Source organism: Heloderma suspectum, chromosome 1 (genome assembly GCF_057233095.1).
Source record: "Heloderma suspectum isolate Gila_16-S chromosome 1, 16-S_ref, whole genome shotgun sequence".
Lineage (NCBI taxonomy): Eukaryota > Metazoa > Chordata > Lepidosauria > Squamata > Helodermatidae > Heloderma > Heloderma suspectum.
In genome coordinates, this window is record NC_139458.1 from 304,262,145 (window position 1) to 304,328,360 (window position 66,216).

At 42.6% G+C, this 66,216-nt stretch overlaps 2 protein-coding genes across 3 annotated transcripts in view; both read left to right on the forward strand.

Moving 5' to 3' along the window:
• The window catches only part of RIPPLY2 (ripply transcriptional repressor 2), a 5,930-nt gene extending 5,356 nt beyond the window's left edge, over nt 1–574 (forward strand). Inside the window, exon 4 of the mRNA XM_084827026.1 lies at nt 1–574. This exon is cut by the window's left edge and continues 677 nt beyond it. The gene's annotated coding sequence lies outside the window, so the exon portion shown is untranslated.
• Nucleotides 575–7,305: 6,731 nt separating this feature from the next.
• Nucleotides 7,306–59,149, forward strand: CYB5R4 (cytochrome b5 reductase 4). Of its 2 annotated transcripts, XM_084827028.1 has the most exons (16): nt 7,306–7,438; nt 12,596–12,749; nt 17,100–17,200; nt 17,978–18,065; nt 26,061–26,102; nt 33,861–33,915; nt 34,679–34,736; nt 35,523–35,616; nt 44,033–44,065; nt 46,074–46,196; nt 47,030–47,170; nt 48,643–48,795; nt 49,538–49,688; nt 54,465–54,551; nt 57,057–57,221; nt 58,389–59,149. In XM_084827028.1, the coding sequence occupies exons 1-16, from the start codon at nt 7,364–7,366 to the stop codon at nt 58,441–58,443; spliced, it is 1,575 nt and encodes a 524-aa protein (XP_084683154.1). In that variant the 5' UTR covers nt 7,306–7,363; the 3' UTR covers nt 58,444–59,149. The 2 variants fall into 2 exon arrangements, with proteins under 2 accessions (XP_084683154.1, XP_084683155.1); XM_084827029.1 differs by lacking the exon at nt 26,061–26,102.
• The last annotated feature ends 7,067 nt before the right edge of the window (nt 59,150–66,216 follow it).

Below are 66,216 nucleotides of genomic sequence, written 5' to 3' on the forward strand. Positions count from 1 at the left end.
CTGGTTCTCTGGGAACCGACCTTGGAGTACGGGCTCCAAGGTCAGCCCAGAAAACCGGATATCCTATGGCCATCTAGCCACTATCTAGCGGCCATAGGATTGCTCCCTTATGCTAGTGACACCAGAATATTAATAGAAATACAGCTGCAGAGATGGTGAGCTGAATGGGGGCAGGGGGGAGGTTACATATTGGAATCCAGAGACTTATTTTTCTTCCTTAGCATATTTTGATCTCAGTCCTGTGCATATTCAGACAGATAAAGGTCCTAGAACTCCCAGCATTCCCCAGCCAGCCATGGTGGCTGGGGAATGTTGGGAGCTGTAGGACTTTTTTCTGTCTAAACATGCATAGGATTGCATCCTTAGTTTCTTACATCTGATACCCTGATTGTAAAGTTATTTATTTGGGACCCCCCCCCCCAGTGATTTAAGCAGTGATTTAAGTGGAGCTGACTGTCATGTAAATGTGCTTAGGTTCTCAGCCTTATGACATTTTTCAGGGTTACAAATGGTAATATGTGTGAGATTACACTTATTAGGATAAGGCAGAAATAAATGTTTCTGTTTCTGTTACACATTAAGTATATTGGGTTGTATTCCATGGTGTCTGTCTGCCAGTGGACTGGACACAGTTAGTAGAATGGATTCCCCTTCGCCCTGGGAACCCCTCAAATCTGGTCTGTAGGGTTGGGGGCCCCTCTGGAGCAGATTTGGGGGGCAAGGGGTGAAGGTGGGAGGAGAGAAAGGGGAAGTCCTGTTGCATGAAGGGAGAAATTCCCATGTGAAGTTGGTAACCCATTGTCATTCTGAAAGCTACCCTTAGAAAATGAAAGGGGCAATTTAATCTAAAGTTATCCCAAGCTCTGTTCAGGCATGTGATAAACCCTGTTTAAACAGGTGAGGTGGAGGAGCATGGTAGCCTCACCTGTTTCTGTTGTCCCTTTGTACTGAGTGCGTGGAGGGCAACTTTATGAAAAGCAGAGTGTCTTCTATCTGTGCAATCTGGAACACTGATTATCCAGTGTTATGGATAATGTGGAGAGCTCCCCCCCCCCCCCCCGACACAGGAGGATCTATATTTCAGACTATTCCCCTCCGTGTGTATAGGGCCACAACAGCAACGAAGGAGAGGGGCCGGGCTGGAGTGCTACCTGTTATGGGGTTTTAAACAACAGGCTGTGTTGAACACCTGAATAGGGCTCCATTCTCAAGCCAATAAGACTTAGCCTGCAATGCTGTACACACTGACCGGGAAGTAAGTCTTCTTGAATTCAATGGGACTTAGTTCTGAGCAGACATGTGTAGGATTACACTATAAGGCTGCAATCCTGTACAGACTTACCTAGGAGTAAGCCCCAAGGAATGTAGTAGGACTTCTCTGAGTAGACATGCATCGGGTTGGATTGCACATTGAAATTCCATAGAAAGCTTAAATCCAGGCTCAAGTTAAATTAGTGCAAAATGTAGCTCACTTGATAAACTGGATTAATTCAGAGCCAATTCAGCTTCGCAATCACAGGCACTGCTCCACATGCATTAAATGTGTAAGAATCACATAAGTATATACATGGCTCTGTGTGCTTGTAGCAAACTGCAGCCAATTCCAGGTTCCTAATGGAAATCCAGCAATTCCCCCACCCTTTTTTTAAAGTGCTTTGAACATATTTTATTCTTGGAGGCTTTTTATAGTTTATTTGTGTTTGCTGATTAGTTAAAAAAATTGTAAGTTATGCTTTTTTTTTGTATTATGACTTTTTATTGTTTATATACATTATCATGAACCACCATGAAGAATGTATTTTTCTAAAAGGTGGGGTATAAATTTATAAAATAAATAAAAGTGTGTGCACATGCAGTAAGATACATGCATGTGCAATCATTACATGGAGTTTTACTTCCTATACTTCATGCAGTTTTACTTCCTACACAGAGGCACTTTCCACATCAGAAATAATTAATGGAAGAAGCAACCCTAAATTGTTACTTAGGAAGTATTGTCTAAAGAGGATAATAACGAATTCCGATCCCTTTTCTGCATCACGCATGGCCATTCATTCACTGTAGTAAACCTATTGACTTCAAAGGGACTGCTGTGGACTAAATGGTCAGGAATTGCATTCCACCTGAAATCATAAGATCCACAATGTTGCAGCCCTCTTTTATGTATGTTTACTCAGAAGAAAGCCTCACTGTTTCAGTGGGGGTTACTCCTAAATAAGTGTGCATTCATAGGACTGCAGCCTTATATCAAGTTACTAACTTTTAAGTCTGTAATAGATAAGCCTCTGATATCCCTATGCCTTGTTGAAATTTCTGAAATATGGTATGCCCTCTATTATGCTATCCATGTACTAATTCCACTTGATATTTCTGAGCAAAATCCCGTTGAACTCCATGTACTGAACAGGACCTAAGATTGCAAATCTCTGTACTTGCTCATTTGGGAATGAGTCTTATGACATTTCTGAGCTAACATGCATAGGATCAGGCAACACTTCCCAAATATAAGCATGTGCAGGTTTGCAGCCCAATCCTATGCATATTTACTTGGAAGTACAAAGTTGCACAGAATTCAGTAAAACTGACAGGGCAATCCAGTGCATGTTTACTCAGAAGTAAATCTCACTACTTGCAGTTAAGTATGCATTGTATTGCAGCCTAAATCACAAGCTGCCTTGGATGAAGCTGATTATTTGGATCCTTTCCAGTCTGGGTTCAGGCCTGAAACAGCCTTGGTTGCCTTGGTGAATGACCTACACTGGGAGCTAGGAATGGGGAATTCATCCCTGTTGATGCTGCCAAAACTCACCAGCATTTGATACCATTGAAAATGGTATCCTTCCGGGACAAATGTTCCAGGATCCTCAAGTTCTGAACAACTTTCGCCCAGTCTCAAATCTGCCATTTTTGGGCAAGGTGATTGAGCGGGTGGTGGCGGTGCAGTTGAAGGCACACTTGGAAGAAACTGATTATCTAGACCCATTTCAGTCGGGCTTCAGGCCTGGGCATGGGACAGAAACGGCCTTGGTCGCCTTGGTGGATGATATGAGGAGGGCTCTGGATAGGGGTGAATGCTCCTTCCTTGTTCTCGACCTCTCAGCGGCTTTTGATACTGTTGACCACGGTATCCTCCTGGACCGCCTGGAGGGGTTGGGCATTGGAGACACTGTATTGCGGTGGTTCCGGTCCTTCCTCTCCGGCAGGTACCAGAGGGTAGCACTGGGAGAGGAGGTTTCGGACCCGTGGCCACTTACTTGTGGGGTGCCACAGGGTTCCATCCTCTCCCCGATGCTATTTAACATCTATGTGAAGCCACTGGGGGCTATCATCAGGAGGTTTGGGGTGCAGTGTCATCAATATGCGGATGACACGCAGCTCTACCTCTCATTCAAATCTTCACCAAGGTTGGCCGTAGAATCCCTGTCCAAATGTCTGGAGACGGTGAGTGGCTGGATGGGGAGGAATAAGCTGAAGCTGAACCCTGACAAGACTGAGGTACTTTTGGTGGGAGACAAGAGGAGGCTGGGGGATGTTGACCTGGTGTTGAATGGGGTACGGCTACCCTTGAAAGACCAGGTCCGCAGCCTGGGGGTCATTTTGGACTCCCAGCTGTCCATGGAGGCTCAGGTGTCAGCTGTGAGCCGGACAGCGCTGTATCAACTCCATCTGATACGGCGGCTGCGCCCCTTCCTTCCCGACCATCTGCTCCCATCGGTAGTACATGCCCTGGTCTCCTCTCGTTTAGACTACTGTAATGCGCTCTACGTGGGGTTACCCAAGAAGACGGTTCGGAAGCTGCAGCTGGTACAGAATGCGGCGGCTCGCCTGATTAAAGGCAGCCGCCGGCGAGATCACATCACTCCAGTGCTGAAGGAGTTGCACTGGTTACCAGTTGTTTTCCGGGCCAAATTCAAGGTGTTGGTTTTGACCTTTAAAACCCTATATGGTTCCGGCCCAGCCTATCTTAAGGAGCGCCTCCAGCAACACCAGACAGGCCGCTTAACAAGATCAGCCTCAGATGGCCTTCTCTCTGTCCCATCAGCCAGGACAGCTAGACTGGTGGGGACGAGGGAGAGGGCCTTCTCTGTGGTGGCCCCCACTCTGTGGAACTCCCTCCCTAGGGAACTCCATCATGCCCCCTCTTTAATGAGCTTCCGTCGTGCATTAAAAACGTGGTTGTTCAGGCAGGCATTTGGGGTGGGTTAGGGTATTTTTTTAAAAAAATATTTATGTTAAAATTTTGTTTTAAATTGTTTTATGGTGGGTTGTACATCGCCCAGAGTGGCTGGGTGACCAGTCAGATGGGCGATTAATAAATTTAATAAATAAATAAATAAATGGGCCGGTAGGGACTTGGGGGCACTGTGTTGATCCAAGAAGGTGGTGCTGGGGGGCTACTGCTCAGCCCCGTGGCCTTTGGAGTCTCTTAGGGCTCAGTTTTACCCCCTATACTGTTTAACATCTACATCAGCCTTCCCAACCTGGTGCCCTCCAGATGTTTTGGACTACATCCCCTACCATTCCTGACCAATGGCCATGCTGGCTGGAGCTGGCGGAAGCTAAGTCCAACACATGGATGGCACCAGGTTGGAAAGGCTGATCTACATGAAGCTGCTGGGAGAATCCATCCAAAGTTTTGGGGTTGGGTCTTACCACTGTGCTGATACGTAGCTCTTTGACAGTTGATGCCACAACGTCCTAAACTTGCCTGGACGTGGCCATGGATTGGATGTGGGTTAAGTTGAGCCTCGATCCAGACAAGACGAAAGTACTTACGAAAGGTCAGTAGAAAAGCTAATCTGGGTTTGGTGGTGTGGCCTCTCCTGGACTGGGTGGCAGTTCCTCTGAAGGGTCAGGCTCACAGTTTGGGCTGCTTCTGGACCCAGCATTTGTCCTTGAGAGTCAGGTAGCTGCTGTGGCCAGGAGACCTTTGCCCAGCTCCGATTGGTGTGCTAGTCGCACTCCTTCCAGGAGAAGGCAGATCTGGCCATGGTGATCCACCTTGCAACTACCTCGCGTTTAGATTATTGCAATGTGCTCTACGTGGGTCTGTCCTTGAACAGTGTTCAGAAACCGCCCAGAGAGCTTCAGCTATTGGGCAGTATAGAAATAAATAAATAAATAAAATAAACGCAGCTAGTGCAAAATGCAGCAGCCAGATTGCTTTATGGTGCACGCTTTGTTGACTGGTCTGTCAACTGCAGTGGTTGCCAATCTGTTTCTGGGCACAATTCAAGGTGATGGTACTTATAAAGCCCTAAATGGCTTGGGGCAAGGATATCTGAAAGGCTGCCCCCTCCCATGTGAACATGTCCGTAGTTTATTCTGCTCTTCAGATGCCCTTCTGTGTGTCCCGCCGCCAAGAGGGCTAAAGTTGGTTGGAACACAGGATGGGGCCTCCTTTGTGGCAGCACCTCACCTGTGGAACTCTCTCCCAAGGGCGGGTATATTGGCCCCTTCTTTGTTGTTTTAAGCAGTCTGTTAAAATGTTTTTGTTCTGCCTAACTTGTGAGTATTTTAAATGTATTAGTGCCACACTGTTTTTAAGATTCTCTCTTAATTCCGCTGTATGTGATTTTAAAGGTTTTTAATGGTTTTTTAAACTTGTATAAAGTTTTAACTGCAAGTCACCTTGGTGGCGAAGGGGCTTGCGTAACTCAGTGAAGCCATAAGCTATGCTGTGCAGGGCCACCCAAGACGAACAGGCGAAAATAGCGTCCGCTACGCTATTTGCGTTCCCCTTATTTTCGCCGTCTTAGTCTATGTAAATATTTACGTAGATTAAGACAGCAAAAATAAGGAACGCAAATGGCGGCGGCCATAGCCGCCACCATTTGTGTACGTGGTTTTGTGTGTTTTTTTCCCGAGCCCTCCACGGCCGGAAATCCAGCTGCGGACAGTTCTGGCCTGGCTGGGCCTGGCCGGCTGCTCCACGGAGCTGCCGCGGAGCACAGCCGGCCGCGGAGGATTCCGGGGGGGAGGAACGGAGCACCTCCCCCCCGCCGAGGATTCCGGGGGGAGGGACGGAACGCCTCCCCCCCCTTCAACATAATCCGCGAAAGGTAAATGACTTTCGTACATCCCTAGCTCATTGGAAGGACAGATACTGAATCATAGAATCATAGAATAGTAGGGTTGGAAGGGGCCTACAAGGCCATCGAGTCCAACCCCCTGCTCCATGCAGGAATCCAAGTCAGAGCATCCCTGACAAATGGCTGTCCAGCCTCGTCTTGAAGGCCTCCAGTGTGGGAGAGCCCACCACCTCCCCAGGTAATTGGTTCCATTGTCGTATTGCTCTTACTGTCAGGAAGTTTTTCCTGATGTTCAGCCAGAATCTGGCTTCCTGTATTTGAAGCTGAAGCTCAAATATTTTGGCCACCTAATGCGAAGAGAAAAGTCACTGGAAAAGACCCTGATGCTGGGAAAGATGGAAGGCAAAAGGAGAAGGGGACAGCAGAGGATGAGATGCCTAGATAGCATCACCAACGCAATGGATATGAACTTGAGCACACTCCGGGAGACAACACAGGACAGGAAGGCCTGGCGTGCTATGGTCCGGCATGGGGTCACAAAGAGTTGGACATGACTTAACAACTGAACAACAACAGCAACACCTTGGGGCCCTATTTGGGCTGTAAGGTGACTCATAAATGTATAAATTTAAAAAATATCCCAGTAAGAGTGCAACCCTATGCATGTTTAGACAGAGAAATGCCCTACAACTCCCAGCATTCTCCAGCCAGTATGGATTGCTCCTATAACGTAGCGGGCTTTACTTCCAACCAAACATGAGTAGGCTTGGGGCCGGATGCTGAGCCCAAATGGGCCAGGATTCCCAAGGCTGAAATATGATTGCTTTCTATTTTTAATTTTTTAAAATATTATTGTAAGGAAGGTTTTGTCTCTCTCCCCCGCCACCCTCTGTTGTAAGCCACTTTGAACTCGTGCTGCTAGGGAAGCGGAATCTAAATACTTCAGAGAAGCAAACAGACGTGCAGTGAGTGTGCGAAGCAACGCGGGCAAGCGAGAAAATGAAGAGAGCGCGGGAAGAACTCGGCACGCGCGCGGCGGGCTTCCTCCGGAGCCCGCCCGCGGCAAGTCTCCATCGCCACCTCAGGACAACGAACCCCGCGGCGTCTCTCGCGTCGCTGTCAATCAACTCTGGAGGGCGGCGCCCGAGCGCTCCCCTGACGGGGAACAGCTCCGCCGCGACCCAACCTCGCGCCTGCGCAGTCTGCCTCCGCCTCTCCTTCAAGAGATGGCTCCTGGGCTGGGCTGAACCCGGAAGCGGCTGCGGCGTCTTCCGCGGCTTGTAGGTTGCGAGGGAGAGGAGTCGAGGCGGCTCTGGCGGCGGCTTAGGAGGATGCTGAACGCGCCTTCCCCGGCCTTCCCTGCCCCCGCATCCCAGCAGCGGGTGGCCCTGGCAGGACGCAGCAAGGTGCGGGGCTGGAAGGTGGCTTTGGGGGCGCCCTGCCCGCCCGCCCTGGTGGATGGCCACCAGGGAAGATAGCCTTTGCGGGGCGGGCTGACGGTGGTGTGGCGGGTTGCTTGCTTGCTCAGCAGAACCTGCAGAGGCCGAATTCAGATCAGCACCTCTCTTGTGGTCTAAGATTCCTATATCTTGAACCGGCTGCGTTTACAAGCGGAGATTCAGCAGCTGGAGCCCGTCCTGGCCTGGGGATGTATAAGATGGGAGGAGGGCTGCACCTGCTTAATTTCTGCCAGTCGTGCAGGAATCCTGTTCCGTGGGAGAACGGTGTCATCCCTTCAGGGTGCAATTCTATGTATGATTAGTCGGAAGAAAGTCCGACAACTCCCAGGCGTGCTGGGAGTTGTAGGGCTTCTTTCAGACTAAACATGTTTAGGACGGCACCGCACCGTCAGTGAATGAGGTGCTTAGGATGCAGAGCAGCTGTGCTGACCTTTGTGTGTAGTGTGTGCTTTGTAGATAACTGATAACAGGTGGATTTAGCTCTTTCTGAGGATCTAGGAGTGTTGCATAATCAGTGCTTAATTTCTAAAATAGGAGGAAGCTCCAGAGCTCAAGCCTGCTTTTGAAACCCACGCACTTTGGCAAATCCTAATCCCAGATGAGGAAAGTCCAGGTGTAGTCCTTCAGGGCTGTGGAAAGAAAATCTGCAGATGCTTGAAGGCACTCTATCTTTTCATATGTTTGGGACGGAGTCCTGGCTTTGAAATCCTTGGTGCAAGTTAAGGCCTGTGGGATGGGGCAAGATGAAAACCATATTTTGGAAATGGTGGAGAAGCATAGAGAGAGACTGTGAGGTGCTTGCATTTTCTTGTGTGTGGCTTAAAAATATTACAGGTACAGCAGTGACAAGTATAGGGAAAAGAGTTTCAAAATTTCAGTGTTTGTAGATATTTAAATTGATGAAATATTGACTGAACTGATTGCGGTGATTATGAAAGTTGTGTGTACTGTCTAGTTTGTGTTGGTTCACTCTGTCCCATGTTAATACTCATGTTGGGGGAGGAAGGGTGGGCATTCCATTATGTGAATGGCAGGAAGCTGAATGCTCAGAGTGGAATATGTCAGATATTTCAAAATTAATATTTGCATATGAAAATATATTATATGGAGTAGTCCAACCTCCTGTTATCCTTAAATTTAAGTTCATTTGACAAAAGCATCTAGCATATTAAAGCATTTCATTTCTAATATATGAGAATGTTTTCATAGTACATATCCAATGCTAATTGTCTTATTTATATCCTTATGTCTTTAAAATGCCAACATGTAAAATGACAAATTAATTGTGGGTGACTGAGCTAACACTCCCCTTCATGGATCACTGCGTTGTTGTAGCGAAGGGGCTTGCGTAACTCAGTGAAGCCATGAGCTACGCCGTGCAGGGCCACCCAAGACCGACAGGTCATGGCGGAGAGTTCTGACAAAATGTGGTCCACTGGAGAAGGAAATGGCAACCCACTCCAGTATTCTTGCCAAGAAAACCCCATGCAACGTATCACTAGGCTAAAAGATATGACACCAGAAGATGAGCCCCTCAGGTCGGAAGGTGTCCAATATACTACAGGGGAAGAGCAGAGGGAATTTCCAAGTAGCACCAGAAAGAGTGAAGCGGCTGGGCCAAAGCCGACAGGACACTCAGCTGTGGATGTGTGTGGTGGTGAAAAGAAAATCCGATGCTGTAAAGAACAGTATTGTTAAGGAACCTGGAATGTAAGATCAATGAACCAAGGTAAGCTGGAGGTGGTCAAACATGAGATGGCAAGATTGAACATTGACATCTTGGGAATCAGCGAACTAAAATGGACAGGCATGGGCGAATTTAATTCAGGTGACCATCATATCGACTACTGTGGGCAAGAATCCCTTAGAAGAAATGGAGTAGCACTCATAGGCAATAAAAGGGTGGGAAAAGCAGTACTGGGTACAATCTCAAAAATGATAGAATGATCTCAGTACGAATCCAAGGCAAACCATTCAACATCACAGTAATTCAAGGCTATGCCCCAACCACTGAGGCCACAGAAGCTGAGGTTGATCGGTTCTATGAAGACCTACAACACCTTCTAGAACTAACACCAAAAAAAGATGTCCTCTTCATCATAGGGGATAGGAATGCTAAAGTAGGAAGTCAAGAAATCACTGGGATAACAGGCAAGCATGGCCTTGGTGTACAAAATGAAGCAGGACAAAAGCTAATAGAGTTTTGCCAAGAGAACACGCTGATCATAGCAAACACTCTCTTCCAACAGCACAAGAGGCGACTCTACACATGGACATCACCAGATGGTCAATATCGAAATCAAATTGATTATGTCCTTTGCAGCCAAAGATGGAGAAGCTCTATACAGTCAGTAAAAACAAGACCTGGAGCTGACTGTGGCTCAGATCATGAGCTTCTGATAGCAAAATTTCAGCTTAAATTGAAGAACGTAGGGAAAACCACTAAACCATTCAGGTATTACCTCAATCATATCCCTTATGAATATACAGTGGAGGTGACGAATAGATTTAAGGGATTAGACCTGATAGACAGAGTGCCTGAGGAACTATGGACGGAGGTCCATAACATTGTTCAGGAGGCAGCAACGAAATCCCTCCCAAAGAAAAAGAAATGCAAGAAAGCAAAGTGGCTGTCTGATGAGGCTTTACAAGTAGCTGAGAAAAGGGGAGTGAAAAGCAAGGGAGAAAGGGGAATATATATCCAACTGAATGCAGAGTTCCAGAGAACAGCAAGGAGAGACAAGAAGGCCTTCTTAAATGAACAATGCAAAGAAATCGAGGAAAACAATAGAATGGGAAAGACTAGAGATCTCTTCAAGAAAATTGGAGGTCTCAAGGGAACGTTTTGTGCAAAGACGGGCACGATAAAGGACAAAGAAGGCAGGGACCTAACAGAAGCAGATGAAATTAAGAAGAGGTGGAAAGAATACACAGAAGAACTATACAGGAAAGATCTGAATGTCCCTGATAGCCATGATAGTGCAGTCACTGAACTTGAGCCGGACATCCTAGAGAGTGAAGTCAAGTGGGCCTTAGGAAGCATTAGTAACAACAAAGCTAGCGGAGATGACAGTATTCCAGCTGAGATATTTAAAATCCTAAAAGATGATGCTGTTAAAGTGCTGCATTCAATATGCCAACAAATTTGGAACACTCAACAGTGGCCACAAGACTGGAAAAGGTCAGTTTACATTCCAATTCCAAAGAAGGGCAATGCCAAAGAGTGTTCAAACTACCATACAATTGTGCTCATTTCACATGCCAGCAAGGTGATGCTCAAAATCCTACAAGCTAGGCTTCAGCGGTATGTGAACCGAGAACTACCAGAAGTACAAGCTGGGTTTCGAAGAGGCAGAGGAACTAGAGAGCAAATCGCCAACTTTCACTGAATCACGGAGAAAGCAAGAGAATTCCAGAAAAACATCTCTTTCTGCTTCATTGACTATGCTAAAGCCTTTGATTGTGTGGATCACAACAAACTGTGGCAAATTCTGAAAGAGATGGGAGTACCAGACCACCTTACCTGTCTCCTGAGAAACCTGTACGAGGGTCAAGAAGCAACAGTAAGAACCGGACATGGAACAACCGATTGGTTCAAAATTGGGAAAGGAGTACAACAAGGCTGTATATTGTCGCCCTGCTTATTTAACTTATATGCAGAGTACATCATGAGAAACACCGGGTTGGTTGAATCACAGGTCGGAATTAAGATTGCCGGGAGAATTGTCAACATCCTCAGATACGCAGACGATACCACCCTAATGGCAGAAAGCGAAGAGGATCTCAAGAGCCTCTTGTTGAGGGTGAAAGTGGAGAGTGCAAAAGCTGGTTTGAAGCTCGACATTAAAAAAACGAAGATCATGGCATCTGGCCCTATCACTTCCTGGCATATAGAAGGGGAAGAAATGGAAGCAGTGACAGATTTTATTTTCTTGGGCTCCAAGATCACCGCAGATGGTGACTGTAGCCATGAAATTAAAAGACGCTTGCTCCTTGGGAGGAAAGCTATGGCCAACCTAGACAGCATAGTCAGAAGCAGAGACATCCCCTTGCCGACAAAGGTTTGTATAATCAAAGCTATGTTTTTCCCAGTAGTAACGTATGGCTGTGAGAGCTGGACTATAAGGAAGGCTGAGTGCCGAAGAATGGATGCTTTCGAACTGTGGTGCTGGAGAAGACTCTTACGAGTGCCCTGGACTGCAAGGAGGTCAAATCAGCCTATCCTAAAGGAAATCAACCCTGAGTACTCATTGGAAGGACAGATAGTGAAGCTGAAGCTCAAATATTTTGGCCACCTAATGCGAAGCGAAAAGTCACTGGAAAAGACCCTGATGCTGGGAAAGACTGAAGGCAAAAGGAGAAGGGGATGAGATAGCTAGATAGCATCACTGATGCAATGAATATGAACTTGAGCACACTCCAGGAGAGAGTGGAGGACAGGAAGGCCTGGCGTGCTATGGTCCATGGGGTCACGAAGAGTCGGACACGACTTCATGACTGAACAACAACAACAGAGCAAACACTGGGTTGCCTCCACTGTTATTCTAACATAAGTCCCATTTGTTTCAAGTAGGACTGAGATTGAGTACAATGCAACTATTCATCTGTGGTGGAATTTTGTGTTAAGCTGGTGGAATAAACAAGATTTGGGGAAAAGAAAGATTTATAAAGATTCCTCCAAATATTTTTGTGCAGCTTGATTAGGGGTCTGTGTATGGCTAGGATGATCTGGCTGGAATTACTTGAGCCGCCTTCTAATTAGTAGATACTCTGACATAAAAAAAGGTATCTTGCATACTAAATTTCCTTGCCATTGTCTATGTTGCCTTCTAAAACTTAATTTTGTGCTGTTGCTCATAGCTTTGCTAACATGAAGCTATTTGTGCTGGTGACCAGGAAACTGAGAGCTAAATTTGTTGCTCTGAATGTTCCATCTGTTTTTGTTATGGCATACAGCTAAACAATAATATTATTACTACTGCTAATTTGAGGTAAAATAAACTAAGGGTTTTGGCTGTTTAACACACAGAATGGTAAGATTTCAATCTACTTTACTTGTGTAATTAGTTAATGTACTCCTTTCCCTCTCCCCACTTTTTCTAGGTACCTTTGAAACCAGGGCGAAGTCTTATGGACTGGATTCGGTTAACTAAAAGTGGAAAAGATTTAACTGGACTAAAAGGAAGATTAATAGAGGTGACGGAAGAAGAGCTTGCGAAGCATAATAAGAAGGGTGACTGCTGGATATGTATAAGAGGTTTGTTGTTCTATTGACTGTTAAGTGATTTTTTAAAAAATCAGCTGAATTTTAATAACTGATTTGGGATATTGAGGACGCAATCCTATGGGGATAGGCGACTGCCTCCGAACTCGGAGGCGGCTGCCTATCCAGTGCAGGGCAGGAGAAGCACTGAGGGGATCATTCCCTCTGCGCTTCTCCTGCCCTGCATTTGCAGCTAGACAGCTGATTTCAGCTGTCTAGCTGCGAGAAGATGGAGCGGGTGAGGAGGCTGCCGGTACGACACAGGATGTGTCATACAGGCATTTCTGGTGTCCTCCCCCCAGAATGCCCCATTTTGGCCACTCTGTGCTCCTCTTCCGAGCGCGGAGAGTGGGGTTGTTCTGTGTTGTCTGGAAGGCAGCGCGGAAGTGGGGGAAGGTCGGTTCTGAGTTTGGTTCTGGGAAAACCACATATCTTATGGCCATCTAGCTTCTGACTAGGGGCCATAGGATTGCTCCCTAAGGCTCTTGAAATATATGTGAGACTCTACCTACCACTAGCTAAATGTAATAACTTTTGTGAGGTTACTTGTGCTTTTGCTAGTTTTTAGCTCAGTCATTTGGTATTTTTCTGTGTAAGTAGATAGCAGATTAGTTTAGGATTTTTAAAATTTTCCCAATCAGTTATTTTAAAAACTGGTATTGATACTATTATAATTGAGAAAATATATGAAAGCTGGGTTACTAATGAATATAAAGTTTTCTTTCTGATCTTTCTTTCAAGTACAAGATCACTAATTTAAGAAATATAACCTTGTTCACTGTTTTTTAAATATTGGATCTTTCAAATCAACTAAATAGAAAGGAAGGGCTTAATGTTGCACATTTGGCTTACTTTAGAGTTTAGGAAAGGAGATCAGTTAATAGCAAAACATTTGGTGTTTAGATAGTAATAAGTGAACATCTGTGACTATATTGTCAACTGTAGCACTGAGCACGTTTTTTATCTCTCACCCTCCAAAGAGGTGGAGGGAGATTTGTAGAATTTCCAGTGAGGCCTCAGAGTGGGGTGGTACCTTTATTTTTCTCCATCCAGAGCTTTGGAGACTTCTGGCACCATCGTATGCATGTCTACTCAGAAGTAAACCCCATTTAATAGGGCTTACTCCCACTTAAGTCAATATATGATTCAGCCTTAATGCTCTTCGCGGGAAGTGGCAAAATGATGCACAATCAGTAAAGAATAGGCTGATGCCCATTGCTTCGTCCTATGGTATTCTGTTTGCATGCTAGATCTGAGCTCATTACTAATGGCCTTCTTGCTTCGTATAAAAACTCATGAGGTCAGCAATCAAATTGATTTATTTTATCCACTTTGGGTAGAAATAGTTTTATCAGGTTTAGTCTGAGTCGATGTTTCTGATTTGCTTGAAATGAGAGTCAAACAGAGCCAGGACCAAACGTGAGACAGAACTTGCCTTTTCTGTAACTAGAAGAAACCCATGATTTGATTCCCTGGATTCTTCCTTTTCATGCAGGGTTATGTCCTGACCAACACCCTGATAGGTGAGCTAAGTGCTAAATGCTCAGGTTGACTCAGCCTAGAGACAGAGTACGCGCCCACTTTGCAGCCAGTGTTTGAAACAATGAAAGAGAGACCAATAATTAGAAAGTGATTTTAATTATAGTATGTTCTAAGTTGTGCATTCATTGGCTCCAAATATGTATAGAGGGTTTAACTAAAAGAAAGATTGCAACGGGTTCCCTGGATCCCTGTTCTGTTATGCTCAGGATCAATAAATACTGTTTTACCCCCACATAGGGGGATATACAACTCTAAAGCAGCAGATAGCCTGCATGCAGGTGCACTTCATTCACAGTTAATAAAGCAATAATTATTTGTAGTTGTTAAAGAACCTTCTTCTATTGCTTCCACTTCTAGTTCTGCCAAAATGCAATATTTGTCATTTTTCCTGTTATGTGACACTTCCTTCCTTTCTCTGCATGGCCCTTGTGTAAGAATTCTGGGTTACAGAGCATTTGCAGGGTTTGTGTAACAACATAAAACAGCCTTCCCCAACCTGTCAAACTCTAGCTGTGTTGGATTGCAACTCCCTTAATTATGGGGGTTATAGTCCAGTTGTAGACAGTGGGATTTGTAGTCCAGCACAACTGGAGGGTGCCAAGCTGGGGAAGGCTCACATAAGACTTGCCTTGCTGGAGCAAACCAAGGTCCAGCATTCTGTTTCTAGCAGAGGCAGGGTAGATGCCTCTGAAAGTATTTGGAACTGTAGTGCATCAGTACATTGTGGTTCTGTTTAGCTGTCATAGTGAATTGCTGTTGATAGACCTATACTTCATGAACATGGGTAATCTCCTTTTAGGTGTCCCCCCACCCCACCCAAGACTTGTTTCCATATACATACATTGGCAGAAAACAGGAGTGCAAATCTGATTTCTTTCTGTACTCCTGCTTGACTAATTAAGGGTGCAGTCCTATGCATGTTTACACAGAAAAAAGTCCTACAACTCCACACGCTGTACTCCCCATGCTGACTGGGCAATGCTGGGAATTGTAGGACTTTTTTCTATCTAAACATGCGTAGGATTGCACTCTTGAGTCTAGTAAATATCTTTGTTCTGCTTTCATTACTGGACTTGATGGCTTGTTGACACTGGCTAGCTTAAATCATATTCTAGCTGTAGCTTTAATGCCATGGAAAGCATGAAACATCTAACTAAAGCTCACTGTGCCTCCTATCACAATACAGATAAAGCATAATAATAGCTGTAACAGCTTATGCTTCTTGCATAAAGGAAGGGCAGATCGGCTTGCGGTAGTTCTGAGTTGGTGCATGAACAAGGAATCTAATATACTGAAAGAAACACGGAGTCACATGGTTATAGAAAATAAGCCATTAATTATATATACATATAGTCGCATAAACTGACCAATAAAATGTCAGTTTATGCAATGGGGATTCCCAAGTTTTCCCCTACTAATCATTAGAAGATTATGTAGGAAGCAAGTTTATATGAGCTTCTGTATATTGACATACTGTCATCATATTCTGCACATATGGGTCACATAATTTTAAATAGAAGGGATTATATTTTGCTTGTTCTCATCTATCTGTTTGTCTTAATATGGTGCTCCTTGTATGCAGAGAAGTGAAGTACAGCAACATGACCTGCTTCTCGATGTTGAGGATGATTATATAAATTCATGTTATACCCTTCGGAGATAAAAATGAGCAGAAAAGTGAACAAAGCTGCTCACAGAGACAATGTGTTACACTCTGAATTTGTCGCACCTTCATGTGCAGTGCTCAGGACTCTACGCTAGATGGCATTCTTAGTGCATGTAGGAAGAAAAACCTTCCAAATGCAGCAAAGTCCTATTGCATCTCTGCTGGGCTAAGAGGCAGACGTATCTGGACAAATGGTTGATACTTGCTGGGCATGAAAGCACTGATGTAGTTAGAGATGCCGAAGAAATTCGAGACAGACTAAAGTGAACTCTGATTTCTAAGAATCCGACCTGCGGAATCCGACATGGAGCGACTCCCTCAAGCCACGCGGAGTCTGTGGACTTTCAGATTTTTTTTAACTTTCCCGAAATTTACGCATATTTATTTGTAGGAAAATACGCACATTTCTGCTGAGGAAAAGTTGAATGGAATGGGGGACAATACGCTAAATGTCATGTACTAAAGTAAATTGTTACAAAACTTCTTATGTAATTATTTGCATATTTTTCTGCATGACGAAAAAAATATTCTCATCCGTCTGTGAGCAGATGACAGAACGAAAGGTGTCTGACCATCCGTGAAAAACAGATGGAGTGGATTTTACACAGTCTGTACATCCCTAGATGTAGTACACTACTGTATCTTATGCTACTGCTTAATAGCTAGTCCTATACAAAAATACACACTCTGGACTGTCTTGTTCAACCTGGTCCTTGAATTTGTTTTTCTTTTAAGTTAAGGGGGTTGAACTTCAGGCGAGATCCCAGATGGCCAGACCCCCTTCCCCTGGTCCCACCTCCATTCCCGAACTGCAAATTATTTGGCTTCCTGGCTTTTGTAGATTATGTTACCAGTCTAAAAGGTTGAAATGCCTCCCCTAAAGTTTAGTTACTGGGAATGAGAGCAATATTAAAACATACTGATATTTTGTCCCCTTTTGCCTTTGACCCTGCCCACCACTGGGTTGTGCCACGGAGAGCTTCTCCAGTATTGATTTTGCCTTTTTGTGTGGAACATAGCCAATTTCATTGTATTTATGATGCAAATAAAATACCCATTCATGTATATTTAACAACCTTTTCTTTACAGTGAAGTCTGTTTTAACTTGGAGAACCAATTTGTTTTTTATTTTGTAGGTCTTGTATATAATGTCACACCATACATGGAATATCACCCTGGTGGTGAAGATGAGTTAATGAAAGCGGCAGGAGCTGATGGCACAGATCTGTTTGATCAGGTACAATAATGCAGGTGGCACCCAATTCATCAAAATATAATCCAACAACAGTACAGCGTGATGTTCTATTGCGTAAAGAAGAAACTGCTATTCTATCTTATATGCGTTGTAATGGATAACAAGACCAACCTTAATTATACCATGAGTTCAAAAAAGCTATTTTAGCACTCTAAAAGGAAATTGAAAGCTAATATAGATCACAGTTAATTGGTTTCTATCCTGTACTTGTGTATTGGGGAAATGGGTACAAATTTATGTCCTGTGCTTAAATATTGAGGTAATGGGTACAAATTCAGCAAAGTACACGTCTAAATAGCAGAATCAGAAGTTTAAGTATGCTAGTCCACGTAGTAGTTGCATTGTTCCTATTTTGAATGTTCAGGTATATTTTAAACAGCCACATGTTTTTAAAGCCATATTCTTGTTTCTCTCCTTTCGGTTTTCAGTATTTGGATGGTGGGGAAGTTCAGCATAGAAAATAAGTTCCCTTTTAAAAGATATTACAATAATGATTCGTTTGTTAGTTGAGTTGGTGCATCCTAGAAATAGGCTACATGTATTGGGTTTAGAAGGAAAAGCAATATTTAACACAGTGAGACTTTTGAAGACAGATACTCAAAATCTGGTGGCTTGGGGCCTGTTGGGTCTGTTTGTTCATTCAGCAGCTCTGTCTAACACAGTTGCTTAGTTCGATGCTTTTGCTACACTTTTATAGTTGCTTAGAAGCAGGCTTTATCATCAGTCCTTTAATCCGTTAAAAGTAGTACTGCTTTGCAGGTTCATCGCTGGGTCAATTATGAATCAATGCTGAAAGAGTGTATGGTTGGAAGAATGGCACTCAGACCTCTTGCTACTGCTCTGAAAGGTATATACACCATATCTATCATTCTAAAAAACCTGATAATGCCTTGTTATTGGAAGCTGTATGATTTGGAACGGGTTCTCTGGAGCCACTATGAACAGATTTAAGTGTGCCTGACATTCTACAAGAGCAGTATCTTGAAACGTACTATATACACAACTAGTGTGTTCTGTGTGTGTATAGCAAATCAGACAATACTTCTCTGACCACTGAACACATTCTGTGGCAAAGCCAGGCTTGCCCTGTGTAGTGTAATGTCACAGGCTGCTATAACCAATCCTGACTTCTTGTGATACCTGGGTTTGCAAACATGTTTGTTTATACTTTATATTTTTAGGTGCAAATGCAAGTTGTTTTGTGGAGGCATCTTAGTGTTCTTCAATTCAGTGAATTGTATCCTTGAATCCTAATGCTAGTCTCAAAAAGCATGTCCAGTACGGGGACACTGACATATTACGGCCTGGCCAGAATGCTGTCTACAGCTTGCTCTCTGCTTACCCCTTGGTGAAATTCAGTGGCAGCTGTTTCCAAACACTGTTGTATAGAAACAAAATTGCTTAAATGCCGTTTGAAACTGGCTGCAAAATCTGGGATCCCTTCTAAGATAGTGGCAACTACGCCTGAATATAGCGAGCAATTGAGAATGATTCTGGCTGTAAGCTCAGTGAAATTCTCAACAATCCCTTTGGTGCAGCATATGTTTATGGCAAGGGTAGGCAGAAAGTAGATCTCCAGACTTCTTGGACTACAACTCCCAGCATTCCTAACCTTTGGCCATATTGGCAAGGAGTTCTGGGAGTCAAGTCCAAAACAGCTGGAGATCTACCTTCTGCCTTCCATCAGAAAGCAGCTTATCTCCATCACTTTCCCACATGGAGGGGGCAGAGGAATTTGCTAATAAAGCTTTAAAAAGTGCAGTAATTTCTACAGAAGCAGGCCAAAACCTTAAGGCTGGGGAGATCTTTGGGCTAAGGCTAGTTTTCAGAATTACAAATGCAGATATAACTGTACTTTGGGGTGGGGTGGGGAGGAAGGGCAGAATAATCAACAAGTTTTTGTGCAAGTGAAGCTGGCAAACATATTTCTCTGAGGTCCCAGCCTCAGATCTAATCACTGAAAATACTAGACTTGTGCTTCACCCCTCCTTCCAGTGAGATCTGATTGCTAGATTTCAACTTACCTGCACCAAAGGTGATATCAGTAAAAGTTAGAGGATTTTGAATTTAAATGCAATGAACAACATATTCAAATCTCCCAAGATCTTTCTGAATTTAAGATGATTTAAAAATTTAATGGTAAATGATACATCTCAAAATGCCTGTTATAAAACGGCAGAAACAACTTGAATAAAATCCCAGTTAATGATCCTTGCCCATCACCAGGCTAGGCTTTTCAAGAAAATAAATTTTCTTGTTTGCCAATGGAAACTGTCAAGAGTGGGGAGGATGGTGGATCTATTTAAGGAAGAAGTTCTGCAACATGACTATAATTGAAAAAAAAGTTGTATGAATTCCTGCTATGGTGGCAATTAATTTCTACACTAAACAGACAGTGCATGGATTTTATGTACATGCCCTGGGAAGCTATGGCCAGTTGCTTCCCAGGGCATATGTTGTTGTTCAGTGGTTAAGTCGTGTCCGACTCTTCGTGACCCCATGGACCACAGCACGCCAGGCCTCCCTGTCCTCCGCCCTCTCCCGGAGTGTGCTCAAGTTCACATTCATTGCATTGGTGATGCTATCTAGCCGTCTTGTCCTCTGCCATCCCCTTCTCCTTTTGCCTTCAATCTTTCCCAGCGTCCCAGGGCATATACACAGAGACAAAAAATCTGCATGATTGTTACACACAGCAGTTTGTGAACATTGCGTGTTCATTCCTGCATCCATAAATTTTGCAGCATGTGTGGTGGTTCCAACTCTTCCCACCCCCATCAGTGTTGCATCATGAAATACTGACTGAACTTCAAAACATGTTTGCGGTGTGGTATGTGTGAGCATGTCAGGTTCCCCACTTCATATCTGCATGGACATGTGCATGCAAGGTCTTCTGTGCACCAAAACCGGAATTTCTGGATGATCTCTTGGTTGGCATCATGTAGTTGAACTGTATATTAGTGTGTGTGGGTATTCCCTTGCTGCTTTTTCCACCGGTTGTCTCTAACTGATACAGAGCTTAACTTCAAACTAACTGTAAACTGCAAGAAACCATGACATATTGGCAAATTTATTTGCTTTGAAAGCCTGCCTTAAAACTGCTTTTCAAGACAAAAGCCCTGTTTTTTATGCATGTGTGTATGAAGCAGCCATTTACTGTGCATTATTTGAGCACTACAAAGTAGGGTTGCTGCTTAGTTAGGAACATTTTATGCAATCGTATTCAAGTGATGACTTAGAGTGGTCGAATGATGTTGTGATGTAAAACGGTAAATCTTGGTGCTCAGAACACAGTATACAGTAGTGATCAGCAGAGACAGGTATATGAAATAAAGTTTATCTCTTAACTACCACCTCATCTGAACAGAAAGCCTTAGATTAGTGCAAGAGAACTGAGAATCTGCCATATGTAACTTCTCCCATATAATAGGATATGTATATTGATGGGGTGGAATCCAGTGAAGTATTTCAGGTGATGGGACTGCTTCTGTCAGTGGAACCGTGGCGGGGGGTGAGGGGAAGCAATTCTCTCTCCCCTGCATGCCCTAAAAATCTACTTTAGGGAGGCCCATCCAGACCTTATTTCAGGTGGTGAAGTACGGGGAGAAAGTTCCATCACACAAGCAGGAATCTGCTCATGTGATATTGCACTCTGCCCATAAATTACTACTCATATGATTCCACTTCTAGAATACTTTTATTTCAGTGACCAGATCAATTCAATATGTAAGAAAAATATGTCCTCCAGTGGATGCTAGTAAGTATCATTTTAAGTATTTAAATTTGTTTGGGATAACACCCGAATTTTACTAGAAGCCTGCAGCACAAGGTCTGGTGAAAAATGGGAGCAAAATTCTCTTCCTTTGGCTCCCTTTGTCCTCTTCCAGTCTCCAGGTTGGTAGATGCTATAACTCAGTGTCAGTAGATGCTATAACTGGCGTAGTTCTCTTGTCCGAATCCTAGACCAAGTGGCCCTGTGCTCCTTGGCCTCTCAGTCCTCCCATTTATTTCCTGTCAACAGTATACAAAATCAGTCCTACTTTAGTTTTGCCCCAATCCAACCTTCTCCTTCTCTTTTCTTCAACTCTGTCTCCACCACCCATTGTTCCCTCAGGCTATGTATACTTTGTACTTCCTCCTCCTCCTGTCTCCCCCACCCGAATAAATGTACCTTTTCTCATCTTAGGTGTTCTTTTAGAGCATTTGATTAGCTACCTCTTGCTCAGTTTCCTGCATCTTCTATTCTTTTCCACAAACTTCAGTCAAATTATGCATGGTGTGGAGAATGTGGATAGGGAGTCATTTTTCTCCCTCTTTCATAATACTAGAACCCAGAGTCATCCCATGAAGCTGATTGGTGGCAGATTCAGGACAGATAAAAGGACGTACTTCACACAGCACATAGTTAAACGACGGAGTTCGCTACCACAAGATGTAGTGATGTCCACCAATTTGGATGGCTTTAAAAGGGGGTTAGACAAATTCCTGGAGGAGAAGGCTATCAATGGTTATTAGTCCTGATGGCTCTATGCTACCTCCAGTATCAGAGGCAGTATGTACACCACTTGCTGGGGAACATGGGTAAGAGGGCGCTCTTGCACTTACGTCCTGCTTGTTGGTTTCCTGTGGGCAGCTAGTTGGCCACTGTGTGAACAGAATGATGGACTAGATGGACACTTGGTCTGATCCAGCAGGGCTCTTCTTATGTTTTCTTCACCTACCCACCTACCCTTTTCTTAGATTATTCTTTGTCGGTCTATTGTCCACTCTGCACTCTTTCTTTAGCTACCTTGCCTCTTCCTACTACCTACCCTGATTTTATATTTTATTTATTTGTTATATTTATATCCTGCCTTTCCTTCAAGGAGCCCAGGATGGTGTACAAGGTCTTCCTCCTCTCCATTTTATCCTTTCAACAACCCTGTGAGGTACGTTAGGTTAAGAGTCAGTGACTGGCCGAAAGTGACCTTGTGAGCTTCATGGCAGACTGGGGACTAGAACCTGGGTCTCCCCAGTCTTAGTCTGATACTCTAACCTCTACACTTCACTGGCTGTCTGTTCCCATTCCGTAGGCTTCTCCTGTGCAGGGCTTTAATCTTAGCCAAACTGAAGGAGTCCTACACTTCCTTCAGTGAAACTATGCCGCAATCTATTTAGTTACATGAGGAGCTGAATATTCCATGCCACCACATCGGCTCAGCCAATCACTGTTAGAGTCTTTACCACAATACAATATTGATAAGTCTTACTTAGGACAAATTAAAATGAGAAAATGTGAATTATGAGGGCAATAAAATGGAATAAAAACATATGCAAAGCACAAACTAAATGTTCAGTCTCCCACACCCTTCACCAACCAGATGTTTTAGATTATGATCCCAGCATTCTTGGCTATTGGGCATGCTGTCTGGGGCTGAACGGAGTTTATTTATTCATTTAATTTATTTCTTGTATTTATATACTGCCTTCCTTCCATCATGGAACTCAAGGTGGCTACATGTGATTCTCAGGCAGTTTCCCCTCCAAGCACTGACCAGACCCAGCCCAGCTTAGCTTCAGCAAGGTGGCTGCTTCATGTACCATTAGACCATGCCATAGGAGTTGAAATCCAAAACATCTGGAGGGCATCAGGTTGGGGAAGGCTAGTCTATCATATGAGGGTCTAGGTCTCTTCCTTAAAACCGTCTACCGTAAGAGTGTCTAGATAGATCTGTCTCATTCTCTTTTGTTGCATGGGCAAATGAAGCTACCTTTTCATTTGTTGACAAGACACCTTATTTGTGAGCAAGGCCTCCTTTTTCTGTTCTGATAAATTTGGGTCAAATTTGATACTTGCCTTTTTATAGATGGAGCATTAAAATAAGTAATGGGAAATGTCCTTCACAGTGACCATACTACAAATTTTTGTTGTTCAGTCGTGTCCGACTCTTCGTGACCCCATGGACCATAACACGCCAGGCCTTCCTGTCCTGCGCTCTCTCCCAGAGCGTGCTCAAATACTGTTTATAAATCACATGGGACATCCCTAAAACATCCATCCAAAATAGTGATAAGTCTTTTTAGAACCTTAATTGGGTGAAAGTTCTTTTTTTAAGGAGATAATATGAAAATTCTAGTCAAACTTTGGTTACCTTTAGAAGATCTTGCAAGAGTTCTTTGGATGTCATACAGCCACTTACATTAACTCTGGATTATTCATAATAGGCACACAGTACCAACTGCAAAATTATCTTCAAAATCATACCATTGCCCACCTCCAGTGTTCCAAGTGGACTTCCACTCATGTAACAGGAGTCGTCTTTCCCCTCTGCAGCCCCATCGCATGCTCCCCAAATCTACTTTGGAAGGTCCCCCAAACTTCTGGAACAGATTTGGGTGGGGTGGGGTGCAGGGGTCTGCAGTGGAGAGGAGGGATTTGATCTGCTAGAAGTGTCTGTTCTACTGGCAGAAAGATACCGTTGTATACAAGCCCATGTTTTTTAAATAGTAAGTCTCCAGGTTGTGAAAGCTATAAATGTTTACTTTTAGCATGACAGATGCTTTCCTTTCATCAGATTTCGTCTGTCAGCTGTGCTTGGTGGATGGAATTCTTGTTGTATAAAATTGGGTAGCTGATCATTGTGTTATCTGCCAAACACTTTGTTTTCCCTTTAATAATACTCCTAAATAACATTTTTTAGTATTGGTACATATTTCTATTGCATGCCAACATTCAAAGCCCCTATTATAGACTCCTCTTTTAACCTGCTTGTCTTATCAACTCAACAAAAGAACCCAGGAGTCCACATTTTATTGTTGCTAGGTAACTGATGCTGTTGCCTGGATGCTGCACTGTATAAACGTAACCAAGCAAGGTAGTCTTCTTGTTGCATGGGTGCTACTGAAGCTAAATTGGCTTAGCAGTCTTTAAGTGCAATCAAACCGCTTTAAAACAGGACAGTCCGGGTCTAGGTTTATCACTTTAATGTGATAAAAATAATATTAAAAGACTGTGCTCCCTGGACAGTACTTGGACTGTGAGTCACACATAGGGTTGTTTTTTTCAGCCGAGCTCTGTGGGTTCTCTCTCTGCTTAATTGCTTTGCTGTGCATCTGCTGCTTCCTCCAGGGCAGTTTTGTGCAGTCTTTGTAAAATCATAGAATAGTAGAGTTCGGAGGGGCCTATAAGACCATCGAGTCCCTTGGCTTTGTGACTTCCTGCTGACTGTGGGATAGTGAAAGTTTGTTTTTTTCCTTAATAACTTGTGCTGCATGTAAGTTGATTTTAAACTTCTGGGGTCACTAAGGAAATGTCCTCTATTTGGCATGTCTTCTAAATTAGGAGTGTGAAAATGGCTACTTTAATATAACATGGATCGGAGTCCTGGTTTCTTTTTTATATTGTCACTTTAAAATTAAGTATAATATATAGTACAGGCTTTCTAAAGTCAACTGCTTATACAAATTTACATTAATTTTAATGCCTATTAACTGGGCAGAGCAAACATCTCCCAGCGTCACCTTCTGAGGCCAACCTGCCAGGTAGCTTTGGAGCCACCATAACACTGTGGCCCTAAAACACATCCCAGCAGACAATCCGGAAGGATATCGTGATTGATGATATTGAAAGCCACTGAGAAGTCCAGGAATACTAAGAGAGTTGCACTCCCTATGTCCATTCACCAGCATAAGTCATCCACTAGGGTGACCAAGGCTGTTCAATCTGAATTTGTTTGTGGGTTTTGGTATAAAATGTTCAATTAGCTTTTCTGAAGATGTTCTATACTATGCTTTTCATTTTGCAATTTTTTTCTTTACAAATATTCAAAGAGTACCTTAAATAAAGTAATCAAACAGACTGATGCAGTTGAAATTTAAAATCTGAATCATTTATATATGGAATAGACTTTTTACATCTTAATTAGATCAATTGCTATAGTTGACTCATAATGTTACTTTACATAAAATAGGATGAATGGTGAATTATATAGTTTTTGTCACAAATAATGTCTGAAAAACATGCATGTGTTTCTTCTTTGGCTGCATTTTCATATGCTTTGGCTATTCTAGATATATACAACCTCTAGCCCTTTCATTCTAAGCAATTTGTGTCATTGTATCTGGCTGTAATCTTAAATTCTGAAGATTCATCACATTGGAAGCATCAGTGGTACAAACCCAAGCAGTTCTCCCTTGTCCTAGGAACAGAGGCCAAACAAAACATCTCCTAAACTGCCTCTTATAACAGCTGCTGCCATGTAGTAAGCTGTTCATATGCAGTGGTTTACCTACTGGATTACTTTCTCCGCACTTACCACAACTATCATGCAGTGGTATGGAGAAAACGCACTCAAGCCTTTTCACTTAAATGACTTGGCAATTAAATGTGGCTGTCGTTGTGATTTTTGCCTTCTCTAGAATATTGCAGATGGCATCCCACGCATTTGGAGCATAATGCTGGCACACTGTCTGTGTACGTACCACGTACACAACCAATTTTTTACTTGTCACCTTGAAGAATTATACAATAAATATAGCTGGATAGGAGAAAATATTGCTTCACATATAATATTCCAAAGTCTCTTTACACTCTCACTTCTTAATATACTTTTAAAAAGAGATGATAGCAGGTCATCCAATAGTTTTATTGACATGCAACAGGATATGTCCTTCTCTTCAGTATAGTGCTGTTATTTCTTTAGTGCTGAATTTTTCTGTGGTTAGTACAACTTCTCCTCGGCTCATTTCTCAGCTTACGTTACTTTTTCTGAGTAAATATTTTTTGCCCAGAATGTTTGCATATTGTTTCATAACTGAGGGAATTTTCTGCAATCATGATCACTGCACTTTTCTTGCATACCTGCAGAGACTTGTCCCACTGTACCTGAAGAAAACAGGATCTTAAATGGTAAGTCTTCACGCTAACAGCATGCCATGGAGTTTCTTTTAATGCAGTACAGTAATGGAGATGTGCAGTTCAGCATATACCGAGTCACATATGTGCATCTCTTGACGAAAAATGCAGGAGAATCTCTCTATCTCTATATCTTCCTCTCTCTATCTCTGCCCCCTCCCCCAATCTAAATTGGACTATACAACCCCACCTACCATATGCCATAAGTAAAGAGTAGATGTACAGCAAAAATGTATCTTGAGAAGAACAGATAGCATCAGACAGCTTGAGCAAGAGGGCACAGGCCCATGCTGCATGGGAAGTTAAACGTCCCCCAGATCTGCAGCCAAGACTCTGCAGTTTGCCTGCTGGAACATTTTTTCTTATGGTTCAACAGGAGTGTCAAACCCCAGAAAACTGCACATGGCAATCTATTCTGTCGCAGCCCCATTTTGCTTTAGTGTTGAGCTCTAAAATATTAGTATAGCTATAGAAAAAGAGATGTCTTGAGCTCTTCTTTGGCCTTTATTCTATTTCTATCTCTGTCCCTACGCTCCTTGCTCTTAATGACACTGTTCTTGACTTCCCTTTTTATTGCCTCCTGCTTTCACATAGTCTTCCTTAAATGTCTTATAGTAAAGACAGACTTTTGTGGGGTGGGGAGGAGAGGACAGACCACCTTGGGGCAAACTAATGCACAAAAACGTATTTATCTGTACACATGTGGGTGATTCTGCCAGGTAAGGGTTTTTATGGTTGATGCATGAGAAATCACGAACATAACAGTCCTCATCTGGGTTCAGATGTAATGCTAAACTATGTGGTGTTCCTCCTTTGGTGCAAATGTGAGAAAGAGATTAGAAGCTTTCATTGCAGCCCGCCCCATCAGTTCTCTCTTTACTGAACTGATGATAGTTGTCTCTATTGAAGAGGGAAGAATTTATAAGAAATGTAATAAAACATTTCTTCCAAAATATGGGCTCTCTTTTTAGAGTGGTGTGGAGAAGAACTGGAAAAATTATGAAGCAGCTCTCCCCATATATTTTCCCACCCCACCCTTGTCATCTAGGTGTAATGCGGATCATGTAAAAACTATCCACTGAGATGTTATAGGAATAACTGCATATTGAATCTTTGAGGATAAGAAGGGAATGTACAGCAGAAGGCTGTTTCGTGGTGTAATGGTCACTGCTGCGAAATTACTGCTTTGTACTAATACCTATTGAATATATGGTACAAGGACTGATGTTATGCTTAGATCGAAAATAATAGTTAATGATATGCTGTCATTGGAGTATCACATTTATTTACCCTTTGGAAGTTAATGGAAAGTTGAACTGAACAAGTACCCAGGAAATAGTTGCTAGTACAGCCTGCTTCTTGAATCATCTGTTTCATTTCCAGATGAGTATGGGTAGGCAATAGTATGGTTGGTCTACTGGACATGTAAATGTGGATGGAATTAAGAATTCATTGCACAAAGGTGTGGGCTGATATGAGTAAGATAAGCATAACAGCTGTGAGTCATCCACCTTGTATAAATAAGTCCTCTGACTCAGCTTCCCCTCTTGCTTGTCTGCCTCTCAAACAGGCATAGACAAGTCTTCCCTTCTCTGAAGAAGCCATTTTATCTTGTAACTTACAAAGCGAATGGGAAAGGAGTTATAATGATAGGTCTGGCAAGAATCCAGTGCTCTCTTGCCATAGCTTGTTGAGTAATTTATAATAATGACAGAGCACAAAAAGAATTGATACACAGTGAAAACCATGAGAGCCAGTGTCATCCAGTGGATATGGCATTAGATTTGGAGTAGGGTTTATTATGGGGCTTTGGGCAAATTACTTTATCTCTGTTCTCTGTCTGTGAAATGGAATCTTAAGGACTTCCCTCGTGGCTTGGCTGTAAGGATTAATCAGAAGACTGCCTGCAGTCAAAAATAGGCTGGATGAGGGTAAGCAAGTTGAAGTTAAACCTAGATAAGACAGAGGTGTTAATGGTCAGTAGAAAGACTGACTCTGGGATCGGTAAGGGGTTGTGCTCCTGTGAAGGATCAGGTCTGTACCTTGGGGTGCTCCCTGATCCTGTGCTGCAGGAGTGGCAAGGAATGCGTTTGCACAATTACACTTCGTGGGTTTTAATGTGTAAGTTTTTCTAACCTTTGTATAAAATCAGAGTTCAGCAGATATCACAAGACCTTAAAGGTTTCACTCTCAAATATTAACTATATGTTGAGTGAAGAACTGTACCTATTGATTTCATGTAAATATTTATATGCTGCTCTTTGGTCTCTTATGACCCTCAAACAGCTCATAAAACACAAAAACAGTGACCATCCCAAAATACCTTTGTTTGCCCTGAGCCTAGTTCCAGCTAGTTTCATTGAATGTTCCAAACTTTGTGTGTTGTGTCCTCTTCGTAACTTTAGTTAGTGTTTTTAAAATTAGAGCTCTAGACTACAGAAAATCTTCCAGTCCGTTGATCACATTAGTGGCCCTTTTCTGTATTTTTATAGTTCTGCAGCATATGTTTCCTGATTGATTAAAGAATGGTACATGTTGGCCCTATTCAGACAATCATACCTCGGGTTAGTAGGCAGAGATGTATGAGCCTTTTCCTCACAAACACACACAGCCCTGTTGCTCCTCCTTTTGCTCCTCCCTTCACTGTGGGTCTGAATGGGGTGCAGAAGTCTCTATTTAACCATAGTTTCCTGTTCCATCTGAACTGGAAAACTGTAATTACCAGCTTCAGAACAAGCCAGACCCTAAATCATGTTTAGATTTGGTTTAGGATCCTGGCTTGTTATGAAGCTGATAACCGTAGTCTCTAGTTTCATCCAAATCAGGAAACCGTAGTTAATTAAAAGGTTTCCAGATTTAATCACGGCTCACATGAAAGGAGGAGAGATGGGGCTCTGTGCACAGGCAAAAACTTACTGAGCTATGATCATCCAACCGTGGCCAGTATTTGAGCTGTTGTCACATTGAACAGTTCTAATACTGATATTACTATTTTTACAATGCTCTACTCATTCTTAACATTGCCATTTTTTTTCTGTGCCATAGCAGAGCATTGACATTTTCATTGAGCTGTTCATTATGACCTTATCTTTCCTGTGTAGTTTAATCTAGTTTTAGACCTCAGTATAAATGTCATTTATACTGAGGTCATTTACTGAGGTTAAGCATTTAGAAAGTTTAGAAAGGCTTGAAAAATCAATCTTCTTGCAGATGCTTGACCAGCCTAGTGCCTTCCAGATAATTCGGACTTCAGCTCCCATTAGCTGCAGCAACATGGCTAATGATCAGGAATGCTGGGAGTTGTAGTCTAAAACTTCTGGAAGGCACCAGGTTGGGGAAGGCTGTTCTTGCATTTCACTGGAGTTTTAGTTAAGTTTTTAAGATATGCTCTGTGAATTTCCATTGCTAACACTTTTGACATCTCTAGCCTCTGATGGGGTTTGGACAATCACAATGGGGGAAGAAGCCATCGTGGGTCCTCCCCCTGCGCGAGCTACGTGTGTGACTGCCATTTGCATAATCCCCTGCAATGCAGTGCGGGTTGGTGTGTTGTCCAAATGTGGCCCGGCAGGGGACACTTCACACTCACCCTACAACCCACAACATGCAGTAGACGTGTGGGGAGCAGCCACGATGGTTTCTTCTCCCAATGCGATCATACGAACACTCCCTCTGTAAGCAAGATGGCATTTTGCATGAGGTGTTCTACCTCTTTCAGCCTGGAGTTTGAATTCTGTTTTGGAGAAGCTCTCGGGGGATGAATCCCAGTGGTGGGTGGGGAGGAAGGCAAAATGAGTGGGGCCAAAACCCCAGCATATTTTAGATTAAAGCTGTTACTGCCAGCAACTAGGCTTTACGAGAGACATTTCAGCCTTTTAGAAGGAAGACAAAAAAACTGCACAGAAGACAGGAAACCACCAAGCAATCAGTAGTTGGGGGAAAGGGGGCACAGCAGGGGAAGGGAGTGAGGGGAAGGGAGCAGTGTCATCGGGGAACTCTGGCAGGGGTGGGTTTGATCCCTGGCCTGAGAGTCTACACCTCTGGCCTGAGAGTCTACACCTCTGATGTATTAGAACACAGGAGAAAAATAATGAATGAAGGAATTATTAAAAGTGTAGAAAACCTGAAAAACGTGTTTTTCATCGTAATGAATATTACAGTTTAAATGGAATTGCAGTCTCCAGAGATGAGCAAGACACAAGGGGTGTTCGGATGATCGTGGGGGTAAAAGAAGCCATCATGGCTTCTCCCTGTGAAAGTAGGCCTGACTAGGTAGGCCTTGTAAGTAGCTTGGTTCAGGCGAGGTGCCTGATGGGATTGAGAGAATGTATATGTGTCTGACCGTGAGAAGGTAATTGTAACTTGCTCATTATAAGCAGGAAATTCCTATGCACCAAAGTAGCTCATCCCTGAAGATAGACAGGCAGCTGTGCTGATGAGACTGTTGCTGAGTTAAATTAGCTCTTGAGCACGCATAGTGTATTTTCTTTGTTCTCCAACTTTCAGTCTGTATAAATGCATCCTGTTTCTTTTCCTTTTTTTAGTGAGACACAGTTTCGATTGTCCCTCATCTGTGATGTGCTTTAATACATTTCTGACTGTTCAACCTAACCTGCCTTGAATATTTCCTTAACATTCCGCTGCGCCCATGCGTGCCATGCGCAAGCCCCGTCATTTGCATAATTACCTGTGCTGCAGTGCGGGTTGGCATGACGTCCAAATTTGGTGCGCTGCACAGCAGGGGTTCATACCCACCCTACAACTCCTACTGCAAGTCATGGGTAATTATGCAAACAGTGGGCACAAGGGTTGGGGGAGAAGGCACAGTGGCTTCATTTATCCAAGTGATCATCTGAACCTGGAAGTAGTAAATGTTAATCAATGAAAAAAACCTAACCCAGAGTTCCCCAACTTGGTGCCCTCAAATATTTTGAACTACAGCTTCCATCATCCCCACCCATCATGGGCAGTGGTGAGAGGTAATGGGAGTGGTAGTCCAAAACATCTGAAGGCCCCCTGGTTGGGGAAGGCTGGTCAAAGCAGTGTTTGTAGCATGTATCTAAAGGCCATTCTGAAAATCCCAGTGTGGTGTAGTGGTGAGAGTGTTGGACTGGGAGCCAGGAGATCCGGGTTCTAGTGCCCACTCAGCCATGGAAGTTCACTGGGTAACTTTGGGCCAGTTACAGACTCTCAGCCCAACCTACCTCACAGGGTTGTTGTTGTGAGGATAAATTGGAGAGGAAGAGGATAATGTAAGCCACCTTGGGTTTCTTGCAAGAGGAAAAAAGGTGGGATATAAATACAATAAATAAATAAATCTTTATAATATCTTATTGACAATCCATTAAGATATCTTCTACTGTGTATTTTATAGGGCTGTTAGCAAACTGTTTTAATTCTAGTTAATTTTACTCACAGAATGTCTTCAGTGATATCCACCTGTTTCCCATCCTAAAGAGATGGTTAATGGAAAATATTCCATTTTCAGACATGTAAGATTTGGCTATATTTATTTGATGATTTGTTCTACAAAAATACTACTGATGCTAAAGATACTGCCATATAATCATGGAACAAGGGGGTAAAGGGTAAGGCTCACTATATTTCACTATTTAAAAATCATCCTCAGTGTTCTGTTTTTGTTTTGCATTGGTTTTGTTTGACTCATTGTTCCCTGTTCTGACTTGTTCTGTTAGATAGCACCTGGGAATCTTATGGTCAGCATTTTTAAATGGCATTTCCATTCCTGAGTTAAAGGCATATTTTCAAATAATGAGAACTATATTTAGATGGAAGAGTTTTGATGGCATGCCTAATACTATGAGGAACATAGATTCACTTGGGTAAATGTTCCTCACCTTTACAGATTTTGGCTTGTAACCTAAATGTCCAGTTTACTGAAGAAGTGTTGAACCAACAGAAGCTCCCACTAGCACTAGTTGGGTAGGTGATTTTTGTTAATTCCCTGTAATCCCTCATGCCACTCCACCCCTACTGCTAGCGGGGGAGAAAGAGACCCAGGAGACTGCAGAAGGGACAAAATATCAGCAAAAATGGCCTCTTCTCCCTTCTGCCAGCGAGAGCCTCTTGTGTGTGGAGTTTGACTCATGAGAACTTTAGGATCCAAGCCTTTGATTTGTTAGGAATAGAAACTGTTTATAGCTGTATTGTTTCAGTTAATCTCAGACGTAGTAGTCTAAATTCAGAGAAGGTCAGTTGTGCTTAAGTCCCATCGAAATCAGTAGGACAAGTTAGCTTTGATACATTTAGGTTCCATTATTTTCAATGGGACCCTAGTGTGGCAATCTTTGGATTTGGGCCATTGATTCTCTCTGTTTTCTATTGGGTCTGGTCACTGCAAAGCTATTCTTCCAGTGGATGTTATTGTTAACGTGTATCTCAACTGAGTTCAGTAGATCCAGTATTCATTTTGTTCCTTTAAATACAGTTTCATGTGAGGAAGAGCCATTGGTTTCAATGGAATTCACTCCTATTAATGCATAGTACGCTCCAATTCTATGCATAGGCTTCTGCTGCAGCATTGCAAACAATGGTTTCTGCTGATGAAGTGGGGTGTAGTCCTGTCCTGGAAAGTGGGGCAGAACCAAAGGTATCTGGTATTCTGGGATGGAGGTGAGGTACTAGTGAGACTAGGTTGTTTAGCTGTGGAGTGTAATTGTGCACTTTGCTTTTCCTCACGCACTCAAAGGCTATTTTCACAGTTCTGTAAAAGTGTCGCGATGTGAGACCTGTCTAGGATAATTCTGCTGTGTTCATGTGCAGCTGACTCACACAATACAGCACTGTTGTGTGGTCAGATGGGTGATGACTCTAGGAAATGGTGCTGTGCAAAAATGACTATTGTGAAGGTTGCTCTTGAGCTATGTCATGTTTGGGCAGGCTTTCCTATGGAGATGTGCCGTTGCTAGATGGACCCCTGGTCTGATCCAGCATGGCTCTTCTTATACTAAGAGTGTCCTACAGCTAGAACCCCTCTGCAACCTTGCAAGGTAGCTGATTCTGTGTGTTCAAATATGTGGGGTGTGCGTATGCTGTAGGTATTTAAAATCCTATTTATACATTTTAAAATTTCATCACACAACATGTTTGATGTAGAGGTACTGGCAATAGTCTTAATCCCATCTGAGGTTACACGACTTCAATAACAAATGACTTTAAAAATCCAGGATCTTATCCATTACGTTTTGCTGTTTGACAAGTGATACGTGATTCAATATTTCCCACCTTTCCCTTTGAACTGAGTGTCTCTATGCCTGAAAGACTATTCCAGGTACCACTTCATCACACTTGGGGAGGCATGAACCATCGGTCTTAAACCTAGGGTGCTCTTTTACCATGGAAATGTAACCAAATATTTAAAGTACCCAGTAAGGACAAACTCTGAACTGAACATTTTGAACTTTCTTCAGTAGGTATCTATGTCCCAAATAAACAATGTGCAGTATTATTATTATTATTATTATTATTACTGCTACTGCTATTACTATTACTACTACAATACTCTTCCTCCTCCTACATTTTCATCCTGCCCTTCCTCCAAGAAGCTCAGGGCTGCATATATGTGCTCCACCCCCGATATCCTCACAACAATCCTGAGAGTTAGGTTAGGCAGACGCATATCTTCTGTCAGTATAATAATATGAAATGTTATATCTGTTTATAGCTTATCTATTGAAATGTGTACTTTATCTATTAAAGCTCATGTCTTATCACATTTTTCATTTTTTGTAGGTATGTTTCCTAAAAATAAAGTCTTGGACAACTGTTCAAAAGAAGTAGTTCCCAGGTACTATGATAGTTCAGCTTGCTTCCCCCCCCCCCCAATATCTGTAGGGTTACGTTTTATGTAAGAACTGGATACAGATGTATTAGCAGTGTGTTGTGTGGTTATTTACTGATGGTAAACAAACTACTTGACTAAACCAGTATTGTAGAACAGAATCATTGTTTTCCACTTTGGTACAGCTTTATGAATTTTAGATTTCCTACCAAGAGGATCAAACAACAGAATTGTATTTTTTTGTTTGGGGTTTTACATGGTGATTCTGCTCCTGATTGAAAAATCACAGCTTCGATAACAACAGGCAGTGCCTAGATGGCTTGCCTACAGAATTCCCATAAACAGCTGGAGTGCTGTGAGCATTATTAAATCTGCTTTCTAGTCATTTAAAGGGATTCAGGGCTGGGGGTGGGATGGGAAATGGGTAGTTAGATTTAACTGAATTTCAAAATGTAAATAAAACAAAGTAACTCAACATTTGTCTCTTGATGGTGCCTGCCAGTTTCAGGTAAACTGAGATGATAGCTTCCATTTTTCATTAAACTGCCAGAGTTTTGCTCTAGACCTATGACATCAGGACCCCTGAAATAGATTGGCCCCTGATGTCATGGGTTTTGGTAACTTAGTGGAATGCTTTTGAGTGCTTCACTTAGTTTAGGCATGTGTCTTTTGCATACACATGAAGGCAGATCCCTATGGAAGCGGATAGTTATATGTATCTATGTATGTTTGTTTCAAAACTATTTATAGTTTTATCAATCTGTTTCAGTTATGATTGGTTCCAGACAGATGGTTTAGTCACTGTGGTCATATACACTAAACAAAAGGTAAATAATTGCGTTTGGTAGCAGAAATTGCCAAACTACAGGGTTGTACTGACTGGCTGTCAGTGGAACAGAAACCTCTGGCAGAATGGTTTTCACCTCCCCCCCAAATCTACTTCCAGAGTACATTTGGGAGGCTGCACGGGGGGAAAAGCAAGGGTAAGTCCTGTTGCACAAGCGCAAGTCTGCTTCCAATTTCCCTGACCATAATGTCTTCTCCAGCTCTATCACCCATCAGTTATCCAAATGTTTCTTTCTCCTTTAAACAAATCAAACGTTCCTTACTTGCTGTCCCATGTGCCTGGAACAGCCTCCTAGAACATGTGTATGATGTCCTTCCTTTCTCCCTTCATAAATCCATCTTTCCTGTAAAGCCTTTGACAGAGCCAAAGACCCAAGTCCTCATCCCCTACTAAAACAAAGATTAAGTATATGTAACTAAATGAATGCATATTCTCAACCCATTCAACTTCATCTACATCTGCCTACCTTCCCTCTGTTTCCTCCCCTGTATCAGTTTCGATCAGGGGTGGGAAACTTGTGGTCTTCCAGATGTTTGACTCTAACTCCCATCAGCCCCAAAAGCATGGCCAGGGTGATGGCAGTTGTAGTCCAACATCTGGAGAGCAACAGATTCCCTATCTCTGGTGTAGATTGTATATTCTCCACAGAGAACTGTCTAGAGTTACTTAGTAAAGTACCATGCACATTGATGACACTAATAATGCAGAATAATCCCTCAATCTTAACAATTGCCCTGAAATAGCTAAATTTTCCTTTCTCTGTAAGGATATGAATTCTGAATTGGTGATAGCTGATCTTCAGGAAAGTAAACTGAGAGGAGAGATCATTGTGAAAGACTACTCATACCTTTTATATGTTGGTAAGTTCTTTACTTGCAATTTTTTTGGTGCAGGTATTAACACAGAGAACATAGGTTGGATCCAGAATCTGCCTTTTGTAGACAGAAGTGCTCCACCCACAGAAGGTGTCTCTACCCAATTTTCAGGGATTCCTCCATTCCCCCTGCACCTTAGGTCACCCCATTCAGCAGGTTCCCCGACCCTGTGACCTGATTCACATGTAATGAGAAGCTGCTGCGGGTGAATTTCCCTGTAGGGTTTTTTGTTGTGTCAGCAGCCACCATTTTGAATATTCGAGCCATGGCAGGGTTGAGCCGTAGCTTGTCATTATGTGCAAGCCCAGCAAGAGTGGGTTGTTGGGGTGTTTGACAAGCCACCTAGAACTGATGGGTTGTTTTAAGGTTGCGGGTGGCTTGTTAACCACCCCAACAATCCATCCTCACCAGGTTTGCACATATCGAGAAGCTATGGCGTGCGCTTGCCGCAGCTCGAATATTCACACTGGTGGCTGCCGTCACAACGAAAAGCCCCACAGGGAGATTTACCCATGGTGGTTTCTCATTATGTGCGAACCAGGCCAGCGTATAGAATTTTAAGGGGGCTGGAGGGGCTGCTGTGGGGAGGACGGAGCTTTCGTCAGCCCATTTGCACACGCCTAAATCTGGCCCCAACCACATAAATGCAGTCCAGCTGTACTGAATCACACAAGTGATCCCAGTGATGTCAGTTCAGTGTGGATTCTTCCCCAGATATGGTATGCATGCACACATTTATATTAGACTAGAATCTGAACGTGTAGATTGTGCATTGTGAGGGGAGAATAATATTTGGAGAAAAAAGAACTTCCCTACAGTCGTTGGTTTTTCTGGAGTCATGAGCCAGTTGTCATTTTAAAAATCAGCTTCACTGTCCATCAGTGGAAATAGCTACACCAAGTGAAACCTTGAGTGCTAGACTTTGTGTACATTAGGGGGGAGTATATTGTCAGATCCCCTTCATGGATCACTGCCTTGTTGTGGCGAAGGGGCTTGCGTAACTCAGTGAAGCCACAAGCTATGCCGTGCAGGGCCACCCAAGACGGACAGGTCATGGCGGAGAGTTCTGACAAAATGTGGTCCATTGGAGAAGGAAATGGCAACCCACTCCAGTATTCTTGCCAAGGAAAACCCATGGAACATATGTATCACAAGGCTAAAAGATATGATGCCGGAAGATGAGCCCCTCAGGTCGGAAGATGTCCAATATACTACTGGGGAAGAGCAAGGAAATTTCCAAGTAGCGCCAGAAAGAGTGAAGCGGCTGGGCCAAAGCCGAAAGGACACTCAGCTGTGGATGTGCGTGGTGGTGAAAAGAAAATCCGATGCTGTAAAGAACAATATTGTTTAGGAACCTGGAATGTCAGATCAATGAATCAAGGTAAGCTGGAGGTGGTCAAACATGAGATGGCAAGATTGAACATTGACATCTTGGGAATCAGCGAACTAAAATGGATAAGCATGGGCAAATTTAATTCAGGTGACCATCATATCTACTACTGTGGGAAAGAATCCCTTAGAAGAAATGGAGTAGCACTCATAGTCAACAAAAGGGTGGGAAAAGCAGTACTGGGGTACAATCTCAAAAATGATAGAATGATCTCAGTACGAATCCAAGGCAAACCATTCAACATCACAGTAATTCAAGTCTATGCCCCAACTAGGGAGGCCAAAGAAGCTGAGCTTGATTGGTTCTATGAAGACCTACAACACCTTCTAGAACTAACACCAAAAAAAGATGTCCTCTTCATCATAGGGGATTGGAATGCTAAAGTAGGAAGTCAAGAAATCACCGGGATAACAGGCAAGCATGGCCTTGGTGTACAAAATGAAGCAGGACAAAGGCGAATAAAGTTTTGCCAAGAGAACACACTGATCATAGCAATCACTCTTTTCCAACAGCACAAGAGGCGACTTTACACATGGACATCACCAGATGGTCAATATCAAAATCAGATTGATTATGTCCTTTGCAGCTAAAGATGGAGAAGCTCTATACAGTCAGTAAAAACAAGACCTGGAGCTGCCTGTGGCTCAGATCATGAGCTTCTGATAGCAAAATTTCGGCTTAAATTGAAGAACATAGGGAAAACCACTAAACCATTCAGGTATGACCTCAATCATATCCCTTATGAATATACAGTGGAGGTGACGAATAGATTTAAGGGATTAGACCTGATAGACAGAGTGCCTGAGGAACTATGGACGGAGGTCCATAACATTGTTCAGGAGGCAGCAACGAAATCCCTCCCAAAGAAAAAGAAATGCAAGAAAGCAAAGTGGCTGTCTGATGAGGCTTTACAAGTCGCTGAGGGAAGAAGGGAAGCGAAAAGCAAGGGAGAAAGGGGGAAGATATAGCCAACTGAATGCAGAGTTCCAGAGAATAGCAAGGGGAGACAAGAAGGCCTTCTTAAATGAACAATGCAAAGAAATCGAGGAAAACAATAGAATGGGAAAGACTAGAGATCTCTTCAAGAAAATCGGAGATCTCAAGGGAACGTTTTGTTCAAAGACGGGCATGATAAAGGACAAAGAAGGCAGGGACCTAATAGAAGCAGATGAGATTAAGAAGAGGTGGAAAGAATACACAGAAGAACTATACAGGAAAGATCTTAATGATAGCCATGATAGTGCAGTCACTGAACTTGAGCCGGACATCCTAGAGAGTGAAGTCAAGTGGCCCTTAGGAAGCGTTAGTAACAACAAAGCTAGTGGAGATGACAGAATTCCAGCTGAGATATTTAAGATCCTAAAAGATGATGCTGTTAAAGTGCTGCACTCCATATGCCAACACATTTGGAACACTCAACAATGGCCACAGGACTGGAAAAGGTCAGTTTACATTCCAATTCCAAAGAAGAGCAATGCCAAAGAGTGTTCAAACTACCGTACAATTGCGCTCATTTCACATGCCAGCAAGGTTATGCTCAAAATCCTACAAGCTAGGCTTCAGCGGTATGTGAACCGAGAACTACCGGAAGTACAAGCTGAGTTTCGAAGAGGCAGAGGAACTAGAGAGCAAATCGCCAACTTTCACTGGATCACGGAGAAAGCAAGAGAATTCCAGAAAAACGTCTCTTTCTGCTTCATTGACTATGCTAAAGCCTTTGATTATGTGGATCATAACAAACTGTGGCAAATTCTTAAAGAGATGGGAGTACCAGACCACCTTACCTGTCTCCTGAGAAACCTGTACGAGGGTCAAGAAGCAACAGTAAGAACCGGACATGGAACAACCGATTGGTTCAAAATTGGGAAAGGAGTACGACAAGGCTGTATATTGTTGCCCTGCTTATTTAACTTATATGCAGAGTACATCATGAGAAACACCGGGTTGGTTGAATCACAGGTCGGAATTAAGATTGCCGGGAGAATTGTCAACAACCTCAGATACGCAGACGATACCACCCTAATGGCAGAAAGCGAAGAGGATCTCAAGAGCCTCTTGTTGAGGGTGAAAGTGGAGAGTGCAAAAGCTGGTTTGAAGCTCGACATTAAAAAAAACGAAGATCATGGCATCTGGCCCCATCACTTCCTGGCATATAGAAGGGGAAGAAATGGAAGCAGTGACAGATTTTATTTTCTTGGGCTCCAAGATCACCGCAGATGGTGACTGTAGCCATGAAATTAAAAGACGCTTGCTCCTTGGGAGGAAAGCTATGGCAAACCTAGACAGCATAGTCAGAAGCAGAGACATCCCCTTGCTGACAGAGGTTCGTATAATCAAAGCTATGGTTTTCCCAGTAGCAACGTATGGCTGTGAGAGCTGGACTATAAGGAAGGCTGAGCGCCGAAGAATTGATGCTTTCGAACTGTGGTGCTGGAGAAGACTCTTACGAGTCCCCTGGACTGCAAGGAGGTCAAATCAGCCCATCCTAAAGGAAATCAACCCTGAGTTCTCATTGGAAGGACAGATACTGAAACTGAAGCTCAAATATTTTGGCCACCTAATGCGAAGAGAAGACTCCCTGGAAAAGACCCTGATGCTGGGAAAGATTGAAGGCAAAAGGAGAAGGGGACAGCAGAGGATGAGATGGCTAGATAGCCATCTATCACCAATGCAATGAATATGAACTTGAGCACACTCCGGGAGAGAGCGGAGGACAGGAAGGCCTGGCGTGCTAAGGTCCATGGGGCCACGACGAGTTGGACACAACTGAACGACTGAACAACAAATATTGCCAGATACTGAACTTTAATTAAATAACTGGGGGCAAGTTGGGGATGCCATTTGGAATTTCTGTTTCTGACACAAATATATTTTTGGACCAGCTCTAGGAACAAGTGTGAAGAAAACCAGGAATAGAAACATAAGGAGCCACCTTATACTGAGACAGTTCTTTCGTCTCGCACAGTGTCTGGACAGCAGCTCTCCAGGGTTTCAGACAGGAGACTTTCCCAGCCCTATGTGCAGGTGGCAGTAATTGAACCTTGGGACACTGCGCATGCAACACGTGGGCTCTCAAGTGGCATCCAGTTGTGTGCACACGTCTGTCAGGGTGGAAACTGAGCCAATAGGACCCCAGAGCAGTTCTGATTCTGAGGAGAACAGCAATCTGTACAACAGCATTCGCACTCCTCCTCCCCTGCCTGCACCCCTGCCATGTCTGTGCGCAAAAAGTGGGCACATTCCGCCTGGTGCACGATTTCAGAGCTTTGAATTTGGTCTCGATCCCCGACAAGTACCCCCACCTCGTCATACCGGAGATGCTGGAGCGCCTGGGGCGAGCCAAGATTTTCACAAAGTTGGGCCTGCATGGCACCTACAATCTGATTCGCATCCGGGAGGGGGATGAGTGGAAGACCTGTTTCGGCACCCGGTACGGAGCGTATGAATACCTAGTGATGCTGTTTGGGCTCGCCTGCGCCCCCCCCCCCACGTTTTCGCGTTTTATGAATGCCATCTTCCCGGATTATTTGGACACTTTCCTCATTGTGTATCTTGATGATTTACTTATATTTTCTGAGGACCCCCACGCCCATCAGCACCATGTCTCCACTGTCCTCCAGCGCCTCCACAAGCACCATCTTTATGCCAAGCTGGAGAAATGTGCATTTGACCTAACCTCTTTGGACTATCTTGGCTACATTATCTCAGCTGATGGTATCAGGATGGATCCTGCAAAGGTCCAGGCTGTCCTCTCTTGGCAAGCTCCATCCACCAAGGAGGACTTGCAACGTTTTCTGGGGTTTGCTAATTTTTACAGAAAGTTCCTGCCCAGCTTTGCTCGGCTGACATCTCCTCTCACGGACCTCCTTGAGGGCAAGAAATCTCCTTTTCATTGGATGGCATCTGCCCAACAGGCTTTCGAGGAACTTAAGAAGCTTTTTCGTTCTGAGCCAATCCTGTTACATCCCGACCCGAGGAAGCCTTTTGTAGTGCAAACTGACGCCTCTGTCTTTGCAGTGCGGGCGGTGCTTTTTCAGCCAGATCGGGTGGGCGGCGGGTTGCAACCCTGTGCCTACCACTCCAGGAAGCTGAACATGTCTGAAAGGAATTATACCATCTGGGAGAAGGAACTGTTGGCCATCAAGTCTGCTTTGGAGACCTGGCGTCATCTTCTGGAGGGGGCACAGCACCTAATCAAAGTTAGAACTGACCATCGCAACCTGAAACATCTTCAGACAGCCCGTGCCTTAAACCAGCAGCATATTAGGTGATCGCTTTTTTTCCCCCAGTTTCCACCTTAAGATTTGCCTTGTGAAGGCCTACGACAACCTACAAGCAGATGCTCTTTCTCGTAAGCCGGACCTTCAGCCAGGGGGTGAGGGACATCCCCCCCCCCGATTCTTCCCCCGCAGAGCCTGGCGGCAGCTGCGGTACCTCACTCTTGGGAGGAACTTATTCACTCTGAACAGGCTCAAGATGCTTTTGTCTGCACAAAAGTGGAGGAATTGGGGCTAGCCTCTGGCCTCCGCCACTCTACCCCCTTCTCTTTGCGAGGTGGCCTGCTTTACCATTCCGTCCGGGTCTGTGTGCCTTCTAGACCCCTCCGTGAGAAGGTCCTCCATTAGTGCCACAACTCCCCCACCGCTGGGCATTTTGGCTTCGCCAAGACCCTGCATGGAGTGACACGGGATTTTTGGTGGCCTCGTGTGTGTCGGGACGTCAAGACCTATATCGCCTCCTGCCCAACCTGCCAGCGGGTGAAGCCCCCTCAGGCAAGCCCACAGGCTTGCTTCACCCCCTGCCTATCCCCTCAGGACCTTGGAAACTGCTCTCCCTTGACTTCATCACTGACTTGCCTCGCTCACACAGTAAGACCACTATTCTGGTGGTGGTGGATTTGTTTTCTAAGATGGCCCATTTCATCCCCTGCTCTGGGTTGCCCACAGCCAGGGAGACGGCGGAGCTTTTTTTGGCGCATGTTTTCCGGCTCCATGGATGGCCCGAGGGTCTCATTTTGGATAGGAGGGCCCAATTCACTGCCCATTTCTGGAGGGAGCTACTTGGGCTTCTCCATGTGATGCTCCGTCTTTCCTTCGCCCACCAAATGGACGGTCAGACTGAGCACACCAATGCTACTGTGGAGCAATATTTGAGCTGTTATGTCAGTTACCAGCAAGATGATTGGTTTTCCTTGCTGCCTCTCGCAGAATTTGCTTATAACAATGCCTGCCATGCTTTCACCTGCCAAACTCCATTTTTTGCCAATTTTGGTTACCACCACAAGTCTTTCCCGTCCACCCTAGCTCCCTCTTTGGTGCCGGCGGCCCATGACTTTTTAGAGGAGTTGCGAGTGGTACACCACCTCCTACGGGACTCCCTCGAGCAAGCCAAGATAGCCTACAAGGCCTCTGCGGACTGGCGGCGCCAGCCGGGTCTGTCTCTGCAACTGAGGGACTGGGTTTGGTTGTCCACCCAATACCTCCCCTCTCACTCGCCCGCAAGGAAGCTCGCGCCTCGCCGCACAGGGCCTTTCCAGATTACAGCCCAGATTAACTCTGTTGCTTTTCACCTGGCTTTCCCCCGCTCCATGAAGATCCATCCTGTTTTTCATTGGTCCTTGCTGTCCCTCTGGTTTCTGGCGACCCTCATCACTCGGCCAGCTCCCCCCCACCGCCAGTGCTGGTGGAGGGGGATGAGGAGTTTGAGGTCATGGAGATTCTGGACTCCTGCCTTTCTCACGGCCGCCTGCAATATCTGGTGGACTGGAAGGGGTACGGGCCAGATGAGTGATCCTGGGGACCTGTGGAAAATGTGCATGCTCCGTTGCTGCTGAGGCGCTTCCACCAGATGTACCCCCACAAACCCGGGGCCCCAGGGGAGGAGCACGAGGGGGGGGCCTCATGGGAGTGGGGATGATGTCAGGGTGGAAACTGAGCCAATAGATCCCTAGAGCAGTTTTGATTCTGAGGAGGAACAGCAATCCGTGGGAGAGGAGCCCGCTCATATCTCACAAGCACAGCAGCTGGCAGAGATTCCTCCTGCCAGCATTCCTGGGATAGATAGTGACCCTGGCAGCGAGAGAGCGCTGGAGGGGGGCTTGCTGGATGTTCGGCGCAGACGCAGGGAGCAATGACAGATGGAGGGCGTGGAAAGGAGGTGTGCTCGTTTGGCGCGCAAGCAGCGGTCATGTCCCGAGGACCCAAGGGAAAGAGGAAGGATCTCTCCCTAGCCCATAAGTTCAGGGTCTTCCCGTGGTTCTCCTTCAAATGGGGACCAACTGCCTTACCTGGAGCTTAAGCTACTCTGCTATCTTTCCCCAGGGCTGTTCCTTGCTTAGTCTCTGGTGATTAGCATCTGAAAGAGTAATTAAGTTGCAAAAGGAATAAAGCCTTGAAAAGAATCCTTTTCTTCGTCTGTGTCTTGAGTTGGCTATTGGAGGTGACTGTAAGAGGCAGCTAGGGTGCTCCTGACAAGTCACATCTTCGTAGCCTGGTTTAGGTCTATGACTTGGCTCAAACGTGACACCAAACAAAGATTTTGACACTACATGAAAAGAGCCCCTGATTTGCATGCACCCTCTGTCCTCCCCTCAAAGTTTACTGCTACATACAAACTGTCGCTCTCCATTCTTTTTTCCAGACAAACTATGATTAGTACAAACCTTGGTTTGCTTGGTTTCCATGTAATGGCAAACTATAGTTTGATGACAAGGAGGAATGGAGGGAATTGCAGCTAAGGGAAAGGAAAATAGTGCTCAAATCTGGGCTAATTCCTGTAGTGCCAAGCCTACGTGTTAATGTAATTGAATTTTACAGTGTAGCTAATTTGTATGGGTTTTCATTGTACAGAACTTCATAACTTGGTTTAAAAAACTGACCCTGGCCCAAAGCTCCATATTCAAATGGCTTCCTATTCTCTTATTACCTTCATATTTAATGGACAATATTGCTATTAACAGTGTAGATGGTGATTTGATTTTTTTTATTAAACCAAAATGTATTTCTATTTTAGAACTGAGTCATGCAGTCCATGAGGATATGGTAGGTAAGTAGGTATGTCTTCTCATAGTCAAAATGTGAGAGGTGTTTTTTTTGCTTCATCTGGTTAGTATATTCAATAGCTGATAATAACCTTTTGCATCAGTAATATGATGTGTTGGAAAAAATATCATTTTTCTTGTATTTTTTTATGTTGTCATGCTGGATTTTAATTACATCATTCAAGTTGCTGGGTAGCTATTTTTAGACATTTAGAGCACAATCTGGCAGGTTGGGGAATGCTGGGAGTTGTAGGAATTTTTCTGCTTAAATATGTATGCTATTGTGCCTTTAACTGAGGATCTTCTATAGCAGAGTATCCCCAAATGTTTCCCATTATATCTGTTGATGTAACATCAGATTAACAGTTGTTCTAATCAAGCAACTGATATGTCCAAGCCTAGGCTTCTACTTGCTAATGTAGGAATTCTTATGATTCTTCTATAGTCTTAGTGTGCTGTGCTTGGGGCATCACACATTTATGCATGCTTGTATGAAAACTATTTTATGTGTAAATAGTGCAGCATTTGGATAGGGTAACAAATAAAAATGATTTGTCATAGTAGCAAATTACACTTTAAAATTGAAACTATCCCCTTGGATCTCCTCTACTAAGCTTCTTGATTTACTTATTTGAGTCATTGTAATGCATTCATATTTGTTCAAATTCTCAAATGACTATATATTGATGTATTTTCTTCCATTTCTTCCCCTTCTATATGCCAGGAAGTGATGGGGCCAGATGCCATGATCTTCGCTTTTTTAATGTTGAGTTTCAAACCAGCTTTTGCACTCTCCACTTTCACCCTCAACAAGAGGCTCTTGAGATCCTCTTCGCTTTCTGCTATTAGAGTGGTATCGTCTGCGTATCTGAGGTCTTGTTTTAACTGACTGTATAGAGCTTCTCCATCTTTAGCTGCAAAGTACATAATCAATCTGATTTCGATATTGACCATCTGGTGATGTCCATGTGTAGAATCGCCTCTTGTGCTGTTGGAAAAGAGTGTTTGCTATGATCAGCGTGTTCTCTCGGCAAAACTCTATTAGCCTTTGTCCTGCTTCATTTTGTACACCAAGGCCATGCTTGCCTGTTATCCCGGTGATTTCTTGACTTCCTACTTTAGCATTCCAATCCCCTATGATGAAGAGGACATCTTTTTTTGGTGTTAGTTCTAGAAGGTGTTGTAGGTCTTCATAGAACTGATCAACCTCAGCTTCTTCGGCCTCCTTGGTTGGGGCATAGACTTGAATTACTGTGATGTTGAATGATTTGCCTTGGATTCGTACTGAGATCATTTTATCTTTTTTGAGATTGTACCCCGGTACTGCTTTTCCCACTCTTTTGTTGACTGTGAGTGCTACTCCTTGTCTTCTAAGGGATTCTTTCCCACAGTAGTAGATATGATGGTCACCTGAATTAAATTTGCCCATGCTTATCCATTTTAGTTCGCTGATTCCCAAGATGTCAATGTTCAATCTTGCCATCTCATGTTTGACCACCTCCAGCTTACCTTGATTCATTGATCTGACATTCCAGGTTCCTAAACAATATTGTTCTTTACAGCATCGGATTTTCTTTTCACCACCACGCACATCCACAGCTGAGTGTCCTTTCGGCTTTGGCCCAGCCGCTTCACTCTTTCTGGCGCTATTTGGAAATTCCCTCTGCTCTTCCCCAGTAATATATTGGACACCTTCCGACCTGAGGGGCTCATCTTCTGGCGTCATATCTTTTAGCCTTTTGATACGTTCCATAGGGTTTTCTTGGCAGGAATACTGGAGTGGGTTGCTATTTCCTAGTGTTGCCCACCCCTGCTTTAGTAGATAGGTCCACACACACTTTAAGGGCGCAGTCCCCAGCCTGCGGGTTGTAGGCCTTTTTTCTGTCTAAACACGCATAGGATTGTGCCCTAATAAACTATTCAAATGGAGGCTGCTCAGCACTCTGTCATTATATTCTCTGTTCAACATATTTCACATATATTAGTATAGAACAACACTGTGTATATTTTTAGTACAGGTCTATGAAAAAGTGGGAAAGGTGGAACTCATCCTGAAGAAGAAAGAAGCTCTGTCTTGGAAAAAACTTGGGCAGCTGCTGGAGAGCCATAACTCTTTTGTCATACGTGCAGACAGAGGTAATCAGTTTTGCTGTCACGGACAATTTCCACATGTCCTCCCTCAATTGGGTCGCCAACCCTCCAAACCAGATGTGTGTGTGGGGGAGTATGTGTAGGAAGGAGAGGGAATCTCTCCTCCCTATGTCCTCCCTTCCCCATTCTACTGATGGAAGAATCCATTCCATTAACAGGGGGACACTGGCTGGATTCAACCCCATATGTTTCATTTAAAGGTTGTGTTTTATCTGTAGTTTCTTCCTCTGCTTGGATTGCAGTTGTATTTTAATTTAATGTATTTTTATATGATACTGTGAATTAAATGTTAAGCTGCCCTGACTAGTACATAGACACTAGAAGGATGAGATAAAAATTTCTATATAAATCTATAACTAAATGTTAAACCCATTAACATTAACTTTTCTTCCTAGTGGTCTATAAATGTCATGCAGAGACTAAAGCATCTAAATCTATGTCAAAAATACAAATTTCAAAAAGGATCAAGAATTAACCTGTTGCATTCAGCTGTGTGATAACTATGTTTTATATTGATAGCCACTCCTTATCTGATATTTAGTAATAGCAGAACTCTTGTTGCTGTTGCTATATCAATACTTTTTTTTAAACACCACTGATGATGCAGAAGAATAAAATGCTAGTATGATATACATTGTAAGTGTGCATGCAACTATTTTTCATGCTTTTGGTTTGAATCCACAGTTTTCGTTCTCTTCTCAGAAAGAGAGTCCTGTTAACTGAAGAATCTTTTCTGTAAATGTTGGATCTAGTTGATGTTTAAGAATGTGAATATTTGAGTATTGTGAATTTAATTACACTTTTTATATGTTTCTAAGGTCTATACTACAGAAAATGCAGATTGCTATCGAAGACAGATGTCAGCCATGACACTAGACTCTTCTGTTTGATGTTACCACCACAAACTCATCTCCAGGTCCCAGTTGGGCACCATGTTTACCTCAGACAAACCATTGGAGGTGATATAGTGAAAAATCTATTGTAGAATAAATAATTCTGATTTTTAGGAAACACACCAAAATGGCCACACATGTTGATAACATATTCCTTCTTAAGTGAAAAGTAGGTAATGCTCTGATGTTTCCTCAAAGGTGCATACTATGCACCTAAAATATATTTTTTTAAGTATTCTTTTAGAGCAGCGATGGGCATCTTGTGGTCCTCCAGATGTTTTGGACTACAATACCCAACATCCCTCACCACTGGCTATGGGAGTTGTAGTCCAAAACATCTGCAACCCCCCTCCCCCGCTTTAAAGTATTTTCTGTAATAAAATATGTACTACTTTTACATATTCTGTAATAAAATATGTACTACTTTTACAGTTTTGGCTTATATTACAAAAGGTAATGGTGAAACAGCTGGAAATAAGAAAAACTTTTGTCACAGCAAAACCATTTTAATCCTGTATGCTTTTTTGGAGAAGACTAATTCATTATCATTGGCAGTGGTTATAGATCCACAAACTGCTTTTGAAGAATAGCAGAAAACCTAAGAATACAGCACTCCAATCCTTTGGAAAACTGAATTAGAATATTTAACAGGTTGACAAGTTTTATATAAAATGAGATAGGTGTGGTGCCTTAACTTAATAAGGGAAATACTTTAAAAATACTTTCAAATCTGTTGGGTTTTTTACAAAGCAATTTCTAGAACATTGGTTATCCTTTTGCTTATTGTGTTCTTGTTTGGAGGAGATGACCTCCAGAGGTTTCATTTCTTGACTCTTATTTGGTTCTACTGGAACATAAACAAAATTATTATAAAATTACCTATACAAAGAAATGGCAGGTAGATCTAGAATATTCTGTATTAGAGAAAAGCCTTTATTCTATTTTCACAGAGTGTTATACCTTTTCATGATCTCAAAGCACAATTTTGAAATGGTTTAAATGGGAATTAAGGCAAGTCTCTGCATCTAGATTTCAGAGGTGTTGTGAATTTTGAAGGTCATATTTACAGTTCTTTTAAAAGAACAGTTAGATATGAAATGACAGCCACAATTAAAAGAGCAATGTATTTGTTAAAAGCACAAGGATGAATACATCACTGCTGAACTGTAGCACAGCAACTTATAATTATTTTTAACTCCAGGAGAAGAGGGAGAGGCCACAGCCAGTAGAAATATTTTATTCCAGAAATGCCTACAAGCTTTTTAAAAAGTCCATTTTATGATATTCAGAAGTAATTTGTTTTTAATGTTTTGTTCATAAATGGCAATGTGTCTATGTGGGAAATTAGATTTATCTAGGAAAAGGGGATGGGTCTACTCACTCCAAGGAGTACCATATGTACTGGGAAGTTTTTCATTATTTGCAATATCTTTAATATTCTTATTCTCAACATTGATGTCTCTGATTACACTAAAACTTCTTGTAATATTCTGTTAATACTTAACATTCATTATTTTCCCCTGATTTTTTTGCCTTAGGCACAGAGATAGTGAAGCCATATACTCCAGTGTCATCTTCCTTGGTATCAACATTCAAAAACCCCTCTCACAATGATAAGACGCATATATTTTTCATGATCAAAATTTACCCCAGTGGATTATTCACACCAGTACTAGATGCTCTGGAAATAGGTAAGTGCTTGTTTTCCCTCTCAGGACATCCTAAGACTGTGACTGGGTTCACATAACACAGTAACCCACACTCAAGATTGAATATGGGTTGAGTGTGGGTTGTTGTTGAAATGTGGGTTGTTGTGTTGTCTGAATTCAGCAATGCTAACAAACTATGGTTTGTTAACCATGAACAACCCATGAAGAGAACCCATGGTTTGTTGTTGGGTTGTGAACTGTGGGTTGTTCGTGGGTAACAAACAATTGTTTGTTATCACGGCTGAGTTCAGACAACATAACCCATGGTTCAGTGACAACCCACACTCAACCCATACTCAGTCTTGAATGTGGGTTATTGTGTTGTGCGACCCCTGTCAGTATGTGGTACTATACTCCAAAGGTATCTTTGTAAGCTGCTCTGGGAGCCTTTTTGGATAAAGAGTGGGATTATAAGTAAATAAATAAATCTTTTTGTGAAACTTTCTCTCGAATTTTTTATATGTTTTCAAAATACATTGATATGAAAATTATATAACCAATGAGACATTGAAATGTGGTTTATCTGAAAATCCAGCTGCAAATTTTTCATGAAAATTCTTGATCTTTTACTAAAGAGTTGTGGCTATAGAATTAGAATATACTACTTCTAGTATGAAAAAAACATGAATTAATACAAACAGGTTTGTTTTGGTGCATGAGTATTAAGAGCTGCATTATTTTCTTCTGTCTAAGGTGTTCGTGCTATTTGTGTTTTCTTCCACAGGGGAGTATATTTCTGTGAGTAACCCTGAAGGTAACTTCATGATGTCACAAGTTGAAAATGTAGAAGATCTATTTTTACTGGCAGGAGGCACAGGATTCACACCAATGGTCAAATTGCTAAACTACTCTTTAACTAGTAGCAACAGTCTCAGGTATCTTTCTGTGCTTATGACAAGGAGCTGCAAGTGAATTTTGTAGCTCATTCCTAAACTATTGGTGTGTCCCATTCCAACTATGTATGTACTGGCACAATAACTTTTATGGTAATTTATATGATTAATTTTTAAAGGCTATATAAGCTCAGAACTCCCTTAATAATTCTTTTGTTATGTATACACATATGTTCATCCCTGTAACAAAAAATAGAACATTTTAAAATGTGTTTATATGGAAAATAACTACATGAGAATTTCAGAGAGTTTTCGAATAAAGCTGACATCTCAGAATGTGAACAATAACATCAGAGGAATAGTTAAATCACATTGTATAACAGAGCTACACTAGGAACTTTTTCTATAACAAAACCTTAAAAAAATGGTTGTGTATACTAAAATAATAATCTCTTCCCCTAAATCTTAAACAGTACACTCTGGCATGTCTAGCAATTATGCCATATTTGACAAGTAGTTCTTGCTCTGGATATGTTCCCATTAGCAAGAACATTTAAATATAATGAGCAGACATTCTTCTGAAGCAAGATAGTATTTTGCAGTAACTGCTCAGTCTTTATTGTACAGGAAGATTTGGACAACACTGAACAATATTACTGAAAGAAACCCATAGTGTTGGTTCAAGACTTTGCTCCAGCTGGTGGGAACGGCTCCTGAGTGGAATTGTGCTCAGTGGATACTCCCACTGGTGGAAAGAAGACTTTTTTCCCAATTCCTACTTCCCTTAGAGCTCTCCTGAACTCTGCTCCAGATAGTTTGGGAACAGTCAGGAATATTGTGGAAGATCAGGCTGTAGATTATAGAGGGAGTGGGAAATCAGCAAGGATCTCTCTGCTGGATCACAGAAGGTGAAGTCTGGATCCAACTCATGTTTGTTGAAATGTTTCTTATTATCTTGTGATTCAGAAGCTCTTAACTGTATAATGGGCACAATATAGAGAAGGTTAGAGATACCTAAGGTTCTTGCTAATGTTAGCTGAACAGAGTGATGTTTTCTGTGACATAGTTGAAAATTTTCCCAAACCACATGGGTGGAACTTTACTCACGCAAGTTACCCTAAGAGTTGGGGCCATTAAGATTTGGCTTCTCCATAGTAGTCAAAACTACCTGACTAATTTATGAATCAGGGCTTGATTCAATTGATTCCATTGCCACTATTGATTCCCTGTGACACACCTCTGACAGAAAAGGTAGGGGTGTCTTGTATACTCAAGCAACTCCCCAGGTATTCAGAAAGTTTTTAAGGTTTTTCTTTCTTTAAAAAAGACACCAAAAATCTCCCCAATGAGGACTGCACATGCACAGATCCTGTGAAACCGCAGAAACAATTAAAAGCCCTGACAGTGATGAAAGCAAGAGGGGGAAAGGGCCGTTGTTGCAGAGGGCTCAGTTCCCCTCTCATTCAAGAAAGGCATGAGAGCGGGGAGGAACCCTCCAAGACAACATGGGGAGGTGGTAGTAACCCCATCCCCCAGTGGGCTGCTCAGTTTGTCAGCTGTACAGGCAGTCCCATAACCATCTCTTATATACAGTGCTATATTGGTTACTTATGGAGAAAGGAGTGTCCTGTGTGACCAGGTTGCTCCTCAGCCAGCTCTACCCCCTTTCTTTTATGATATTGTAGTACTTATATTTGGGGCTGGTAGTTGGTAAGTCAGCCCCACTTTCTATGCTCTACCACTTGGGTTGGAACCCGCCCCATCATACCATCTGTCCATTTTCTTTCCCCAATAACTGCTTTGGAGGAGGCTGAATCCACACCCCCTGCCAACGTGTATTATGGTGGATCCCCAGCTTGTCAGTATGTATCATAGCCAGTTCCCAGTTTTCTATCTCTTTTGTAGCTTTGAGCAACATACAGCAAAAGCAAGTTGTGAGCTCAGTGGGAAAGTTAGGAGGGGGCAAAAACTGTCTTGGGGTAGCTGGATGCTGTTGTTAACAGTCACCTCCCTATGTTGCTACACTATATGCCACCATGCAGCCAGTAAATCCCCTCTCTGATGGTGTCATTACGAAGCAAACAAAATGGCTCTCTAGGCCAGCCTTCCCCAACCTGGTGCCCTCCAGATATTTTGGACTACAATTTGCACAAGTCCCAGCCAGGGCCAATAGTCAGAGATGATGGGAGTTGTAGTCGAAGACATCTAAAGGATACCAGGTCGGGGAAGGTTCCTCTAGACACTTCCCCCTCCTAAAATGTTGTTTTTGCAGCCGTGGGGAAAAATGAGCAGCGATAGCAGCACAGCATGGATGCACATGGAATGAGGGCTGGGGGATGGTAATGGAGTAATCCTCCATTCCATTTAGTCCACGCGAATACCTGAGGTAAAGTAAATAAGTTCTCACTGCTTTTGATGGAAAACTTAGCTCTAAGGTGGGATGATGGGGCCCCAAGGGGAAGCTCCATTATCTGCCTCATAAATTTATTTTGCAGGACTTCCAGCTCGCGCTTAGCTACTTCTCCCCAGATTTCTGCACCTTATAGCATTTGTGGTATAATTTTTAGTAGCAAAGACCTTAAGGACAGGAGTAACTGGCCCCCTCTAGTGTAGAAAAATCTCCTAAAACTGCCCAGTAGATGTGGCATATAATAGCTTAGTAGCATCTAAATGTAGCTTCCATAAGAATTTCTCATGAAAATGCAAGCCCAAATATTTGAACGATTGGACCTGTTCCAAGGCATGCCCATCAAGTACCCAATTAAATTTTGGAGTCCTCTTCCCAAATACCATGATCTTTGTTTTGGAGTGTTTAACTGTCAGCTTTTCCTCTTTGCAAAGCTGCCCGAATTTGGCTAGCTTCCTTTTAAGGCCAATTTTATTCAAAGATAGAAGTACCAGATCATCAGCATAAACCAATATTGCTGTCTTATGATTAGCTATTGAGGGAGGAAAAAGGGAAAGGGAAGACATTCCAGGAATAAGATCATTAATATACAAATTAAATAAAAAGGGCACCAAAATACAACCCTGCTTCACCCCTCAGTTGATGTGAACAGCTTGAGAGAAGGTACCTTGTAAGCCAGTTCTCACCTGCAATAAATTGTCTTGGTGAAGTAACTGAATGAGCCAAAGTAATCTTCTATCAATAGTTGTGTTAGCCAATTTATACCATAGGCGCTCCCTATCTATTAAATCAAAAGCTGAAGAGAAGTCTACAAAGGTTGCAAAAATAAACTTGTTTGGGCCCTTTATGGTTTTATGAATTAGGTGGTGTGATACATAAGCCTGATCAATTGTGCTTCTACCCTTCCTAAAACCTGCTTGTTCTTCATGAATAATTGGTTACTGTCCCATTCATGCAACTTATTTACAAGGTATCGTGAATATAGTTTGGAGGCCACGTCTAGAAGACTAGTGGGTCAGTAATTGCAGGGATCTGATGGATCACCTTTCTTAAAGATTGGCATGACTATACTAGAGTGCCAACCTAAAGGAAGATTGCCAATTAAGTTAATATAAGTAAAATTCACTAGAATTGGAGACCACCAACCAACGTCTAAAACAAAGACCTCAGGAGCAATCATTTCTTCCCCTGGGGTCTTGCCAGAATGAAAAGTCAAAATCAAATCCTCTATTCCAGTAAAGGAGACAGGCCATCAATGCAGGAGATTGAGGGGTTTCTCATTCATAGCTGGATGTATATTTATACTGCTTCCAAAAATGCCACTGAAGTGGGAAACCCATGTTTCAGGTGTAATTGGGAGAGCACCCTCAACAAAGTTATGAGAAAACCCTTCCTGAATCAAATTCCAAAATTTAGGATCATTCCCCTCAGTGAGAGCAAGGCCCAGAGACTTCCAGTTATTGACAAAAAGACCCTTTTTCCTTCCAAGCAATGTTTTGTAATCTCTCCGTTGCTGTTGTAGCAACAAAGTAGCTTTATCAGCACCAATCCTCTTAATCTGCCTTGTTAGTTTACGCAGCTCCTTTTTCTTAGCCTTACATTCCCTATCAAACCCAAGACCGCGAGGTCACAGAGATTTTATCAGATAGGGTAGTGGTCAAATAAGGTCTATGTGCACCAATTATGTCCTGGTAAATCTTGCAGATATTCGTGGGCCTTTCAAGGGCATGTTGTCGTAGTTCTTGAAGCTTATCAGGTCCTTATATTAGAGGCAATTTGCAAGTACTATTTGAATCTTCTCTTGCCCTATAGATGGCCTGAGATTTTTAGATCTATCAGTGCCCCAGATTGTATTTCCTGTAATTTAAGATTCGGTCTAAGGGGAAGATGGTCACTTTCCGGTCTGTCCTCCTATTAGACACTGCACGTATGGAATAATAGAAGATGACCCCAATATGTAATCAACTACATGGGCCCCCTTATTGGTTATGTACATATAATACCCCCTTGAGTGGTCTAAATAAGTACCATTAAAACACACAAGCTGAAATTTAAAAATTAAAGAAAAAAGAGCTTGGCCATACTTATTAATTGTATTATCCTTTGAGGTATGGGGAAGACTTAGTACTTCCCCTGGTTCTCAACCTAGGGCTTTTTCCAGGGAACCGTCATTGCCCATCATGGCATTAAAGTCCCCACAGATTAAAAAAAGGTGATTAGGGTAGTCTGTGAGAAGGCTATCAAACAAGTGGAATCCAAGTCCACCAATTTATTCTTCCATCCTGCGATGTTCCATGGTAAGAGATGTTGCTTTATTCAATGTTCTCTGCTTATGTACAATATTTCTTGTGTATAATATTGTTACTAATGGGTGGTTTTAAATATTGAAGCTGTGATACCTCTTTTTTAAGGGCAGCGAAATTGATGTTCTTCAATAAAACAGAAGATGACATACTTTGGCGAAATCAGCTGGAGCAATTAGCCCTTAATGATGCGAGGTACTGATTTGCAGAAATCCACTTCCGAAATAAGCTTGTCATGCTTGCCTGGCAAACATTGAGACAGTCTTGTCTTCTGCACAACACGAGGCTACAACACAAGCCCATAGTTGGGCGGACACTGCAATCATGTATTTCTGGGGAAACAGTGAGCCTGTTCGCACGACACAGCCAGCTCATCGAGAGTTATTTAACCCATGATGAGCCACAGTGCATGTGGCTCCCAGTTTGAATATATGACCCGCAACAATAACATCGTGTGTTAGTCAGGGATTAAACAACCCTTGCATAACTGTACAACTAATCGAGGGTTATGACTCAGCTATGTTGTGCAAACCAGAACAGTGACATATTCCTTTTGTGGGAGAGCAGTTTGTCTCTTCTTTTGGGGTAGGTGCCTGCTCTCCCCCAGCAGTGCGAATGTCATGTTGCTGCTGCAAGACCAAAGGACTGCTGGAATACATGCAAATGCAGCTTTGTTGGACAGTACTGGTCAGCTTTGAACAATGTATATCCTCTGTAGAGATAGGAATGTGTGCACGGAGGGTAATTGGTGTGGTGGTGGTGAACAGATAATCTACACAAGTTTGCAAGGGCCCTATTAGTCAACCCTCCACCTCCATCACTTGGTGTTTTATACTCCAGTGTTGCGTTAAGCTCTGCCTGAATTTGCAGCGGTGTAACCTACAAGGCCTTATTTTTGTCTTCCAAATGGCTTTATGAATTATAATGAGGTGTTTGCGGCCGTGGAAGCGGCTGTCTTGCCCACTGCTTCATCTCGTTTAAAGTTAAGTGCTCAGCCCTACGTGACCAGCCTCATCGCTGCTCGATATCTAAACAATTGACTGTTTTTGTTACGCAGAGAACTATGTAAAAAAAAATTCTGTAGTTTTATGTGCCTCCTGAATTATGTACTGTGACGGAGTGGGGCGGCAGGGGAGTGACTTTCTACGTTATTTCAGTGGCAAAACACAAGGAAACTACTTTTCTCATTGATTTTGACCAGGAATATAGGAATCATATTTCTGCCTATGATAGCGTTTCCCAACTCAGTTTATTGTTAACAGCTGCTTGTGCAGTTTATGACATGTATTCCCCCCCCAATCAAGAATAGAGAAAAACCTGAAGATGCTAACTTTGAACCTGTCCAAGTGCAATGAAGACTGTAACATTGGAGGGATTAGATTTAGTCTCTCTCTATCATCCTGGCTTTCTGGGACTCCTTTGAAATGTCTGACCATTGGTACTAAAGCAAACTGAAGGGTGGTTCACACACTTAACCCAGCTGAAGACCTGCTTTGGATGGAGGAGCAGCAAGTCCACACCACTTTTCCACCAATATTATGCACAATACTGCCTTGGAAAGGAGAGAAACTATTATACAAATGGTCCACAAATACGGACCGCCTCACATGTGTATGTGGGGGGGCGGGGAGAAGAAACAGACACCCACTTCTCTCCACAAAGATGATTAGTTTGGTTCCAAAGACTACCCTGGACATTGAGCATTTGGGAGTATGAAGACAGGAACACTTGAGACCAAAGTTCATTTCTGCACTAATAGACCCAGGTCACATACCACGTCCAATTTCTGGGTTAAACAACCCAGGAACTGGTATGGGTGTGTGAGAGGAAGTGAGTTGCCTCCCATGCCCCTGCCACTTATGCTTTCTGCTTGTTGGGTGAACTCTGGTTTTTTTAACCCCTAAACAACCCAGAGTTCTTGGGTTTGGACATCACAAAGCAACCCAGGAACAGAGTGTTCCTGGGTTGTTTCAGAAACTGGCACTGGTGAGCACATGGGAGGCAGTGTACTCATGCCTACATGGCCACACCAATTTCTGGGTTGTTTAACCCAGGAATTGGGCATGATATGTGAACTGGGCCATTGTCTGATCCAAAGGCCAGTTATGTAGAATGCTAGCTTGAAGTGATGAACAGCCTGAATCTAGGACTAGCTGCGCTAGTACATCATGCTAAGGATCAGCCTCTCAACACTTCTGGCAGAGTAACATTGCAAAACATGTTTGCTTGGATCTAAAGTTTCCATGAGTGGAATTCCACTCATGGGGCACTCCTGCTTAAAGAAGGGCAGAAAGGGATTTCCCTCAATTCCTCCTCCTGTCTGTGGCCCTGAAAATCTGCTCTGAAGGTTTGGAGGATTCTCCAGAACAGTGGAGGACGTTTTGTGGCCGACAGTAGTGGGAAGGGAGAATAGGTGAGGCTCTTCCAGTGATTGCCTCCACTGGATCTCAGGCTGTTTTGCAAATAGAAGGGTAACTCTGAATCCAAACATTTCTTGCAGTGTTATGTAAGTGCTATAGACGGTTACTCTAGTGCACAAGTACTTAGGATCAAGATGCTACTTCCAGTTCTACAGGGCTTGTATTCATGTATTCTCCTTTAATTGGTATATGTATGAGACTGACAGGATGTAAATAGATTCTGAACGTCAAAAAAAACATGCATTTTAAATATCTTTGTCTTCATCATTCTATTTCCCAGGTTTGACATTCAATTTGTTCTCTCAGAGCCAAAGAAAGGATGGACAGGCAAACAAGGAAAAATGTCTCCTTCTCTTCTTTCTCAATTTGTGAAAAGAAGTAATTGTGATTCTAAGATGCTCATATGTATCTGTGGTCCATTACCTTTCATGGAACAAGGAATGCAGTAAGTGAAAGGACGAGAAATATTGATCTGTCACATCTTCTGTATCTTGCATGCATGCTTTTGACTTTTTAAAACAGATTTTTACTCTTGTGAGCTATTTTGAGCATAATTATGGAAACACAGCATATAAATTCACATCATCATCATGATACTTACATCCTGGCCATATCTAGGGTGGAAATACTTATACAGGCATTGGCTTAATCCCACATTTGAGCCATTTGTGAATTTTTGTGTGTACATATTAGAGATGGGGAGAGACCAATATGCACCAAGCTAGGGTAAACCAAGCATAACCAGTATGTGGCCTTGACGCCCAAGGTCCAGAGGAAGCAGGGGCATACTTGGGCTTGTGGTTGCGACCATTGCCTAGGATTGGGGCTCATCAGTTCTGGGCAAGCCTTTCCTTGGCCCTGTGATTTGCCAAACTACTGGATTTGTCTTTACGTGCGTCACTGTGAATCATGTTGATTACAACTTGCAGGGTAGAGACCTAACCATATGGAAGCAGTTTTTCAGCAGTTACTGTGTCATAGAGGCAATGTATTAATCAGGAATGAATTAAAATAGATTTTTAGTTGAGTGCTGTGATTTGTTGCGGACTTCCATTGAAAGTGCACATCAAGCATATGGGGAGTATCCTACGCTGCTTGAGCACTAGTGGGACCTAGTAATGGGAAGCTCGCAGTTCTGGAAACAAGCATAGATGCTTGTTTCCAGAGAGGGGCAGGTTAGTGGACCTGACTTGTCCCATTCCTTAAACAAGCGTTTCCACTCATTTCCAGAGTGGCTTTAGGGAGCCCTAGTTCCTATGCATTAGCAGTGGGTCCTGCGGGTGCAACAGCACTAGCGAAGGCGCAGTGGCAGTGTTGGATACTGCCTCGTGTGTGGAACAACTGTAAGCAAATCTATGTCCCTTTTCCCCATTCTAAATCTTAAGTGACTTGTCTGGGAGACTTTTAAGCAAATATTTTTTAATTTGGGGGCTAATGTCATAGTTAAGGGTGGGATTAATAATTCATCAACGAACTACTAATTTTTACAACAGGAATGTGCTGCACTAAAAAATTATGGTTGCCCTACTTTTTTATTCCTACCTTGGTGCATATTCCTGCTGGCGTACTTCCTAGTACATTACTGCATATTTGTTTTGTTTTTTGATTTCAGGTATCTGCAAGATCTTGGGCAGTCCTGTCAAGACATACATTGTTTTACAGCCTAAAAAGACAACTTTTAGGATCCCGGTTTGCACACTTGACAGACATATTTATTTTTTTTATTTGAATTCTGGAAGGGAAACGTTATGCATAAATACTTTGTTCTTTTTAAAGTAATTACTTGAATTCTGTCATCTGGGGTTGGGGGAATAATTTTATATTCTTCTGCTTTGAAATTGTATTTATTTTTGCTACAATGTAAAACTTAACTAGACTATTTTAGAGGTAAATTAGTGTGTGTTGAGCAGATATATGAATTCTGACCATCAGGTAAGATCTAGTAGCATCCTTTTGCACAGATTACTTCAGCTATATAAGCACCAGAAACCCTTTTTTTATATTAGAACTTCATTACTATAAAACAATGCTGGGCATCTTGTGGCCTTCCAGATATTTTGGCCTACAACTCCCATCAGCCCTAACCAGCATAGCCAGTGGTGAGGGATCATGGGAGCTGTAGGCCAAAACATCTGGAGGACCACAAGTTGCACACCTCCGGCTGTAAAACATCTTGTTAGTAATATAATATGCAGTTATACATTACATGGTTAACTCAGGAAAACAGTTGGTTTCAGTACAATCTTACTGATATCATAAAGCTGTAGTATTGTTAAAAAGTGTATGTTCTTATACATTATACGCAGAAGATCAGTTTTATATACTAAATTAGTTTTTGTATAAGACTAATAAAAACAAGAGAATGTTGCATTAAAATCAAGTGTATGTATGTACTTCTTACCCCTTTGCATTGCCCCCATCTGGATGGTCTCATAAACTTCTCAAACTAGAATTGTCTGACATCCCATATTCTTGAAGGCCGTCCCCGTCTTGAAGAAGCCCAGTGTCGCAGAGAAAATGGCTGTCTCCTATTGTAAGATACTGAGGTTCCAAAGTGATGGCTGCTTTGGAGATCTTGACCTGGCAACTCTTTTTCTGTTGTTTATTCAGAACTGTTTCCTCACCTGTCTGCCTCAACATGAGGCATTTAAGATGGTACATAAAAGGGTCAATGAAACAATACAAAGATCAATTTTAAAAATGTTGCAGATTAAGAGACAGGAGGCAGCCGATAATAAAAACTGAACAATAGCAAAGGGTTGAACAAAATATGGGGTTGTAGTGCCAAGAACATTCTGTGGATGGAGGTTCCAGGGACATGAATGAGCCCAGAGCTTCACTCCTTGCAGGGGTTCTAGTATTGATGGACCTACACCGGTTATTTTTTCAGTGAGATCTCTCCCCCGCCCCCCTCCAATATATCCTGCTAAGGTGGAAGGGTGGGATGTGATCCAAGCAACTCTAGGATCCCTGGTAGAGGAACAAGGCTGTTACAGAGGAGACCCTCAGAGTTCCTTTAGGCTTTTATGCTTGTGGCTTTATCAATTCAATCTAGGTTCTTCTTATGTGAGTGCACTCTTGCATGCACGTTCTCTCTCTGTCTTCCTCTTTTTCCTTCCAGTTCTGGAGGAAATCTATATAACTGAAGGTAACTTCTATGAAGATGTGGTCTATGAAATTAAGCTTGGAGCTTTGGGTAAAGGGAGGATCTGGTGGCAGCTTTATAGGATCAAGTCGCACATTAACCTGTATTTTCCACCCTTGTGGAAGTAATTGCACTGGTTAAACTCAGTATTATGTTCTGGTTTGGGGGAAAGGGAGACATGTGTTAAGAAACCTATAGCCAAGTTAATCAAAGATGATTCAGTAAAAGGTGGTGCAGATGCGCAAACTTCTACAAGAGCCCTCTTATTTGCGAATATTTCAGTGCTTCGCTTCTTTGCCAGACAAATTTACAAATCTCTTTCATCTTAGCATTTTCTGGTGCTCCATTTCTTATTTAAACTCCTCTCATTTGCAATGGAAGCATGTGGTTATTAAGTGCCCAAACTTAAGTGTGTGTTTCTGTAGAGACAGTTTACTGTCAACCCACACATGCTTAGTTGCTGCTATGGCAACATTGTGACGGTCTCTGATGTACATTAGCTTTTTCAAACAAGTTGGCTCATCTCTTTCAGTGTCCTGCTTTAAACTGGACTAAAACACGTTCTCTGCAATTGGCACAGTACTACTTACGTAGAGCTGGTGGCCCTATGTAAATAGTACATAGAGGGCTCCTCACCTATATTAAGGGAATATATAGTTTTAGGCATGGGTCTGTAACTTTAATCTCTTCCTGCTTTTCAAAAAGCAACAGGACCACAACTGGTGCCGGCTGGTGACTACACGCATGTGCGCGCACATACACTGGGGGGTGGGGCGCTCAGCAGGCTTTTCAGAGTGTCTACATACATGTACAATCCCAGATCAATTAGAAGGAGGTTCTGCTTACATAAAAGGCAAGGAGAAGCTTCCTTGCAAATCAATTATAATAGTTGCCTCTTTGAGCAAACTTCATAACTGGGTGAGCTTTGATGAAGCAAAGAATGGGAAGTCCAAGGATAATCACAGGTGTTCATGCATTCCTGATAATGATATGTAGATGGGAACAGATGTAAGAAAAGTCTGTGTTGGGATTTTCTGATATTTAGCAGTCCTATTGGCACTGAGGAGGAGAATATGCTTGAACTTCAAATAATGCACACAGTTTACAGAATCCATTTTGGTTTAGTAGGGGGAAAATATAAAGAAGATACAAGTGTGAAATTGGCTTCATGTATCCTTATCAAAGTTCATCAGCTAGGAAGCACTCAGTGAAATAAAGAGGCAGGTAAAATAACTATTTTTCCACTACAACTGATTTTGAATAGTTCTGGAGAGGCACAAGGAACTATTTTGGACCCAAGTTCTTAAGCACCAGAAATCCTGCTAATTTTTTTCTACAGCTTCTGGAACTTTAGCAGGTGTTGCCTACTTCCCTAGAAGCTTCTCTTTCATAAGGGTTAGAAACTTGATTTTTTTAAAAAAGGAAGTAAATGAAAGAAAGGTAAGGTTCTCAGGCTGTTTAATTTTATGCCACATACCAGTTTCTGCACTTGTACTATGTGATTAGGAATTGTGGAATGTATATACATGATCTGGCTTCAACCACTACTTTCTGAGGCCAAAGCTCAAGATTTTATCTGCTTCGCATAACAGTTAGCTTATAGAGTTTACTGCTGCCTCATGTGATGGCCCTGGCATAGATGGCTTTAAAAGGGCATTAAGCAAATTTTATTTAATACATTTTTGTATTGCCCTTCTGCTAAGGCACTCAAGGTGGTTTATACTTTTTTAAATACTGAAATGAATGAATGTTATGCAACATTCATAATATAGTTCTTTCAGGCCACTGATGGAGCTGGGGGCATGAGCTCATGAGTCTAGGCTTCTCCTTCTCTGTCTTCCTTCAGGGCACACCAGATTTGTGGAGGGTAGGTCTGTTTGTGGTTGCCATTAATAATAGCAAAAATAAGTCTTCAGTGAGAGGCCTCTGAATAGCAGATGTTGAGGAATAAACAGGATAGGATAAGATTCCTGCCTTTGTTGCTTTGCTTATGAACTTCCTGAAGGTGTCTGGCTGGCCAGTGTGTGAAACAGGATGTTGGTCTTTGGTCTGGATGGGTCTTTGGTCTGCTCCAGCAGGTCTCTTCTTCCATTCTCATTGTATGACCATTGTTTCCAACCCCTGATCGTTCTTTGTTTCTTTGCATTAAATAATGAATTACTGCAAGCAAAACATCTTGCTAGAGTCCCCTGTTAAGAGTGTTGTCATAGTAACATGAGCATGTGTAGACCTAGGGAAAGCAAACTGCTGGAAGAAAATCACACTTTGTTCTGTGCTCGAAGGTGATGTTGGTCACAACATCTTCAGCAGAGAGGGAGAAACCTGAGGCAGCACTGAATGACAGATAGCTATGTTGTTGTTCACATGAGAACATCACTTGGAATATAAAACCGAGTAAAGCTGTCCACAGTGTGTCACACCCAGGTAATATGCTAAAACATTTATTTTAGAGGCCTGGGCAACTTCCCAGATTGCATTTGTTTTTTCCTCTCGAGTATTTGAGAGAGCATTTTAAAGTTATTTTCTCACACCTGCAAGTGGGAATTGAGGGCCTTTTAAAATTACATGATATGGAACCAACAAACTGGAAAATGTTAGTAGAAAGTTCATAATTTATTGACCATGTTAGAAGTTTCCCTTGGCGAAACCTTTCTGTACTGTTAGAAGTGTGAGCATGGCAAACATATTTTATAATGAAAACTGAAGAGGGAAAGAGCTAGAGCCGTATGTATACCAAGTAGACCAGCAGGGAACAAAACTCTGGTAAACAGATAGTCTCCTTATAGAATCAAAAGATGGAAAACATACAGAGGGTTTTTTTCTTCAGAGTGTCTCTTCAAAAACCTGAAAATCCCTCCTCCATTAATTGCTGGCAGAGGATGCTAGAACATTGTCACTGTTACTCAGTATAAGCACTGAGACTTCACATATTGAGATAAGAGGGGTTAGATGATGGCGGGTAGCTGTGTACACTAGCATTTCAGAGAACTAATATCTCTACATTTCTCAGTAACCTTTGGCCACAGAAATGGCAGTCGAAATTGTCGAGCAAATAGATTCTCTGCTCTGCGTTAACCTTGTACTTTGTGGGCTATATCCAAAATTGCATGAGGGGATATCCAACCATGCAACAGTCCACAGCAGCCCCCCAAAATGCTCTACAGGGTCCCCCAACTCTCAAGAACGCACTTGGCGTAGTTCAGGATCTGCAGGGTTTGTGTATATGTGTTGAGGGGGAGAAGATCCACTCTGTTGGTAGATGCTGTTCCATGAGCGGGTGGACACAATTAGATTTCACCCTTAAAAAGAAAATCCTGACTTGCAAATTGAATGTGAAATGCAGAATGGATGTTTCCTCTAGGCCTGGAGTTATTAGGTTACAGTGATCTTCAGGAAAATCACTTAGGGAGCAATCCTATGGGGATAGCCGGCTACCTCTGAACTTGGAGGCAGCCGACTATCCTCTCCTCCATGCTCCAGCCACCCTGCATTTGCAGCTAGATGGCCGATTTCAGCTTTCTAGCCAGGGTGCACTGGACTGGGGGGGGAGAGGGGGGCCAGATGGCTCATAGGAAGTAATGGCGCTTCCTCAGTCCCCTCCCTGCCCCAGGAATGCCCCCTTTTCAGCCACTCTGCACTGCTGTTATGAGCGCAGAGCTGGGGACAAACTGCGCCACCTGCGAGGTGGCAGGGGAGGAGGTGGAGAGTCGGGTTTCTGGGAACTGAGCTCAGTGCCCTGGCTCCAAGCTTGGTTCCCAGAAACCAAAAAATCTTATGGCCGTCTAGAAACTGTCTAGTGTCCTTAGGATTGCACCCTTAGAGGTTTCTTTCCTCTGGAATCTGTTTTGCAACTTGAAAGTGTGAGTGGGCCATGACAAATGGTTGTATCATGTCACAACACTTTTCAGTGAAATCAGTTGACATCTTCTACTAATAGTCATCAAATGATGCATGTGTAACCATTCTTTGTCTGTGGATGCCCTTATCCAAGTTTCTCCACTAACTGAAGAGTTAGGTGAATGGTGACTTGAGAGAGATCTTTCTCAGTCCTGACACCTCAAACATACATTGCTCTCTCCAGAGAAGCTGGACTGGAACCATCTTTGATGTCTTCTTGGTATGAGGAGAAGACTTCATTTGCTCAGGCATTCCAACATTTTTTTAATACACTTTATTAATTTGCCAAATAGGAAGACAAACAAAAAGGACAAGAGAATTACATCAAGTTTGAGTCTCATTGTTGACAGAGGGTAATAATACATTTAACATTTCCCCCCTCTACTTTATGGGCAAAAATATGGGTGGAATCCATTGACTGCTTGGAGATTTTCTTTATGGTCCTTCATACTAAAAAAAAAAAAAATTAGTCTTTTCCATCGTCTGAGGAAAACCTTTGATAGATGTTGCTGCATATGTCCCTGATTTGTATAGGAAATAAAATACCTTAACTTAGCCTTTAGCTAATTTTCAAAATTAATTTTTATTGTATATGACTAATGACCATTACAGACAATCTAACTTAATAAATCATACAATAACAAAACATAAAACATCGGTTAGGTTAACAAATCACTTGCATAATCAACTACAATAGCCTTCAGAGTGACTGTATGAATATGTTTCATGGCCTTAGCAAACAAGGCTGTTTTATATGCAATATACAGACTGCAGTCTGATAATAACCAGAAAATCTTAACATAGATACTTTCACCCTTGCCAAAATCTGCCCCAAGAATCTCTCCCTGGGGTTTTGATATAACTTACTTACTTACAATATTTATATACCTCTCCACATCAAAAGATTTTGGAATGGTGAACAACAAAGAATAAAACACCATATTAAAACATTTGAAAAGAAACAGATTCCGAACTTAATAAACCGTGGCTGGTCACTCAAGGAAGGCCTCTCGAAACAACAATGTCTCCAGGAGGCGCCGAAAGCAACACAACGTTGGCGCCTGCCTGATACAGATGGCGGGGTAGTAAATAATGTGAGACATCCTCTACTTCTCTGAGACCGCACATACAGAAACATAGGTTTCTTGGAACATGCCTATATCTTCCATCCAGGACTGCTGTAGGCATGGTTTGGAAGTGTAGTTCTGTAAATACAGTTCTCAAAAAAGCAAAATGAGGGTTTGTAGGTACTGGGCTCTTTCATGATCCATTTTAAATAGGCAGCAACATTGAGAAAAAATTGAAAGTTCAATTAGATCTAAGTCCTGGTTATTATCCATCCCACATATCCTGTTTCTCAATTTGTTTTTAGTTCTTGGCATAGAGAAAATATCTGGTGGAAGATTTTTGGAGATTAGCAATTCTTGGCATGACTTGGCCCAGACACTTTTCTTAATTTGTTCTCTCAAGCAAAGCTTGGGGAGGTAGTCCTCAGGCATGTCCAAGGCCCTCTTCTTATCATAAAATGGGCTGCCTTCTGAGACCTAGCTTCTACTAATACCAAGCCTGTCTCTACTCTGAGGAAGGAAGCTGGAGTCCCTGGGAATATTGCCAGTATATATCTCAGGAACTTATTTTGACAAACCTCCAGCTCCTTCAAATTGTTGCGCCTTAACCCCCAAATCTCAATTCCATATTGGATTTGAGCAACTACTTTTCTAAGGAACACTTTCATCATTGGGACCACCAAAGTCTTTTCCCTAGAGGAAAACAATTTCAAGATAGCTTGAATTGTCTTCTGTGCTACTTTATTAGCCTTTATCTAATTTAAGTTGATAGGTCAATTTTTCTGCCATGGCTATTTGCATTCCAACATGTTTTATAACTGGTTTTAGTCCTGTTTTATACCTTCACTGGATTTTTGTCATTTTTGCTTCAGCTCCTGTGATTGTGTGGTTTTATAAGAAAATAAGTCAGCTTGTAATGTCCATTTATCCACCTAATCCCTTTAAAAGCTATTATGCCACTGGCTACTACAGCAACCTGTCACCGTGAGTTCCCTAAGTACATGTACTGTGTGAAGAAATACTTGTTTGATCTTCTCACATATATCCTCCCCTGCTTCTATTGTTTTTATTTTTGCTTTGGATAAGGCTAGGACAAATGTCATGTTGATTCTCTGGGAGGGAGAGGGAGGAAGGGAAGAAAAAGATTCTTTAATTACAGTCTATGAATGAGATGATTTTTTTCAGATTGAAGAAGCTTACACACTTGCCTTTTTCTATAATATCAACACTATCCACGCACTCATTTATTTCTGAGAATCAGGGGACTTTGCTCCCAAAGCATTACATTTCCATGTTTTCTCCACATTGCTTTTCTTCTTCAAATGCTAGTT

Bases quoted from the DNA above. Each gene is read 5' to 3' on its own strand.
- CYB5R4 (XM_084827028.1), top strand. From the start codon at position 7,364: ATGCTGAACGCGCCTTCCCCGGCCTTCCCTGCCCCCGCATCCCAGCAG. The intron at 35,617-44,032 runs GTAAGTTCTTTA...TTTCTATTTTAG, and splicing joins CTCATACCTTTTATATGTTG to AACTGAGTCATGCAGTCCAT. The intron at 54,552-57,056 runs GTACTGATTTGC...TCTATTTCCCAG, and splicing joins TTAGCCCTTAATGATGCGAG to GTTTGACATTCAATTTGTTC.